A 72,089-nucleotide genomic window follows, 5' to 3' on the forward strand; every position below is an offset into this window, starting at 1 on the left:
TAGCTAAAGTGTGGTGTAAAGTGGGACAACGTGGAGTAGCTAAAGTGGGACAACATGGGAGTAGCTAAAGTGTGGTGTAAAGTGGGACAACATGGAGTAGCTAAAGTGGGACAACATGGGAGTAGCTAAAGTGTGGTGTAAAGTGGGACAACATGGAGTAGCTAAAGTGTGTTGTAAAATGGGACAACATGGAATACTAAAGTGGGACAACATGGAGTAGCTAAAGTAGGACAACATGGAGTAGCTAAAGTGTGGTGTAAAGTGGGACAACATGGAGTAGCTAAAGTGGGACAACATGGGAGTAGCTAAAGTGTGGTGTAAAGTGGGACAACATGGAGTAGCTAAAGTGGGACAACATGGGAGTAGCTAAAGTGTGGTTTAAAGTGGGACAACATGGAGTAGCTAAAGTGGGACAACATGGGAGTAGCTAAAGTGTGGTGTAAAGTGGGACAACATGGAGTAGCTAAAGTGTGTTGTAAAATGGGACAACATGGAGTAGCTAAAGTGTGACAACATAGAGTAGCTAAAGTGTGTTGTAAAGTGGGACAGCATGGAGTAGCAAAAGTGTGACAACATGGATTAGCTAATGTGTGACAACATGGAGTAGCTAAAGTGTGTTGTAAAGTGAGACAGCATCGAATACTAAAGTGTGACAACATGGAGTAGCGAAAGTGTGGTGTAAAGTGGGACAACTTGGAGTAGCTAAAGTGTTTTGTAATGTGGGACATCATGGAGTAGCTAAAGTGTGTTGTGAAGTGGGACAACATGGGGTAGCCAAAGTGTGTTGTAAAGTGGGACAACATGGGGTAGCCAAAGTGTGTTGTAAAGTGGGACAACATGGGGTAGCTAAAGTGTGTTGTAAAGTGGGACAACATGGGGTAGCCAAAGTGTGTTGTAAAGTGGGACAACATGGGGTAGCTAAAGTGTGTTGTGAAGTGGGACAACATGGGGTAGCCAAAGTGTGTTGTAAAGTGAGACCTGCTTTATCAAGTTATAACCTGCTGTCCCAAGTTATAACCTGCTGTCTCAAGTTATAAACTGCTGTCCCAAGTTATAACCTGCTGTCCCAAGTTATAACCTTGTGTCCCAAATTATAACCTGCTGTCCCAAATTATAACCTGCTGTCTCAAGTTATAACCTGCTGTCCCAAGTTATAATCTGCTGTCCCAAATTATAACCTGCTATCCCAAATTATAACCTGCTCTCCCAAGTTATAACCTGCTGTCCCGGTTTAAAGTTCTGTCCAAAGTTATAACCTGCTGTCCCAAGTTATAACCTACCAAATGAGAACTGAAAATATGGTTTTGACTCAGTGTACACACATTGGTGTGTCATGCCTCCTGTCAATATGCTTTTTTTGTGTGTGTGTGTGTGTGTGTGTGTGTGTGTGTGTGTGTGTGTGTGTGTGTGTGTGTGTGTGTGTGTGTGTGTGTGTGGGGGTGGGTGTGTGTGATTAGGACACATCTTGAGGATTTCAGAAATGTATCATGTGTTGGGCTAATATGTTGGATAGACGTTGTAAGAGGTTACAGAATACGAAAATGCAAAGTGTCCCACTTATTCCTAATTCACCCTACAGTATATTGTTTTCTATCTTCATCAACAATATTTTGTTTTTGTTTTCACTTCCCCTCAATACATGCATCGAATTTACACAAATCGAACCAAATTTGTATTTATTTAAAGCCTATTCCTGCTCCACTTTTACCAAAAAATATCCAATACTAAATTACTCATACAGCAGTACTTATTAATCACGACGAGAATACATACAATTACAATGAAGTGAGTTATTATTGTTATTAGTTTAAATAATACTAATAACAGATTGACAAACTAATTCAAAATTATATTGTTGCATTTTTATTCGTATAATAACAGATTCAACTTGAGTCCAAAAACTCCTTTATATAAAGATATAAAAACATCGAAACGATTGGAGAAAAAAAACATCGCTATCCCCTTAATAGTCAGTTAGATAATCACACATTTAAAATGACGGGGTAAAAAACCTACACAGTACACACAGATGAAAGGGGTGAAAAAAAAATCTGTTATTTTCGCATGGGTTTAAAAGATAAATAGAAGTCTTCAAATCCTTACCTGAAATTGTGAGAGTCACAAGCCTCTATCCTTCGAGTCACGAGCTCCCACACTCTCAGCCCTCCGCACAGCAACAATCCTCATTTTATGCCTATATAATTAATATTGCATCTTCATTATTTAATAATTTGAAAACCCACGATATACCCCAGTAACACACGGGCATTCGTTATTTAAACAGATCTAATTAGGACCAAGATCCTGGTAACAGTGCGTCAAAGAAAAGGAAAACATAAAGTGTGCTTCTTATTGTTATTGTTGCGTGGTGTTACATGGTGTTTGACTTTGGTTTATAAATTCAGCACTGAAAATATTTTTTTCCCTTCTATATTTATGTGCTATATGATTCATTTTAAATCGTAGCAGAGCATTGGGAATTCATAAATACAACACGTCAAGTTCTCTGTGAAACTCAAGGTTATACAATGATTTTATTGCCCATCTGTATCTTGAGGCATGATTTATTCAAAGACCACGGAAGAACAAACCCTGAGTCAATATTCCCTTACTCCAACCCCAGAAACGAAAGAGATATTGTATTTAACATAGACTAGCACAAATAGCAAAATTACTTTAAGCCTAGGTAAACGTTTTCTTCCTGTCTTTAAATTAAGTGATAATGCTAGGTCTAATTATCTACAACTGACAAAAACACAAATTAAGCATGTCCAATGTAATCAAAATAATCAATTGCTGATTCAATTGAATTGTATAAAATATTCAATGATTTATTCATTCATTTTCAACTTCACACATTTTGTCAAGTAAAATTCAAGAGTGAAGAAAAATACTAACAATATTTCAGTGATACTCCAAACTGTTTTACATGTTCACATCAAAATACGTAATGTCAAAATATAGCAGCTTTTCCATGCCCGTTTGACGTGCCTTAGTTAAAATAGTGACATTTTGAAAATGACTAAAGAAAATCAACTCGTGTTGTGTCGTTAATATTGTGAAATGTGATTTTCCTCTTTTGCACACAACTGTGAATTAATTTGTCAACGAAGTTCAGCTAGTTCACAAAGAGAGCATATTAATTTGCAATATGTTTTTAAGGGGGGGGGGGGGGTGTTAAACTGATAGAGTGAAAACACATTAATTTCATCCTATACAAGTATGAATCCAAACAGTCCGAGACATACAGTAAACGTGAAAATGTTGGTGTAATTGATTAAATTGTCCAAACAACTAACCGAATTTACGAGCATTCAACAGGACATCTCACATGATAGAGATAGGTCATTTTCTATAGGCCTATTTGTTATAGTTATGTGATTGAAGAGAGTTGTGATATGCAGTCAAGTAAAAGCAACAACAACGAAAACTTAATCCAACAGACCTTTAGCACAACACGTGTCATTCCAATCTACAACATAAAATGTGCCCGTTAGAGGACAAAAAAGTGAACGAGACAACATAATGAACATTTAAATAAATCTATAGAGTCTCGGTTGTAAATTCCAGTCGGACATGATGAAATGTTGATAGATCCCTGTTATCTCTTCAAAATGTCGTATTTTATGCATAATGTTAATTAACTAATGCACAGCAGAATATTTCATCCTTTTCTGTTTTTGCCTTTGGTTGCAAAACCACACACGAACCACGTTTTTTTTAAGGTCCAGCTTTTCAGCAATTGCAGCAATTTTTTCCGAAGATGGACGGGGCTGGATCGCAAAATATGCCTCCAACGAGCGCTTCTCAGGTGCGGCTATCGAAGTGCGTTTTCGTTTCCTTTCGTTACCATTAAAAAGATCTGGCTTGCTGTTTTTCTCCCGGTAAGCAGCCTCGGCCTCCTCGAGCCAGGCTTGGAGGACAGGTTTTAGCGCAATCATATTATTGTGAGAGAGGGTGAGGGACTCAAACCTGCAGATAGTACTCTGGCTGAGAGAGCCCACCCCAGGTATCTTCAGGTTGGCGAGGGCTGAGCCAACGTCCGCCTGGGTCACCCCGAGCTTTATCCTCCTTTGTTTGAATCGCTCAGCAAAGGCTTCTAGCTCCCTAGGATCTGACTCCACGTCGTTGACACACGACATTCCGTTGTGCACAGATAGAGAGTGCGGATGACCCATGGCCATAGCCTGGTGGAGGTGGCCCATGGTCTGGAGGTGGTGCTGGTGCGTGGTAATCATAGAGGAATCCGGAGCCCCCATCCCGCTCACTGAGAGACTGGACGAGATGTGATCCAGAAGATCCCCCTCTAAGCTCTGGTTGAGGTGGTGGTGGTGGTGGTGTTGGTGAGAGGTCAGGGTGGAAGGATGGGAGATGGGCACCGTAGAGGAGTTGGAGGTGCAGGGGACACTACTCATGGTATGGTAAGTCACGTCTGGCTTGAAATGGTGACTCTTGCCGTGAGAGACTATGTCAGCAGCCGCCAGAGCTTCCGCGCGTGCCAGTAGACTCTCATCAAAGCCACCGAAGATATTGCCCTGGAGCTGGAAGCAAGAGTGCGCATACTGGAATCAGTGGGGAATTCTGTCAACTCAGGATTCAAATAAATGTTAAGCACAGGGAGAACCCTCCTCAAAGCACAGGTCATAAACATTAATATGAAAGCAGCAGCTTTGCTTGAATAGACGAGATGATGAGAGAGCGAAAGAGAGGGAGGGGGGAGGGGTTGTGGGGGAGAACGAAAGAAAGAACGAGTACGAGAGTGGATAAAACAAAGTCCTTTCTGATCCACTTAAAACGTCTTAAATTGATATTTGTTCATACATTTGTGCCTCAAATAATTGACTGAGAAACATACCTGCGGGGCAGGCAGACAAACTCTGCGCATGCCTTCCGAACTCGCGTGCAGGCCAGAGTATTTGGGCTCCTGCAGCACAGGGTGCATAGAGAAATGCTGCTTTCCGTTCATGGTCATCATCTTCGATGAGCACCTTGCAGGTAAGTGGCCCTGACATAGAGGCAGGCTCGGTTCTCTGGCTCGTTGCTGTTAGTGAGCTATTTCCATTGGCAGCGCCTCCCGTTCTGCCTCTCTCACCCCACCTGCTCCTTTACTCAACTTACAAGTTACAAGTCATGGGAATGGGCTGGGTGCTGTGCGCAAGCGTGATGCACGGTTGAAAGTGAACGCAATTAAATTGCCCATGAAACTAAAAACAATGGGCCTATGAGGCTCATTATCAGCTATACATAACATGTGATAGTGGATTATAAATATGATTAGGCCTATACAATTGTTTGTTCATATTCTCAATAAACTACTCGAGGCCTATATATTTCTGCTGCATTAACTTGTGGTTCCAGACGTAATATAATGAACACAGATCAGTCTATTTTTATTAATTTGTCATGTTTTTTAGCAGTTTTTTTCCTCATCAAGGGTAAAACAGGAGCGTGGTTAGCTTCAGCAGCATGGACAGCGCCAGTATTGGCTTCTCGAGGCGACAGGTGATTCTCACACAGTTAAATGAGGGATCCGTGCTTCGACCAGTCTTCAACAATCAGAGGGTGTGGCAAATGAATAGCAGACGTGAAATCTAATTCCACACAAGTTCTATACCATTAATGAAATTATAAAATGTGTAGATGAAATATACCAATAGATTCATTCCCTTCAATCCAGTCAATGTATGCTTAGAATATGAAACCACTCTTGATTTATGTACAAACATTTTTTCAAGAGGCAAAAAATAAACAAAGGTAGCTCAAAAAGAAACAGAAATAAATAAAAACTTGGTCATATTAAAAAGAAAATTCCTTGAAAAATGATCAACATTAAGGCCTACATTGATTTTAAAATGTATAGATAAAGAACTAGCGTACTTCATACTTTATCAAAAACGAAAGAGCAATCTATAATAAGATTTCTCTTGAAAATATGATTTGGGTAATTTATTAATCCCATGTCTATCTCTCGAGCAATTACTGATAAATAAAAAATATTAAAATGATTAGTTAAGACCTCCCGAGTGGCGCAGCAGTCTAAGGCGTCACTGCAGATCCGGGTTCGATACCGGACTGTGTCTCAGCTGGCCGCGACCGGGAGAACATGAAGCGGCGCATAATTAGCCCAGCGTCGTCCGGGTTAGGGGAGGGTTTGGCAGGCGGGGATGTCCTTGTCCCATCGCGCTCTAGCGACTCCTGTGGCGGGACGGGCGCATGCATATTCACGCAGTCGCCAGGTGTACAGTGTTTCCTCCGACACATAGGTGTGGCTAGCTTCCAGGTTAAGCGGACAGTGTGTCAAGAAGCAGTGCGGTTTGGCGGGTTGTGTTTCGGAGGAAGCATGGCTCTCGACCTTCGCCTCTCCCGAGTCGGTACGAGAGTTGCAGCGATGGGACAAGACTGTAACTACAAATTGGGCAGAAAAGGGGGTAAAAGTAAAAAATTGTTTTAATTAGTAATGAAAAAATATGATTGTCAAAATTATTCTAAAACTGCGGCTCATATGCCCCATATAGCACCAGGCTAAAGCCAAAAGTATGTTAGTTGAATCTGGACTGACTGAAATAGGGATCACTTTAATGCTGCACATCCTAAACGACATAGACTTGTTATTTACAGGTATTCCTGATCTTAATCCTTCCCATCATTGCATTGGGATAGGGTCAGTTCAAGATGATCGACTTTGGCCAAATCTGATTACAGGATCTTGTAGATAAGACACCTACAGTACACACAACAGCAATATTGGCTGAATTTAATTGGAGCAGGTCAGGGCAGGGCCTTGCTCTCATCTCCCTCCCCATGCAGGTGAACAGAGCACCTGTCCTCAGTGCATTAGATCTCATGTGGCAGGCTGAATGCCTCTCCCAGCAGTAGAAAGAGGAGCCAGGCAGGCCAGTGACACAGCGCTTCCATCTGATCCTGGCCACCTCTCCTCCGGTTCCTCAGACAGTGAATAATTCAGCAGCATGGTGGCAGGCATCCATTACCACGTTGGCATGTCCTTATTCATTATAGAGATTAAAACAGGCAAGGTCTTTTCTCACCACTGGACCTGTTGAGTGAGTGAGAGAGAGAAAACATATTGTCAGGGTAGACTTTTTGTATACTGTACAGTAGGCCTATACTTTAAAGGAAGTCCGACTCATTGCCCGGCTGGGCTGCAAAGATGTTCAGAACTGAGAAACAAACTATGTCATGTATTATTCCATTCAATATTTTACCCTGAATTAAGTATAATGTCCTTCTCTCTCTTGCTCACATGAACTCTTATTCTTAGACTTCTTAATAACAGTATGTATAATTCAGTGGTCATTGTTGGCTTGTCATCTGTGTGCATTCCCATTCTGAAGATTGCATCTGACATGTTTTATGGATTTGTTTGTATCGGGATGTGACAGCAGCACTCATCTCCCTAGCCTGTGTACAGCTCATAAGGTTTTCTTCACCAAATGACCCTCCAATTGTTGTCTGTCTCCACTTTGGGATCTGTGGCGCGTGCACGTAGTGCTCATCACCTGGGCGACAGGGGATGTGAGGACGAGTGGCTGTGGTTGACATTTCGTCCCACGGGTAACCCAACAGCGCTTGCATTAAATCAAATACACTCTTGAGTGTTTTTCACTTCACTTCCTAAAGTAAGGAATGTTCATGCATTATTTATCAACATTTGAATATGTCAAAGTCACTGAAGCCAATTTAAGTTCCTCTCTGTGTTGCAATTCTGTTTTGGTGGGTGGGATGGGTGCCATGGAGGAAGCCCACCCGAGAATGACCCTGTTTTCCCATCATCATACAAATAAAACTATGTGCCGGTACAGCCCCTCTCCATATGTATTTGGACAGTGAAGCAATTCAAACATTTTGTGGCTCTACACTCCAGCATTTTGGATTTGAGATTAAATGTTTCATGAGGTAACAGTACAGAATGTAACCTTTTATTTGAGGGTATTTTCATACATCTGATTTAGCGTTAATAAATGAAAGCACTTTATCTAGTACCCCGATTTGAAGATGTCACAAGTATTTGGACAAATTTCACTTAGTGTATTCAAGTTGGAGAAAGTTTAGTATTTGGTCACATATTTCTTGCACACAATAACTACATCAAACTTGTTCGATGCATTTACAGCTTGTTTTGGTTGTGTTTCGGATTTTGTTTTCTACAATAGGAAGTGAATGGTGAATAATGTATCGTGTCATTTAGGAATGACTTTTGTCAACACTTTAACACAAATGCGGATGCTACCATAATTATAGATAATCATGAATGATGGGTGAAAAAATGTAGTAAGACAACACTAAAGGAATGACAACACAGGTTTTGAAGGTAATATTCGTTTGGAATGTTCTCCCACCCAGGTAGAAATTTGAATGTATTTCTGTTTTTTGTTTTTTTGCTGGTGTCAAATTCAAATTGTTTATATTTTGTTTCTCTTCCAAGCACCCCATTCCTCCATCTTTATTGGTAAAAGCAAACATGCTAGTGAGTTAGAAATCCATTTTACAAACAGAATAAATCAAAAATACACCCACATCCCGCAAATATAAACAGTAACAAATCCCCAAATGATTCTTCCAATAAACGAGTTGCATTTTACACTACGGTGTCACAGTAGCATCCACATTGCAGTACAAACAAGTGTAGAAGTTTCTCAAAGCAATTTCTGAAATCCCACTTTGACATGTAATAGTCCTGTCCATAACTGACATTTAAGAAAAGGACTGTTCATAAAAGCACATAGCAAAACAAGTGTGAGGGTACTGTGCAGTGAAAAAGATCTTATTCTTTAGCCTTTTCCTTCTGGTCTTCCATCCCTTTCTCACATTTCAATGGGCATTTTATTTATTTCCAAAACTAAATATATTGGCACCTGATATAAGTGTCATGCGGATGGATGTCTGTTACATGGTAACACCAAGCCTCACTGATGGAGATAAGGCAAAGCCTAGAAGTCCAAGAGTTAGATTAGAGATGTGGAAAGTGGGAGGCTAACTCTTTCAATAGGACTGCAAAATGAACAGGGATCAAAAATCTGTTAGGGCTACGGCAACATAAAACTGTTTTTTCCTTTGCACTCAACGTTGAATTAAATGGTCTAGTCTTGAGTTAGAGCGAGACCCTGGCCAAATATGAAAGAAGAACATGCTCTAGAGTTGAATATCTGTAGATCAGCAGCAGCAATACAGGATTCATTTTTTCCTCTCCTGACAAAATGTAAATACAGTATGTAAGGACAAATAAAACACGTTTTTTCATCAAGTATACACATTCACAAGAGGATGTTACTTTGCTCATTTCATAGCCACCAACACAATAATTCTTGACTTGCAGGGAGGGAGTCCTCACTCACTAACACTAAGTGCCTCACACCGAATGGATTAAACTGCTGCCGAATATTGCTACTGTAAAATAAGATCAGAAACTACATGGAGAAATCTGTTACAAATGGCTGGTTTACTTGTAAGCTCTCAAAACCATGCAGCTAAATCCTGGCAGACATGAGCTGGTAAGAATGTGTTGTGAAGTGACGCCACAAGGGCTGGTTTAACACAAACCTACCTTAAGTAGGGACATTAACTACTCTTGCTTGAAAATAAAATGGGCCCTCTTTTCCTGACAACTTCAACATTCATTCAAATGACAAACTGAAAAAATATTAACAAAGTAATTCCTATTGCAAGAAAAATAACAAATCTCGTAAAAATGCAGCCTTCTGATTATGTAAGGCAAAATTATATATAAAACCAAATGCTCAGTATACATTCAAACACCATTGTCTACAGATCTCAAACAAATTTGACAATAGATGACTAGATCCTCATCCAAAGATGTCTTTGGTCTCAGATGACAGAAGAGATGACTCGGGGAAAAGAGAAAATAGAGTTGTTAAACACCATCTCAAAAGTGCGTAACATTAGTCTTGGTGTTCATATGTGCATAAAGTGGCACCACACATTTAGTCGACAACAAAATACTCAGTGAAATATCAAGTGTCTCTCTTTGAATCCAAGATGGAGGCTGTATCTAATTTACATTTCAACAGGGGACGCCGATTCTGTAATCTGTAGCTGTGACAGCATAGCCATCCCTGGACCTTGAGCCTCGTAATTATAGACAACATCAGTCAAATAAGAGAGGATGAAACCATAGCTTAAATATTTATAAAAATACCTATTCACAGTAGTCATAAATGTTGTACTGATATTATCTGGTAACCACATCGAAACATACATTTATTTATAACGGTTTAGATTTATCTCAGCAAAAGTGAGATTTTAATAATTATTCAGATGTTTCAAGAGAAAACAGTCTGCCCTTTCAAGCTTCACACGCATCATTAAAGTATAGACTTTGTCTCATATTAGTCCTTATTTCTTCAGTCTCAAAATACTGGAAGCTGGTCTAAAAAAACCTAAAGAAGTGATTTCCGTCAAATCTGCTTGAATTATTTTAAAAAATATATCAAAGTCCTTCCCACGAAAAAGTGTGACGTTCGTATTGCCTTCATCGCCTCCATGAACGACTCTCATACTCGTCATCCTCATCGTCATCTTCCTCCTCTTCCTCCATAAGCAGGTAAGGGCTGACTTCCTCCTGGAGGAATCAAATGAAATAATCATCTTTAGATCAAGCGGTTCATTGAGTGATGATTTTACATGGTTTTCCAAAATGCTATAAGAAAACAGGAAATAGGGAGAGAAGTACAGTAACTTACCGCATTGACCTCTTCCTTCGAGTCCTCCTCCTCAGGTTCTGTGGATACGGATGGTGTCTTCGGCTTGAACCATGCAATCTGTAGAACGCGACCTTTGAACTTTGCTCCTTGGTTTGCAGCCTATAAACGTGAAAATGATCATGAATGGTAAAATTCAATTAAAACTTGAGAACTTTCTCGGTTATAAAGGCATCAAAATGTTACTGTGTGCATGCCATCTGCAGGACATACATTCTCCGCGTCGCTCCGGGTCTTGAACGTCATGACAACACTGGTAGCATCCTGATCACGGAGCTCCTCTATCTCACCAAATTTCTGTGACAAGGACGAGAATACAGAAACAGCCGTAAGTACCTGTAGAAACTCCTTTACACATCTCTCTGGTGGAAGCACTGTTTTTACAACTATAATGATTCATGCTTTGTACCACTTGAGTTCTAGCACAGAGTTTTCAATATTCAAATAAGACATTTTGGGAAAATTATACAACTAGCTGGATTTGATAAGGGTGTATTTCCTTACCACAAAGTGAGGCATCAGCTCCTCCTTCTCTTCCTGTGTGACTCCCAGGATGGCGATGGCTCGGGGCCTGTGGTCCACCACCATGTGATTGCCACCTCCTCTGCCACCTCCTCTGTGTCCCCGTCCCCTGCCCCTTCCTCGGCCCCTGCCCCTGACGCCTGCTGCGTCGCCCACCTTCCCACGCCCGGTTGGTATCAGGCCCAACCGAGTGGCCTGAGGAAACACAGTCAACAAGGTCATCAGATCCACAACTAACTTCCATTTCTCAACAACACACAGCACGAGGTGCCAGCTGACACTAAGGTGATGCCACAGATCCACATGTGGAACCAAGACAGCTGGCCGTATCACCAGACCCCAAACCAAGGTGGTGGAGATGGTGCTACCTGGCATGTCCTCACCAAACAGTGCCAGGCAGCAGCATCAGTATCCAGGAAGAAAATGTAGTGCTACTGAGAACCAGTGTCCCCACAGGCTTGGTATCCATATTTAATGTGTCCAAGGGAACATGTACCAGCAGACTGACTGTGGTAGCCCTGATGGCTTGGAGCAGAGCACCAACACTCCTCCTCATCCGAATTGTCATCCCTCCACTTTCTTACAAGGAACACAATCTCAAACTTTAATGACATCAGATGCATCAATGTAGGATCTCTGTTTGGTTAGGATTCATTAGTGGGTGTCCTCTGGGCTTGGTAAGTGCCTGCAGTTTAATGTGCAGAAGAGGGGTAAAGCCATGCATATTTCATGGGGGCTAATTTAAGCACACCATGCTGGAAAAGCAATGCAGAGGGCTGTTAACAAAAATACATTTCTTGTTTTCAGCCTGATCCTCTGACATCAACTATGACATAATGTGACTAGCGACAGACAGAACAGCTGTGGGACAAGGAATATGTTCACATCCAAGGTGATGCCTTTCTGCTCGCTTCAGACCATTCTTGAAAAGTTTGCATTTTAACCAACAGTACACATGTTCTGGAGGTGCCGAGGCTGCCACTCCTCCTTCAGTATGCCAGAAGACTGCCACATTCCAGACATGTTCATTAATGCTAGAGAGCACTTCCCAAATTATGGATGCCCTGTGTACCCACCTCAACCTGCAGCTGACCCAGTCTCCTCTTCAGGTCGGTCGTGTCCTCTCCAGAACTCATCTTCTTGTGGAAATCAAGCTCTGCGTCCAGAAGCTCCTTTTGTGCCTGAGGGAGAGCACCATTATTTTGGGATTTCCAAAATGCATGCGCCATTGAAATAGAATGAATACTCCCAGTTAGACAGAATGTTCTGGCCCACTGCTGTGGGGGAAAACAACCTGTGGTTACCTTGGTTACCCCACTGGCTCACAGCAAAAACTTGACCCTTTTCAAAACAATGTTCTTGATGTCTACTTGTTTTAGTCAATTGCAAAAATACATTTAGGAAAAGTTCAACATGTCTAAAGATTACTTTCAACATTGCCTGCTCCAGAGTGTTCTCACTACTTAGAAAAAGTGTAATATTTTAGGGCTTCCCTCATGCCCCTTTTAAATGAAGCTTGTAGCCACATGAGGGCTCTTCTGGCAGGCTTCCCTACATGCAGTCGGATTTTTGACCAGGTTACATGTGGTTTTCAATATACATCTTTGTCATGTTTTGTTATTTCTGTAGAACATTATTTATTTATTTTAAATCGACAATATAGTTGACTCTTTTACAATGGGAAATAATGATTGTTTCCCCCAATTTGTGGGCGTGGTCAAGGGGAATTCCTTCTTATGACGTAAATAGACAGAGTACAGAAGGGGCTTGGAGCCTCTGAAACCCAGTTTCCCAGGTTGGGCTGGCCTTGGTGGGCTAGCTCAAATTGCGTTTCCAGTGCCTCCAGGAATTAGAAATGTCATGTTGCTAGGTAGCCAATTTGTGACTGTGCAGGTGGCTTTGCTAATGTTGCTAGCAATCTAGCACCCTATACTCCTGCCAGTGCCAGCCAGAATCATAGCCATGTATTTAATTTGCTAACGCTACCAAAACGGTTAGTGTCGTCGCTAGCGTTACAAGCTAATTGCTACCTTGCTTGCCATGACATTGGTTATTAGCTCTCTAGCTAACCAAGCAAACCAGACGACAGGTTTGATGCGTAGCTAGATTTTAATATGACCTGGCCGGATACAATTCCTGTTCTCAAGCTATCTTGCTAGCTTGTTTCAACTGATTTGCTAGCTAACGTTTGGTAGCTAGCATTAGAAGGCTGACTGTTCTTATAAAATAAGTTTGTGTAGTGCCAAAATGAATGAAGGATCCAGCTATGGTGGTAATTTGTATAATGTCTGACTGTTACAATACTGCTTGTTGCTGTTAGCTAGCACATGGACAAGCCCAGACGAGCTAACTAAATGTGTCAGCATCCTGCAGTGATTAATTAGCTATCTGGTGGTTGCATAGTAACGTCGTCACCAGCTCGAACTCTAATAGAGCTGGCACCAGTTGTGAAACTGGGAGGCGCTGGCCCGGGTTTCCCTCGACCCAGCTCGAATTTGAGAATTCCATTCGAGCCAACTCAAATATGCCCTAATTTTAAGTGCCAGTGGACACAGAGCTTAATTAACCCTGCCAATTTGACTGGTCAACTCATGGGTTAACAATGGCTGCCTGGTATTGTGATGCAATAATTTCCATGTTAATGTTCATTCACATTTTGTTAACTGACCAAGCGCATGCAATGGAATGTAATTTTTGTAATGTCAGTTGAGTTGATTCAACAAATCACAGAATATGATATGGTCGGTAGACTTACATCTGTCTTAGTCTTGGACTGAGCCGTGTTGGCTGTGGAATGGGAGGCTGGGTTCATCTCGTTCTGAAGCTGGGAGATCTTGTCGGTCAGATCCTTCAGAGTCTTCATAATGTTGGCCCTCTCCTCTGGCTTCAATGTGGCCCTGTTCTTTTCAAGTCTGTTGATCAGAGCCTATAGGAGGGAGGACATGAGATTAACTGACTAATCAATGTAAGACGAGCAGGGTATCCAAGACAACACCCAGGGTCTCTTGGTCTAGAGGTGTCCTTGTTTTGATAGTGTAAGGACAACACGATGATGATCACAGCATGTGGTTTATTTGCGACTAAAATGAAAGGTGATGGTGATGGTGGGATCCTTTAAATTAAGGTCGGAAGTTTCCATAAACCTTAAGCCAAATACATTCAAACTCAGTTTCACAATTCCTGACATTTAATCATAGTAAATATTCCCTGTCTAACATTAGTTAGGATCACCACTTTATTTTAAGAATATGAAATGTCAGAATAATAGTAGAGAGAATGATTTATTTATTTAATCCCATTCCCAGTGGGTCAGAAGTTTAAATACATTCAATTCGTATTTGGTAGCATTGCCTTTAAATTGTTTCACTTCCTGACTGATGTCTTGAGATGTTGCTTCAATATATCCAATATATAAATTTTCCTACCTTATGATGCCAGCACCCCCACAACATGATGCTGCCACCCCCGTGTTTCACGGTTGGGATGGTGTTCTTCGGCATCCCCTCAAACAGTTCTATTTTTGTTTCATCAGCCCAGAGGACATTTCTCCAAAAAGTACAATCTTTGTCCCCATGTGCAGTTGCAAACCGTAGTCTGGCTTTTTTGTGTCGGTTTTGGAGCAGTGGCTTCTTCCTTGCCGAGCGGCCTTTCAAGTTATGTCGATATAGGACTTGTTTTACTGTGGATATAGATACTTTTGTACCTGTTTCCTCCAGCATCTTCACAAGGTCCTTTGCTGTTGTTCTGGGACTGATTTGCACTTTCGGCACCAAAGTATGTTCATCTCTAGGAGACAGAACGCATCTCCTTCCTGAACATATGACTGCTGCGTGGTCCCATGGTGTTTATACTTGCGTACTATTGTTTGTAAAGATGAACGTGGTACCTTCAGGTGTTTGGACATTTCTCCCAAGAACAAACCAGACTTGTGGAGGTCTACAATTTATTTTCTGAGGTCTTGGCTGATTTCTTTTGTTTTTCCCACGATGTCAAGCAAAAAGGCACTGAGTTTGAAGGTCGGCCTTGAAATACATCCACAGGTACACCTCCAATTGACTCAAATTATGTCAATTAGCCAATCAAAAGCTTCTAAAGCCATGACATCATTTTCTGGAATTTCCCAAGCGGTTTAAAGGCACAGTCAACTTAGTGTATGTAAACTTCTGACCCACTGGAATTGTGATAGTGAAATAATCTGACAAAACAATTGTTAGAAAAATTACTTGTGTTATGCACAAAGTAGATGTCCTAACCGACTTGCCAAAACTATAGTTGTTAACAAGAAATTTGTGGAGTGGTTGAAAAACAAGTTAATGACTCCAACCTAAGTGTATGTAAACTTCCGACTTCAACTGTATGTAGTATAAGCAACCATCATACCTTTTGACATTCAATCTGCTTCTCTAGCATCTCCTGCTTCTTTTTCCTCATGTCCTGCTGCAACTTCAATGTCTCCTGAAACAAGAATAAAGCAATTATTTATAGTGTAATTTTGATTTGTGTATAAAAAGGTAATGACTGACTATGAAAGTCATTCAAAATGCAGCTGGCAAAAATTACTTGCCTGCTTCTTTTTCAAGATCTCCTGTGCTTCAAGTGCTTTGGCAGTTTTACCAAGGGACTTGGACGCTCCCTTGTGAACTGTGGAGCTGTAGGGCCCCTTCTGAAGGGCCACAGAAGTAGAGAAGAGTGCCTAGGACAGGAAGAGACAGACAGACCCCTTTGATTACTACCTGACCCCGTCTACTCTCTTTGCCATCATACAACGCCATGCTGTAACTCTGCATAGGGGCACTCTCAGAGCATAGGAGCTGACGGCTTACCGCTGCAGGGTCTGCGCTGGGGTGCGAGACGTCCAGTTTGCCTCCGGCCACAGCCCCAACACCAAGGCCATGTTTGGACAACGTCTTATTATTCAGCACATAGGCTCCGGGATTGTGTTGCTTGATCACCTGCTGGTTTATACAGAGATACATAAGAGTCATGAAATAAATGTTGATCACATCTAACCTGGAACATAGAACCTCTCCATTCAAAATCAAAACTACTGTTCAAATGAATAAATGCTTGGCCAGCTAAAAAAGTTTTAGCAGTAGTCAGAAGTGCTCTGTCCACCTTATGAACGTTGGGGTGCTGCTGCCCCATAGCAGAGCTCTGTCCGTGTCCGTCCCCCTGGCCCTGACCCATGCCCTGTCCCTGCTGGGTGTTGGTCTCACGGTGCCAGTACACACGGATGAAGCGGTTGTTGAGCACCGCCTCAGTGCTGGAGATGGCCTGCCGTGCCTCCTCGTTGGCTGTGTACTGGATCAGCGCTGCCTCGGGGTCGCCACCAAATACCACCTATTGGAGGAGACAGGTCAGAAAGTAGTAAACAGGAAGGCCAGAAGTTATGTCCCTTATTCACCCTTCAAAGCAAAACGCAATGTACACGCCCTAACATTTATTGATCTAAGACATTTTTGTAGTGGTACACATCGTTTCAAGGAATTGTCAGATTTCTTACCTGAATGTTTACGATGGTACCAAACTTGCTAAAGTGCTCATTCAATTTGGTGATGTTGTTGAGATCTCGGGGGATTTTGCGAACTTCAAGCTTAGTGTTGACGTAGTGATTCTTCTTGGGGAAGCCCCCGTGTTGGGGCTTGTTGTTGGGGAAGTTGAGCTGGTTGTTGGCCTGGTAGGTGGGCCTGGAAGAGAATGAGTTATTTGTCTCTTACATTTTTTAAATAGGTATTTTCTTAAAACTGTATTGTTGGCATTTCACTGTCTACACCTGTTGTATTCGGCACATGTGGCAAATACAATTTTACAATGTTCTTACTTGTCCATCCAGGGTTTTTTGGGCGGTGGACCCTCTGTGGGCCCCAGGGGCCTCTTCCTACCATCATGCTCTGTGCTGCTGTAGCGACACACACTGCTGGGGACACTGGCCACCGCCGGCTCTGTCTGGATCACGATGTTAGCCGCTGGGACAGGAGAAACACATTGTCAGTCATAATGACAGCTCAAATCTGGAGGATACGTAAAGGCAGGATTCATACACATTTTGACAGATGGTATTGTGACTTTTCACCAAATTCCCCATGACCAACAATTGGTGTAGTCTACGTACGTATAAAAAAAAAGCATGAGCGACTGCTCTCTGATGCTATGTACCATGTCCTGTCGTTGTGCAAGGCACTTAAACACCTTCACCCGCCACAAAGTAGAATACCTGTTAGGCAACTGTATATAAACATTTAAAAAAAAGTGGTCAACCCTCAGTCTGGAGAGCTTCTTCGTGAGCAGGCTTTGGTCCAGCCCTGCTCTGACAGAGTCAGTTTATCAAGGTTTGGTTGAGCAGCTCATTTCTAAAATGTGGGTAGTTTAAAAGGAGACTGGAATAAAAGCCTGGAGGATGGTTAACCACCCTTTATGTAAACATCGCAACATTACATTAGCTCATTCAAAAATATCAAATGTCTATGGTAGTGGGGCTGGGCGATATGGAAAAATACCATATTTTTCACATTTTATGTTTTTTAATAATAAAGGTTGTAAATAAGCTTTCAGTATCTTGGTCTGCGGTTGTGAGGCCGGTTGAACTTACTGCCAAATTCTCTAAAATTACGTTTGTAGAGAGAAAAAATACATTTGTAGCCCTTTATTGTCCCCAGCACAAGCTACACCTGTGTAATGAGCATGCTGTTTAACCAGCTTCTTGATATACCACACCTGTCAGGTGGATGGATTATCCTGGCAAAGGAAATGCTCACTAACAGGGATATAAACAAATTTGGGCACAACATATGAGCGAAATAAGCTTTTTGTGCATATGGAAAAAAATATTATGATTTTTTTCCCCAGCTCATGAAACATGGGAACAGCACTTTACAAGTTGCATTTATATTCTTGTTCAGTTTAAATGTATTGAACATTAATTAATTTACCCAAGTTTATCACAAGACATGAATAGAACGCATCAGTAATTCGCATTTCCTGCAACTTTATGAAGAGGCAAAAAGAATGCCACTGTGTCTGTGTGGTGCACACCTCTACCACTTTGTGTAGCTGTTAGCGATGATGCTAGCTAATGAAAACAATCTTCTGGTTGATGGAAAGGCTTTCCCCAAAACCTTCTCAATTAAATGCTAACGACAAACTTCAGGATATAATTGCATAATTTCACAAGGCCCTACCTGCCTGGCAGAATTATGTTAATCAGTCCAGTAGGTATTTGTTTTGAAAACTCTACCATCACATAGGCGCTATAAAAATAAAACTGCTAAACAGCCTCTTGGATAGGTGCACAATTCAATTACAGTAACTACACCCCAAAATCTAATATTTTACCCTGACCTCAAAAGTGGTCTACGGATATGATTTAAGCATTGCTGTGGACTTAGAACATCCAATTTAGTTTTGGGAAAATCTGAATTTGAATCAGGTAAAAAAATAAAAACAGATTTCATAGCACCCTAAATACAGAAGTCCTCATGTTTACTATAGGTTAGGATCAGAAAGAAAGCCCAAACTAAACCACCAAAGTATGACCCACATGTGATACCTCTGGATCCCTGGCCATCCCCGGAGGTGAGGCCGATCAGGTTGGGCCTCTGGGTCTGGATGCGGGGGATGAACTGCCTGTACTGGGGCCGGCCGGCTGCTGTCATGCCTGGAGACTCTGGGTTGTAACCCTCTGGGTCATAATTATCTGGCAACACAAGGGAGAACAGACAAACATTAGAAGAAGTCAGTGTTTTACACAGTGAGAATACCCAAATAGACCTATCCATCACAACACCTACTTTAACTATATGGCTACACTACAACTACAGGGAGAAAGAAAATACAGTTCTAGTATTGAACTCAATATTATACCGTCTGCTTTTGCTCTATAATGTTCAATGGCTTGGGACTCAATAATGCATGCAAAAAACTAGAGCAACTAAAAATAACATTTCAATTGAGAGAAGTGAAACGCACTGCATTTTAATTTCCTCTCTTATGTGGGCAGGACTACTAAAATAGAGTTTTTGCACTGTCTAATGTGCAGCTTACAGGAACAGTGGACTTTAGTTCATCAACAGTGCAACCCTCTGGTCAAAAGATGCTACTGCACCCTAAAGAAACAACTAGCTCATGCAGGCCAGGCAGTAGCACAAAAACAAAACTAACACCCTCACTCAAAAAGGAAATAATTTGCAACACATGAATGAACCATGTGAACATAAATACTTTAAGACAACAGCATTTCTATGTCCTTCCTCACTACAGTCAAACAATACCATTTGGTTCACATGGATTTGAAAGTCAGTGTGTCAAAGAAAACAAATTGACAAAAATGTGAACAATATGGGAGCTATGCTCATAAAAGTACCACTTTGCCAAGCTTATTGAGAAAAGCATAGTTGCTTACATTCTGACTGAGAATATTGGGGGTGTAGAGAGACAGAAGAGGGAGGTGGTGGAGGAAGAGGAAGAGGTCCCACTCCAGGCGGTCCTAGAGAGGACGCAGAACTCGTCCCTGAGTGGTTGGGAGTTTCTATCCCACTTGTTGGTATCAATGGGGGCCCTATGGGAGATACAATTCCTTAATAAACTCCTTAACAGAATAGGCTAGGTAAAGTACTACAGACATAAACATTAAGTATAGGGTGAGTACTAGTGAGGGTAAGACAACAAAGACAGCCGTTTCCCTGAGGTGTGTTTCTATGTAGCACAACAGTCCTTATAACATGCTATTTCTCCATGGAACAGGCCAGCCTTGAACAACAGGGAAACAGCTTTCTTCTCATTGATACAAACACACATCCATGCACCCTAAAATGACTCATCCATAGAACTTGTCTTTATATCTGTGCCATTGTAGCATCTGTGACAGCATGGGCAGTGCGCCATTGAGGCTACAACCCATAGGAATCCCCACCTAGTTGACTACTTTAAAAATGGTGGAAGCCCTCAATGGCAATGTCCACGCTAAAAATGAGTTATATCCATGACGAGTCCTCCATCTCTAGGCTCTCACCACATCAGGAACTAAAGCTAGGACCCTGGGTTTTTCTTAAATCACGTGGACTGACCAGGAAAAACTCCTGGCCTTAGCCTATGTCAAACAATGACTGGTGAGCATTCCGGGTTGAGTTCCTAATTGGAGACACATTACTCACCAGGAGGCGGCATAGAGAAGATGCCCGGTGGGGGTGGCTGGCCGTGGAGGGGCATTGGCATCCTGATGGCCGGGGGTGGCTGGCCGTGGGGGGGCATGGCCATGCGGGCCGGTGGAGGCATGCCAGGTGGAGGAAACGGAATCATGGCGGGCAGCGTGACGTCGTCCACGATCAGAGGATCATTGCCATGGTCAAAGGGACAGAGGTCACCACGCACACAGAAACCTTTTTCTGTGGAAGACAGAGACTGATCAAAATTCCATTTAAAAAAAAATATGAATTCCTTTCTTACTGTAAATGCACTCAGCAAGATGCTTGCCAATAATAGCTTTAAAAAATAAATCAGCCCAAATGAGATTATCGGTTTGGCAACCTTGACACTTTTTGTTTACAGTTCCTGACAAGATCCAGGCTCATCTCTGAACCCTCAAGGTGGGGTGGAGTGAAATGTCATTGCTGTTGAGACTGTTGGATGAATATAAAGTGTCCCTCAGGGGAAAGATGTTCAACTTGGGTCATTAGCGCTGCTTTAAACCAGGCAAACACCCTACTGAGGGTTGGAATACCACACAACCGATTGCATTTAATCCATAAAGAAAACACAATCGACTGGTATTTTACTAAATATTTGTACAATTTGAATAGAGTAGACATAAGCTTAATGGTCAACAGATATGAACCCTGAAGCACAATGATTAGAAGGCCATGCGAGGCCACCTGCTTCCATATTCAACATCCTTTTACACATTTTTGCAAGTACATACATTACATTAGAACTTATTTTGGTTATGGATAAGTGCCTTTCATTAACAAAAAGATAAAGCTGTTTAGCTACATAAAAAAAATGGTTATTGTAAAAGAGAAAGTGTCCTGAACGACTTACCTGGCAAAAATAAAACCCAGATATTGTTGCTAGATTTACAGCAAATCTGTAACATCTTGTATCATAATATAGACCAGAGTGAAATTAGACCATTTTAGTTAGCCCTTACCGTCATAGTCACGGCAGCGGTGCTTGACTGAAGTGACCTTGTTGAACGGCTTGCCCTCCCTGTGATTAGAGTAGTAATTAGACCAGCTCTCTGTAGTGCTGTCGGGCAAGTGAGCGGGTGCTACCACGGTAACAGAGTTCTGGACTGCTTGGCCCCCGGAGGAGGGAAATGGGTGCTGCTGGGGGGTAGGTAGGAGGGGCGGAGGATGCTGGTGGGTTACCAGGGACCCAGAGGTGGAGTTGAAACTCTCGGGCTCCTTTCTCTCCACTTCAAACTTTGACCTGTAATCTGTTTAACATACACAGACACACAGAAAAGCTTGAACCTAGAAGGACCCAAAATGCAACATAACCCAGGAAAAAAATACCCCCTTTAGGAAACATTCTCACCACAGAGGGCATTTAAGGATCCCCGAGTAAAAGTCCAATAAATACACTAATGTCTTTTGCTTGTTCTTAGCAAAGATTTGTTTTCAACCTGTCAGGTTAAACATTTGAAGTAAAGCAAATGTCCATGTCCGTGCCCCTGTGAGTCTCACCTCTCCCTCGACTGTGCTCCTTGTCCCTGCTCTTGCCTCGGCTCCCACTTCGGCTCCTGCTGCGACTGTAGCTGCGCCCACGAGAGTTGCCTCCGTGCCGGTCATGCCTCTCCCGGTGGGAATCGGTGCTTTTACCGTGGCGGTCCATGTCACGCCGCTTACGGTCGTCTCGTCTGCGGTCACCACGTCCCCTGTGAGGTCAGGTAGCAGCACCTTTAATACAGCACCGGAACTCAAGGAGTTTCCGGTCTTTGTAGTAATCTGTACTATTGATGTGACTAGCATTTCAACAACAATAACTAAATTATGTGTCAAAGGTGAAGTCCATTAAAAGGGCCTAATCAAACTAACATCTTGATCCCAGAGAGCTACATCACTGTCAAGAGGAACTCACTTGAGAACACCAGGAAACAAAACATATAGAGTCCAGCCTCACCTTGATTCGTTTAAGTCAGAGCGGGTTCTCAGTGGACTTCTCCGCCTCCTGTTATCCCCCCTATCCTCTTCTACATTTTCAGCCTTAAGAAAACAACAATAGTTAGCTAGGTATATCCCCACTATCAAAGACTGACATAATAAGACAGAGGAAGCTCAAAAAAGCCCTTACCTCCACAGCCTCCTGTTTTAACACAGGGAGTTTGGGCTCCTCTTTGGGAACTTCCTTAGGAGGTGGATTCCCCAAGTAGTTTTTGGTGGTCAAACATTCAAAGAGCTTATCAACAAACCCAGTGGTTTCTGCAATAGGGAAAGCATCGAGGCATAAGACTTTTATAAACATTTCTCTCAAATGATTTCACAGTCAGTCAACTACATGTTTACGCAACGAAAATACTAACATTAGTTGGTGAGATGCAAACACTGACATTAAGGAGTTAAGTAGCCTACCTTTTTGTAAAAAGACATCCAGTTGATCTGCACAAAGTGCTTTCAACTCTTTCTCAGGTTTGTCCTTCTTTACCAAAGCCACAACATAGTTGGCTAAAGCAGAGGGGTCAGCCTCACAGCTGCAAAAGCAAACATTATCCATATTACTCAACAGGGTTTGCATCGTTCCCAACCAGAGGTACTAGGATACCTGTGTGTACTTTCCCTATCCGCATGGGGTACTTTAGAAGACCATAGGATACTTGTAAAATGCCCATGTGGGGTACTCCGGGCAGAACAAAATTCAGTTGGTGGTGCAGTAACCGAAAAAGGTTGTGGAAACACTGCATTAGACAATATCTAGCTAGAATCATTCCAAGAGAGTTGTAAGGAAAAAGTTGAGGTTTTTAAGGCAGAAGGTTAGACCCTAATCTCATGCTACATAACACATATGCTGCAAATGACAACACACACGTAGTTACATCAACTTGGATGACATGCTTCTTAATGAACTGGTTAGCTAGCTGGTTGGCTAAATGCTAGACGTCACTGCTAGCACTGTCAAAGGCCGGGTAGATGCAGCTAACTTAGCCACTAAATTTATGATAGGATGTTAAACAAACTATGAGTAGACTAAGTAGTTACCCATTCATCACAAGCCAAACGTGATGTGCAGCCATTAATATAAATAATTCACCTTGATTGGGACGATGTTGATTGAGTTGAGCAAGCTAGCTTTTAGTTAGCTGGCCAAATTAACTACTGTAACGTTAGCAACTTAAATAGTTAGCTAAATTGCGGCAGCGACAGCAAAACACATGTCTAAAATGTCATAATCAGATTAGTGTCTGCAATTTACCCAACAAATCCGATATGCAGAATGTGTAACGTCGCATAATTGACAGAACAAACGTTAAATGTGTATTTTTATTGCCATTTAACGAGCAAACGTTAGCGGTGGCGTAGCTAGTGCTAACTCGTGCAATCTAGCTAAATGTCATTTCAATTAATCAACACTCACATTGGCTCCAGGAGTTTTGCCAGCCAAGACTTCAAAGCTTCCACATTTTCTATGATCATCATGAAAACGACTTAACAATACTGACTACAAGTTCAATGTGCGTTGTGATATTCCTCCTTTCATCGTCTATAAATGTATATTAGGCTTAGCTAGGCCTTCAATAGTCACTCCACTTGCAGGTCGGACGAATTGCTTTACGTTCAAACACAGGCATGGCAACTTAACTGGCAATGTCGTAAACCGATCAGCTGGCCACACTAAGATTGGGGTTTAGTGCTATCCAGGATCCTTAAGACGTCCCTACCCCCCATTGAAGTTTATATTTAAAATGGTTAAGGTACTTTTTATTTTTATATATTTTTTTACCTTTATTTAACTGGGCAAGGTTAATGTTAGGGTTTAGGGTAGGGACGTCCTAAGGAATCCCGATAGTAACCAGTAACCAATCACCCTAAAACTGAATCCTGAGACCCTGGTTTTGCAGCTCTACTTAAAATGTTAATTAATGTCCAAGTTTCAGTATTCTTTGAACAAACTTCAGGCAAGAGTTGACTCTTAACTAAAATCTTATATCAAATCTTTTTTTTCACTCCTGTAGATGTCAACAGCTAAGTGCTGAAGGTTCGTTTTACTCCAATGTTTGTAAACAAAGTAAATCTAAACATATACTATACAGCCTAAAAACATGGTTAAAACTATAATTTAGATGGTCAGCCCTTGCATCCATAGGCCTGTCTATGAATATGAGAGTGGCTACATTTCTCCAACCCCATCCCATCCCTTACCTTGTTTTTCTGGGAATTATCTTTGTTATTGTTTAAACTGCTGATTGCAGCAATAATGATGAGGAACGATGATGTTGTTGTTCTTCAATCTAAATTAATTATACATATTCATTTTAGGAGCGAAACGGAACAGCAAAGTTGGACTTTCTCAAAAGATAGAGGGGGGAATCCAACAGAAATGGGAGAAGGAAAGAAGGCTTGATTGTGACTCACCCACCACTATTTGTGAAAGCACATTGTAAGTCTACTTGGACCGTTAATATGATTATCCATGCCCTACTTTAGTTTTCACGGCCACTTTTCCCAACCTAATGTACCACCCTTTCATTCACAGCAAAAACAAGTACTTTGTCACCCACCCCTACTTGAATGGAAGGCTGCATCTCAGTCATACTTTCTGCCTTTCGAAGTAAGATATATATGGATTTAACTTGTAGATGTACTAAGTGTGGGTCTTATTACTACGTTCAAGATCCTCTGTGAAAAATGTATTTTACACACTGCTCTTTATTTCATTGTAGTTTGCTGTTGGTTTCCATTGCTTGAAAGGGAAGCAATGCCTATTTCCATTTGGGTTGCATTGTACAGGAAGCTTGCTGTGCACATCATACATGATCAGCTGTTATTTAAGAAGGTTACATTAATCTTAATTCACAGGCCTGTGCAAGCAAGCTGAAGTGAGATATGGAGGTTCCCTGATGAGGAGGAAGAGAACCCCAAGTTTGCAGATGAGTTAATCTTTAAAGACAAATCTAAGGGCATAGAGGTGAACATTTTATGCAAATATCAATTGATCCTCTGCACTACTTGTAAGCTTGGGGAAAATAGTTTCCTTTAATGCACAATTCAAAATGTAACTTATCTCTTGTGTGTGATCTTCAGAGCAAAGCAGTGGCAAAGGCTGTAGAGTCCAAGTTCCAATGGGACATTATGTGGTCTCTGGGGTAGAGTGACAAGGAGATGGTGTCGTTTGCCAATATGGAGCACTGCCTGGAGAACTTCTCACCCCAGGCCGTGAAAGACCAAAAGGATGGGTGTAAAGGTGACTGATTATGACAAGAAACCATCAAACTGAGCTTGTTTCTTAATTGTATCTTATTCAGTACCAGGAAGCCTGATGTTAACCAATAGACATACATTTGTTTCATGAGATCTGATTCCTAACTCAAGATATGTGCTAATAACTTTTAAATAATAATAATAAATTTTCTTGCAAATCTTGCATTTACATCAATGTATAATTCTAAGTTAAGTGTGTGGATCTCAAGTTAAGATTCAGACCTAAATGTGCAGAGCAACAACCATGCTTTAGTTCACTTTGAAAAATAATTTCAGGTGCTGACAATGTTTTTAAAAAAAGGTGATTATATCACAGGTGGTACTGGCGACACACCTTCATCACAACCGTTGTGAAGCCTTTCTACCACTCCTTTGTGAGGTGGCAGTTTATCGCCCTAAATGAGAGGAATAAATGAAAGTTTGGTAAAAGGTAAGCTGTTGGAAATGGTTATAAATATCCCTGCATTTTCCATGTAGCATTATTACATTGTCATGCCATTACGTTTTGCAGGTCTATCATCTAATCACCGAAAGATGGAAAGCTGTGAATGGACCACGACAGGCAGACTGGAGAGGTAAAATGTTTTTACCACTACATAATCTCAATGAGTTGTGTGACTACAGCTCTGCAGCTTTTGTCATCAAAGCCCCATATACTACCCACCACGGCGACCTGTATGCTCTCGTTGGCTGGTCCTCACTACATATTCGTTGCCAAACCCACTGGCTCCAGGTCACCATAGCAACACCCACCCGTAGCACACGCTCCAGCAGGTATATTTCACTGGTCATCTCCAAAGCCAACTCCTTCTTTAGCTGCCTTTCCTTCCAGTTCTCTGCTGCCAATGACTGGAACAAATTGCAAAAATCACTGAAGTTGGAGACTTGTATCTCCCTCACTAACTATAAGCGTCAGCTGTCAGAGCAACTTACCGATCGCTTCAGCTGTACACAGCCCATCTGTAAATAGCCCATCCAACCAACTACCTACCTCATCCCATATTTGTTTTTGTTTTTCTGCTCTTTTGTACACCATTATTTCTACTTGCACATCTTCATCTGTACATACATCACTCCAGTGTAAATTGCTAAATTGTAATTACTTAGCCACTATTGGACTATTTATTGCCTAACCTCATTACTTAATTTGCACACACTGTACACAGATTTTTCTATTGTGTTATTGACTGTACGATTGTTTATTCCATGTTTAACTCTGTGTTGTTTTTGTCACGCTGCTTTGCTTTATCTTGTCCAGGTCGCAGTTGTAAATGAGAACTTGTTCTCAACTTGCCTACCTGGTTAAATACAGGTGAAGTCAAAATAAAATCATCATGTTTTTACATTCTAGGGATCCACAGGATTACACCCTCATTCAGATGAAGGTTGTCGATCCCTACCCTGCAAACTAAGTTACTACTCTACGTGAACCCGACACACTGTATTTTATTTAGTAGCATGAGATTCGGAACAACTTTTTCATTGATGTAACCAATCAATTTTGTGTTGTTAATTGTGACATAAGATGCAAGTTGGTTGTCCTAATAGCAGGTTATAGCAGATTATAGCAGGGTGCTGCTTGAGAATACAATAATTGTTTTGCACTCTTCTGAACACTTATTTTCCTGGTAACCTGGAGTGGCCTTAAAAATCAGAGCATCTTCTTGGTGGTAGCTACTCTCAGACCAGAGAGCATGTTTGGCCAGACTAACTGCTGGGTCCATCCTGACATCAACTACCTAGCCTTCGAGACGGCCAGTGGAGACATGTTCATCAACACACGGAGGTCTACTAGGAACATGTGTTACCAGGGCTTCACGAAGAAGAATGGCAAGGTCACAGGGATCATGGGTGAAAAGATGTACATTTAAATGACATCCTTATGTTTAAGTATTTGCACATACACTTACACACTGCAACTTATGTGAGCCTGACACATACACACACACACTACATCTCATGTGACCACACACACTCACTTTTAACTCTCTCCGTAGGATATTCTTGGATGTGCTCTTAGTGCCCCGCTGCCATCTTACCAGACCATCTATGCTCTGCCTATGCTCACCATCAAGCAGGACAACGGTATTGGAATAGTCAAGAATGCTCCAAATACCACTTAATTGCTTCCATGATGTCTCTGCTCCAGCACGTCAAGATCGGCCTTGAGGCCTTCCTCCTTTTGAAGAGCTAAAGTGAGGGAGGCATACGTCATTGTAGAGCAAGTAAAAATATGATGGTTACTGATTTAGGACCTGAGGGGATGCTACACACAACTCCCACAGCATTGCCTCTTTTGCTATGAGTCATTACAGTGAATTATTTTGGTCTGTTTTGCTCCAGGGGTTTACATCTGCATTGAAATGGTCTGACTAAATTGAAACGTCAGAATGCAGATGTCTATGGCTTTGTTCTCTCGCTGATGCACAATGTCCTGTGTTTGGTAGAGAAGGCAATGAGGGAAATCATTCTCAGAGGACACCGCAGGGGAATTTTTGTGCCTCTGGGTGTTGGTTGTGTTTCTCATGTGACTTTGGTCCACTTGCTTTGTGACACCCAGGCACTGGAATTGTCACCAGCGTTCCGTCCGATGCACCCAATGACATCGCTGCCCTCAGGGATATAAAAATGAAACAGGTGATGCTTTAACTGTACTACTTCATTATTTACCTTGTGCTTGTTTGTGGCTACTGGTCTATATTAGCTAACCTATGCATTGCAAAATATGTTTTGGTCAATGAAGTAATTGGAGATCACTTGGATTCCTCTTATAGGTCCTGAGTGAAAAATATGGAATCAAATACAAGATGGTCTTACCTTTTGAGCTGGTAAGCTGCCTCTCGCAACCTTTATTTGGTTATAAATGACCAGACAGTGTACTGTGTGCCTTGTACTCACGCTGCTCTACTCCATCTGCCCATCATTGAGATCCCTGGCTATGGGAACCTGTCGGCTCCTCCAGTTCTGTGACCAGTTGACGATCCCGAGCCAGAATGACCTTGAGAAGCTGGCAGAGGCCAAGAAAAGGGTCTACCTCGAGGGCTTCTATGAAGGAGTGAGTCCTAATGGCTACACATAACATCTCAACTATGCATACATGTAATACAATACCACTTTATTTATCCTCGTAGGACAGCTATGGCTACAGAGGTGCAGCAGACCTATACAACAACCTAGAATAATATTTTTAAAAAGTCAACAACATAGTTTGTAATGAACTGTCTTCTTTTCTCAGATCATGCAGGTTGAAAGCTAGAAGGGCCGAAAAATTGCAGGACGTCAATAAACCCATCCAGAAGACAATGATGGAGGAGAAGGTACCCTGGTTGAAATCCATTATTTGATACTGTCGGGAAGAGTGGGGTGTGCCCGACTACACAAGTGGAAAAGGAGTAAACACACAACAACAGAGTTCAAGGTTCATAAGCTTTTACTCTAGCTTTCAGTGTCTCTGGAGTTCTTGTCCACAAGCCGTTCAGGCAAAGAGGGTGGTTAAATATGGCGGCCACCTGTAGCCTCTTGCGGCGATGTGGCCTCACTGGCAGAATCTGTGGCAGGAGAGCGAAAACACAGTGTGAGTAGGCTGGCTGTCTTCCTAACTGCTCCAGCTGAGTGAGGTCCAGCCTGCGCTCTTGTGCCAGTCAGTTGATTAAGGAATGCCTTGCAGGTGTGCTGATTAGTAATCTTGTACCATGTGTGTTGGGTGAGAGGAATTGGGGAGCTGTCTTCGACTGGCCTGGTTTTGAACGTAGTGCAGTCTTCCGCAGTGCTGAACTGAGTGCTGCTGTCCATGGTGCTGCACTGGGACTCCTTCACCTATGCTCATGCTTCTCACGCTGCCACAGATACGACACCAATCTATATTTATTGTGTTCATGTTGTTGCTGTTTGCTACGGTTGTTGACGTGGGCTGTTTGCTACGGTTGTTGACGTGGGCTGTTTGCTACGGTTGTTGACGTGGGCTCTTTGCTGTGGTTGTTGACGTGGGCTGTTTGCTACGGTTGTTGACATGGGCTGTTTGCTACGGTTGTTGACGTGGGCTCTTTGCTGTGGTTGTTGACGTGGGCTGTTTGCTACGGTTGTTGACGTGGGCTGTTTGCTACGGTTGTTGACGTGGGCTGTTTGCTACAGTTGTTGATGTGGGCTGTTTGCTACAGTTGTTGATGTGGGCTGTTTGCTACAGTTGTTGATGTGGGCTCTTCACTGATGTGTTTGATACATTTCTTTGTTGTGCATTAGTGTGTTCTAACCTGGACCTCTACTAATGTTCCAGGGCCAAGCTTTGATCTCTATGGAGCCAGAGAAGCAGGTGATGGTGAGCTCTACAGATGAGTGTGTGGTGGCACTCTGTGACCACACACTCTTTAGGTTCTGTGATGAGACCAGGAAGAACTTTGAGGCCACTCTGAACTGGCTCCAGGAGCACGCATGTTCTCGTACCTATGCCCTGGGTAAGGAGGGGGACAGGCACATGGGGCAGGATCAGTGGAGTTAGTTTGGAGATTGGACATGATCAGTGGAGTTACCTTGGACAGGGGACAGGATCAGTGGAGTTAGTTTGGACAGGGGACAGGATCAGTGGAGTTAGTTTGGACAGGGGACATGGGACAGGATCAGTGGAGTTAGTTTGGACAGGGGACATGGGACAGGATCAGTGGAGTTAGTTTGGACAGGGGACAGGGGACAGGATCAGTGGATTTAGTTTGGTCATGGGGCAGGATCAGTGGAGTTAGTTTGGACAGGGGACATGGGGCAGGATCAGTGGATTTAGTTTGGTCATAGGGCAGGATCAGTGGAGTTAGTTTGGACAGGGGACATGGGACAGGATCAGTGGAGTAAGTTTGGACAGGGGACTTGGGACAGAATCAGTGGATTTAGTTTGGTCATGGGGCAGGATCAGTGGAGTTAGTTTGGACATGGGACATGGGACAGGATCAGTGGAGTTATTTTGGAAAGGGGACATGGGACAGAATCAGTGGAGTTAGTTTTGTGTCACAGCAAAGCATATCCTGTGCAGGGCCAGGATTTTTACTGACCATGTGACCTGACAACTCTTAGCGTAGTTCTACCAGTAACATACAGTCTGACTGAACTCTTGGCCAGTTCTACCAGTAACATACAGTCTGACTAAACTCTGGGCCCAGTTACACCAGTAACATACAGTCTGACTAAACTCTGGGCCCAGTTCTACCAGTAACATACAGTCTGACTAAACTCTTGGTCAGTTCTACCAGTAACATACAGTCTGACTAAACTCTTGGCCAGTTCTACCAGTAACATACAGTCTGACTAAACTCTTGGCCAGTTCTACCAGTAACATACAGTCTGACTAAACTCTTGGCCCAGTTCTACCAGTAACATACTGTCTGACTAAACTCTGGGCCCAGTTCTACCAGTAACATACTGTCTGACTAAACTCTTGGCCAGTTATACCAGTAACATACTGTCTGACTAAACTCTGGGCCCAGTTCTACCAGTAACATACAGTCTGACTAAACTCTTGGCCAGTTCTACCAGTAACATACAGTTTGACTAAACTCTGGGCCCAGTTCTACCAGTAACATACAGTCTGACTAAACTCTTGGCCCAGTTCTACCAGTAACATACTGTCTGACTAAACTCTTGGCCAGTTATACCAGTAACATACAGTCTGACTAAACTCTGGGCTCAGTTCTACCAGTAACATACAGTCTGACTAAACTCGTGGCCAGTTCTACCAGTAACATACAGTCTGACTAAACTCTGGGACCAGTTCTACCAGTAACATACAGTCTGACTAAACTCTTGGCCAGTTCTACCAGTAACATACAGTCTGACTAAACTCTTGGCCCAGTTCTACCAGTAACATACTGTCTGACTAAACTCTTGGCCAGTTCTACCAGTAACAGACAGTCTGACTAAACTCTGGGCCCAGTTCTACCAGTAACATACAGTCTGACTAAACTCTGGGCCTAGTTCTACCTATAACATACAGTCTGACTAATACTCTGGGCCTAGTTCTACCAGTAACATACAGTCTGACTAAACTCTGGGCCTAGTTCTACCAGTAACATACAGTCTGACTAAACTCTGGGCCCGAAACGGAACTTCGTCAGGTCAAACACACTGAGTGTTCACATCCCAAAATATATACATTTCACGTCACATGACCATTACGGACATGACGCATGGTGTGTGCAAAACCATGTGTATATCTCTAATAATTAGATGACAATGAGATGGGGGCTTGTAATGGTTCCAGAACATAACCTCTCACGTCCGGGAACACATCTTTTGAGACCAGAGGCATTGGGGAATTTTGGGATGGTGTAAAATTTGCTTGGAGGCAAAATACCCAAAATAAGGAAGCATGTTTTAGTAGATAATGTGCCAAACTACAGGAAGGAAACATGTTTCACATGCTTAATGATCAGTTTTCCATTTCAATGGAGGACCCAGCGTGTAAAACCACAGTAATTATATGATAAGCATATCCCTTACCGTTCACACTAGAAGGTGGTTGATTGTTTTTCTTTCTTGGTCTTTTTTTCTGTCCGGTGTGCTTGTTGCTATAGGAACAAGGTTGCCATGGGACCAGCAGTGGCTAATCGAGTCCCTGTCTGACTCGACCATTTACATGGCCTACGACACCGTGGCTCACTTCCTCCAGGGGGAGTGCTCAACGGACAGGGACCGTCGTCTCAAGGGATCAAGTATGCACCACTCTCTACTCTCACATGGTCATTTCATTTATTGGGAATAGGCTTCTGTAGATGCAGACTGAGGGCTTTATAACTCCCTAATATGACCTTTTCAACACATTATTGCAATAGAGAAAGTTTGTAATGTAATGGTTGAAGATATGATTATAATGTACTATTTTGCACATGTATATACAGTTGAAGTCGGAAGTTTACATACACCTTAGCCAAATAGATTTAAACTCAGTTTTTCACAATTCCTGACATTTAATCCTAGTAGAGATTCCCTGTCTTAGGTCAGTTAGGATCATCACTTCATTTTAAGAATGTGAAATGTCAGAATAATAGAAAAATTATTTATTTCAGCTTTTATTTATTTGATTACATTCCCAGTGGGTCAGAGGTTGACATACACTCAATTAGTATTTGGTAGTATTGCCTTTAAATTGATTAACGTGGGTAAAACGTTTCGGGTAGCCTTCCACAAGCTTCCCACAATAAGTTGGTTGAATTTTGGCCAATTCCTCCTGACAGAGCTGGTGTAACTGAGTCAGGTTTGTAGGCCTCCTTGCTCGCACACACTTTTTCAGTTCTGCCCACACCTTTTCTATAGGATTGAGGTCAGGGCTTTGTGATGGCCACTCCAATACGTTGACTTTGTTGTCCTTAAGCCATTTTGCCACTTTGGAAGTATGCTTGGGGTCATTGTCCATCTGGAAGAGCGATTTGCGACCAAGCTTTAACTTCCTGCCTGACTGATGTCTTGAGATATTGCTTCATTATATCCACTATATCCTACCTCATGATGCCATCTATTTTGTGAAGTGCTCCAGTCCCTCCTGCAGCACCCCCACAACATGATGCTGCCACCCACGTGCTTCACGGTTGGGATGATGTTCTTCGGCTTGCAAGCCTTCCCCTTTTTCCTCCAAACATAACAATGGTCATTATGGCCAAACAATTATATTTTTGTTTCATCAGACCAGAGGACGTTTCTCCAAAAAGTACAGTCTTTGTCCCCATGTGCAGTTGCAAACCGTAGTCTGGCTTTTTTTATGGCGGTTTTGGAGCAGTGGCTTCTTCCTTGCTGAGCGGCCTTTCAGGTTATGTTGATATAGGACTTCTTTTACTGTGGATATAGATACTTTTGTACCTGTTTCCCCCAGCATCTTCACAAGGTCCTTTGCTGTTGTTCTGGGATTGATATGCACTTTTCCCCCCGAAGTATGTTCATCTCTAGGAGACAGAACGAACGCATCTCCTTCCTGAACATATGACGGCTGCGTGGTCCCATGGTGTTTATACTTGCGTACTATTGTTTGTACAGATGAACGTGGTACCTTCAGGTGTTTGGAAGATGCTCCCAAGAATGAACCAGACTTGTGGAGGTCTACAATTATTTTTCTGAGGTCTTGGCTGATTTCTTTTGATTTTCCCATGATGTCAAGCAAAAAGGCACTGAGTTTGAAGGTAGGCCTTGAAATACATCCACAGGTACGCATCCAATTGACTGAAATTATGTCAATTAGCCAGTCAGAAACGTCTAAAGCCATTACATAATTTTCTGGAATTTTCCAAGCTGTTTATAGGCACAGTCAACTTAGTGTATGTAAACTTCTGACCCACTGGAATTGTGATGCAGTGAATTATAAGTGAAATAATCTGTCTGTAAACAATTGTTGAAAAAATTACTTGTGTCATGCACAAAGTAGATGTCCTAACCGACTTGCCAAAACTATAGTTCGTTAACAAGAAATTTGTGGAATGGTTGAAAAACAAGTTTTAATGACTCCAACCTAAGTGTATGTAAACTTCCGACTTCAACCTTATTTTGTGGAAGAGGAAGAAAGCAGTGTGCCAGAGCTTTTTAAATCCCAATAGTTGGTTATGGATATATATAGTGGAGCCACTTTACAATCTGAGTCTATGTGTCTGTGCTCTCTCTGTCTCCCTGTCTCTCCCTGTCTGTCAGGCCAGAACAGATGAGCAGGGAGGTGTGGGACTTCATCTTCTTTAAGAGCTCTCTCTTCCCCGAAGATGGAGATCCCCAAAGAAAACCTGCAGAGGCTGAGGAGGGGGTTTGAGTACTTGTACCCCATGGATGCCCGTGTGTCTGGGAATGACCTGGTGCCCAACCACCTGTACAACCACGTGGCCGTGTGGCCCAATGCCAGGTGAGATGAACCCCCAGCCTGGCCACCTGCCTGTCTGCCGGGCCTGCCTCTCCACGGTGCTAGGGCTGCTACAGGGATACAAGCTATTTGGGCTTTATGGGAATTTTGTTTTGCTATATTGATGTTGTTTTGCTATAATGCTGTATTGATTGAGTTATTTGAGCCTTCATTTAATGATGAAATGGGTGCGAGTGCTGTATATTAAAGATACCTCGAAGTGGTTTGTTTGTCTTTTCTGATTTATGCAGTTTTGGGTGAACTTGTACGTCCTATTCTTGTCATACTATAAGACTAATGTCCACATACATTAGATACAGCTGGTGTCCTTACAAGTGTAGAATAATTATGCAGTTCCATACCTCTATTATTTGAAAGGATTGTCAGGATAAGCCTAATTACTGCAGGGTGTAACCAGTTACTGTATGGGATAAGGCACTGTGCAGATGGTACGGATGGGAAGACAACCCCTCTGGAGATTCTCATGTTTTGAAGGAGATTATCTTTGTGTACACAGCAGAAAATGGCTGCAGGCAGTCCGGGTGAATGGTCAGCTGTTACTCAACTCTGAAAAGGCATGTTTTCCCTTCTCTGAAAGAGGTTTTGTTAACTACAAACAAGTCACCGATGCACTGAAATTTCTCTGTCGCCTGCTCTGGCATCATGGGACATTTGTGTTTGATATGGTCTGAAGACGCCAAGTGTCATGCACAAATACTGTGTGTGTGTGTGTGTGTGTGTGTGTGTGTGTGTGTGTGTGTGTGTGTGTGTGTGTGTGTGTGTGTTTGTGTGCGATCCTACTGACAGTCTTTGTTCATATTCATCAGATGGCAACATCTTCATTCTGAGTATCGCCATCTCCAAGTTCTCTGCTAACGGTAAGTAGGGCCCTATAAGCCTTCCAGTCTCTTAACTCAACATCTCCTAATTACTAGGAAGCTTTATGAGAGGAACAGTCATTATTTTACAGGCCTTTTCTCCAGAAGTTATTAGCATAATCAATTAGTCATTCTTTACTTCTTGATGGCTAAAAGTTTCCTGCTATTTCTCCTCTGATGGAAGGGTGGGTTTGCTTTATTTGGGAAACAGAAATAGAATTGGAAGGGGTAGCAGAGCATTGAGATAGCGTTTCCTGCATTCCTTCCGACCACCTCTTCCTACTTGGAGAGTAGAAATAAACACCATGGTCTGGCCCAGAGTGGTGGTAGTAAATTAGTCATGCTGATTTGATGCCATTCCTCTGGCTGATTGCTTCCTTCTGGTTATTTATGAAGAAGTGGGACTGCCTAAATGCACTGTTCTCTTCACATACTTTTGTAGAAGACAGGAGGGGGGATGGAGGAGGGATTATGTAAGGCTGTCATTATGCATAATTATACTAATTGCAAAAATTCTGCTTTTAGTGTCAAAGTGCTTTGTTTCTACCAGTGCCACTGTAATATGGTGTGCGTGTGTGTGTGTGTCTTGAGTGTTAAGCACAGCCTTACCATGTTGTGTGTGTCCTGAGTGTTAAGCACAGCCTTACCATGTTGTGTGTGTCCTGAGTGTTAAGCACAGCCTTACCATGTTGTGTGTGTCCTGAGTGTTAAGCACAGCCTTACCATGTTGTGTGTGTCCTGAGTGTTAAGCACAGCCTTACCATGTTGTGTGTGTCCTGAGTGTTAAGCACAGCCTTACCATGTTGAGTGTCCTGAGTGTTAAACACAGCCTTACCATGTTGTGTGTCCTGAGTGTAAAACACAGCCTTACCATGTTGTGTGTGTCCTGAGTGTTAAGCACAGCCTTACCATGTTGTGTGTCCTGAGTGTAAAACACAGCCTTACCATGTTGTGTGTCCTGAGTGTTAAACACAGCCTTACCATGTTGTCTGTATCCTTGCCCATGGATGTCCAGAGGACACAGTGGAAGACGTTAACTTTGTGGATGCCATGGCCGATGCTGGCGTCCTGCACCTCTACACCTGGGTGGAGTGTTTCAAGGAGATGATAGCCAATCAGAACAACCTGAGGACAGGGCCAGCTTTCGCCAGGTAGTTTGCAATGTCCAATGAGATAATTTAATCTAACAGAGTGTGGAATCATCATCCAAGCTCCCACGAATTTATCTCCATCAAGGAGAATCAAAATCAAATCAAATCAAATGTATTTATATAGCCCTTCGTACATCAGCTGATATCTCAAAGTGCTGTACAGAAACCCAGCCTAAAACCCCAAACAGCAAGCAATGCAGGTGTTGATGCACGTTGGCTCGGAAACACTCCCTAGAAAGGCCAAAACCTAGGAAGAAACCTAAAGAGGAACCAGGCTATGAGGGGTGGCCAGTCCTCTTCTGGCTGTGCCGTGTGGAGATTATAACAGAACATGGTCAGTCCTCTTCTGGCTGTGCCGTGTGGAGATTATAACAGAACATGGCCAATCTTCTTCTGGCTGTACCGGGTGGAGATTATAACAGAACATGGCCAATCTTCTTCTGGCTGTGCCGGGTGGAGATTATAACAGAACATGGCCAATCTTCTTCTGGCTGTACCGGGTGGAGATTATAACAGAACATGGCCAATCTTCTTCTGGCTGTACCGGGTGGAGATTATAACAGAACATGGCCAATCTTCTTCTGGCTGTGCCGGGTGGAGATTATAACAGAACATGGCCAATCTTCTTCTGGCTGTACCGGGTGGAGATTATAACAGAACATGGCCAATCTTCTTCTGGCTGTGCCGGGTGGAGATTATAACAGAACATGGCCAATCTTCTTCTGGCTGTACCGGGTGGAGATTATAACAGAACATGGCCTTTTAAACTCGAACTTGGGAGGACTTATGATACAAGTGACAGCCATTGAAAATAGTGGTAGGCTGAAATGTTTTTGTCCTCTGGGTTTTGCTTGCCATATCAGTTGTGTTATACTCACAGACATGATTTTAACAGTTTTAGAAACTTTAGAGTGTTTATCCAAATCTACCAATTATATGCATATCCTAGCTTCTGGGCCTGAGTAACAGGCAGTTTACTTTGGGCACGCTTTTCATCCGGACGTGAAAATACTGCCCCCTACCCAAGAGAGGTTCATCTTAATGTGCAAGTGCTGTAGTCCTTTACACTCGTACTCGTATGCGTGTTGAAAATGGCAGATTTGGGCACTGATAAACGCCTAAATTGTAACTCAGTGGCTGTACAGTAACATGCTATAGATGACGTCAGAACTATGGCGCTACACTTCACAGCTCTGTATGGGTTTTGACTGACAGCCGTTCTGAACTTGAGCATCTTGCGCGACAAGAAGTTGCCCCCAACCCTCCCATTAATTGGGCAACTTTTGCATTTTGTTTTCTGAGTGAGGGAAATGCTTTAAATTTAGAGGACTCAATGTATTTTGAAAGATGAGACATTGAGGATTATAATAAATAACTATTTGATATCATACAAGCAACCCAAACACCTGTGAGTCCAATTGTTCACTTCACATTTCCATATCATAAAACTCATGTCATATGCAATGGCAATGTTTATGATCACTATGTTTGATGTACATTTACAAGATGACATGGCGTCGTACCCTGGGTTGTTCTGAACAGAATCAGCTCAACACCCTGGGTTGTTCTGAACAGAATCAGCTCATCACCCTGGGTTGTTCTGAACAGAATCAGCTCATCACCCTGGGTTGTTCTGAACAGAACCAGCTCATCACCCTGGGTTGTTCTGAACAGAATCTGCTCATCACCCTGGGTTGTTCTGAACAGAATCAGCTCATCACCCTGGGTTGTTCTGAACAGAATCAGCTCATCACCCTGGGTTGTTCTGAACAGAATCAGACTATCTTTGTCTGTTTTGCCACATCACATCCACTTGACTGCACTCATAACTCTTTTCTATGGAAAATAATGAAGTGAATAATGAATTGCATTGTGAAAGCCTAATAGTGAAATATTGTACTTTATAACTTAGCTAGTCATGTTGGCAATAGAACAGTCTTTCAAATGATGCCCACCTGACCCAGATTGTGATCTGTAATGGACCGTTTTTGGATTGCATAAACCAGTGGTTCCCAAACTTTTTATTGTCCCATACCCCTTCAAACATTCAACCTCCAGCTGCATACCCCCTCTTGCACCAGGGTCAGCGCACTCTCAAATATTGTTTTTTGCTATCACTGTAAGACTGCCACACACACATTGTATGATACATTTATCAAATCAAATCAAATTTTATTTGTCACATACACATGGTTAGCAGATGTTAATGCAAGTGTAGCAAAATGCTTGTGCTTCTAGTTCCGACAATGCAGTAATAACCAACGAGTAATCTAACCTACCAATTTCACAACTACTACCTTATACACACAAGTTTAAAGGGATGAAGAATATGTACATAAAAATATATGAATGAGAGATGGTACAGAACGGCATAGGCAAGATGCAGTAGATGGTATCGAGTACAGTATATACATGAGATGAGTAATGTAGGGTATGTAAACATATAAAAGTGGCATAGTTTAAAGTGGCTAGTGATACATGTATTACATAAAGATGGCAAGATGCAGTAGATGGTGTAGAGTACAGTATATACTGTACATATGAGATGAGTAATGTAGGTTTAAAGTGGCTAGTGATACATTTTTTACATCAATTTTTACATTATTAAAGTGGCTGGAGTTGAGTCAATATGTTGGCAGCAGCCACTCAATGTTAGTGGTGGCTGTTTAACAGTCTGATGGCCTTGAGATAGAAGCTGTTTTTCAGTCTCTCGGGCCCTGCTTTGATGCACCTGTACTGACCTCGCCTTCTGGATGATAGCGGGGTGAACAGGCAGTGGCTCGGGTGGTTGTTATCTTTGATGATCTTTATGGCCTACCTGTGACATCGGGTGGTGTAGGTGTCCTGGAGGGCAGGTAGTTTGCCCCCGGTGATGCGTTGTGCAGACCTCACTACCCTCTGGAGAGCCTTACGGTTGTGGGCGGAGCGGTTGCCGTACCAGGCGGTGATACAGCCCGACAGGATGCTCTCGATTGTGCATCTGTAAAAGTTTGTGAATGTTTTAGGTGACAAGCCAAATTTCTTCAGCCTCCTGAGGTTGAAGAGGCACTGCTGCGCCTTCTTCACCATGCTGTCTGTGTGGGTGGACCATTTCAGTTTGTCCGTGATGTGTACGCCGGGGAACTTAAACTTACTACCTTCTCCACTACTGTCCCGTCGATGTGGATAGGGGGGTGCTCCCTCTGCTGTTTCCTGAAGTCCACGATCATCTCCTTTGTTTTGATGACGTTCAGTGTAAGGTTACTTTCCTGACACCACACTCCAAGTGCCCTCACCTCCTCCCTGTAGGCCGTCTCGTCGTTGTTGGCAATCAAGCCTACCACTGTAGTGTCGTCTGCAAACTTGATGATTGAGTTGGAGGCGTGCACGGCCACGCAGTCATGGGTGAACAGGGAGTACAGGAGAGGGCTCAGAACGCACCCTTGTGGGGCCCCAGTGTTGAGGATCAGCGGGGTGGAGATGATGTTACCTACCCTCACCACCTGGGGGCGGCCCGTCAGGATGTCCAGTACCCAGTTGCACTGGACTTCCTGACGGGCCGCCCCCCAGGTGGTGAGGGTAGGTAACAACATCTCACACTCATAAGAATGAGTGTGAGTTTTTGCCACAACCTTACTCGTGGGAAGTGACAAAGAGCTCTTATAGGACCAGGGCATAAATAATAATATAAAAATAATCAATAATTTTCCTCTTTATTTAACCGTCTTACATATTAAACTTTACTTGTTCATCGAAAATTGTGAATAACTCACCACAGGTTAATGAGAAGGGTGTGCTTGAAAGGATGCACATAACTCTGCAATGTTGGGTTGTATTGGAGAGAGTCTCAGTCTTAAATCATTTTCCACAAGCAGTCTGTGCCTGTATTTAGTTTTCATGCTAGTGAGGGCTGAGAATCCACTCTCACATAGGTACGTGGTTGCAGAGGTCATCAGTGTCTTAACAGCGTGATTTGCCAAGGCAGGATACTCTGAGCGCAGCCCAATTCAGAAATCTGGCAGTGGCTTCTGATTAAATTCAATTTTCACATAACCGCTTGTTGCAATTTCGATGAGGCTCTTTTGTTCAGATATCGTTATGTGGACTGGAGGCAGGGCATGAAAGGGATAGCGAATCCAGTTGTTTGTGTCATCCGTTTCAGGAAAGTACCTGTGTAATTGCACTCCCAACTTACTCAGGTCCTTCGCTATATCACATTTGACATTGTCCGTAAGCTTGAGTTCATTTGCACACAAACAAATCATACAATGATGGAAAGACTTGTGTGTTGTCCTTGCATACCTCTTACAACTTCTTAATCCTAGCTTTAATTTTGTACCTCACATTGAATATAGTTGCGGAGAGTCCCTGTAATCCTAGATTCAGATCATTCAGGCAAGAAAAAACATCACCCAGATAGGCCAGTTGTGTAAGAAACTCGTCATCATGCAAGCAGTCAGGCAAGTGAAAATTATGATCAGTAAAGAAAACTTTAAGCTCGTCTCTCAATTTAAAAAAACTTGTCAATACTTTTCCCCTTGATAACCAGCGCACTTCTGTATGTTGTAAAAGCATTACATGGTCACTGTCCATATCATTGCATAGTGCAGAAAATACACGAGAGTTCAGGGGCCTTGCTTCAATTAACAAAGTTAACCATTTTCATTGTAGTGTCCAAAACGTCTTTCAAACTGTCAGGCATTTCCTTGGCAGCAAGAGCCTCTAGGTGGATGCTGCAGTGTACCCAAGTGGTGTCGGGAGCAACTGCTTGCACATTACCACTCCACTATGTCACCCCTGTCATGGCTTTTGCGCCATCAGTACAGATACCAACACATCTTGACTACCAAAGTCCAGTACTTTAAAAATATCCTCTCCTGTTGTCCTGGTTTCCAGTGGTTTGCAGAACAGGATGTCTTCCTTAATTGAACACCCGTAAACGTAACAGAGGTATGCCAGGAGCTGTGCCAGTTCTGCCATGTCTGTTGACTCATCCAGCTGTAACGCATAGAATTCATTGGCTTGTATATGATGCAGTAATTGTTTCAAAACATCTCCTGCCATGTCACTGATGCATTGTGAAACAGTGTTGTTTGATGAAGTCATTGTCTATATAGTTTTTTTGGCCTTTTCTCCCAGCATTGTTCCAGCCATATCGCGGCAGCAGGAAGAATGAAGTCCTCCACAATAGTATGGGGCTTGTCTGTCCTAGCCACTCGGTAGCTCACCATATACAACGCTTCTAGCCCCTTCTTATTAATGGTATCTGTTGCTTTCATACATGTCTTACAATTCGAAAGTCTTCTTAATTCTCGCTCAAAAAACTCCTGTGGCTTATTTTTCAAATTGGCATGTTTTGTTTCTAAATGTCTGTCCAAGAGTAAAGGTTTCATCGAGATGTGAGATAGTACTTTTGCACATATAACACACTGTGGCTGAGGAAAGGCACTACTCCCAATATAAGTGAACCCCAAATCAATGTACTTCTCTTCATATTTGCGCCTTTTCGATGGTCCAACGTCCCTGTCTGTTGTTCGGTGCTTTTCCGGGTAAGTGGGCAGTAGCTCTTCGGCTGCATCAGATTCACAACTGTCAGTATCCATGCTAGCTGGGCTAACATGTTAGCTGGGCTAACAACAAATGTAGAATTACTGATGCTAGCATTGGATATGCTCGTGGAAGCAGAACAACTTGTGTCGTCGACAGTTGCAGGTGTTGTACTGCTGGTACTTTTTTAAATGTGTTAAAAGTTTTATTTAGCTTACCCCCCGACGGCATTGCGTACCCCAGTTTGGGAATACCTGGCATGAACAACATTAATTGTGTGATGACGGGGATGCAGGGTTGTGTTCAGAAAATCTATACGTGTGCTTTCTCTAGTTCCCCAATGGCACAGCTAGGAGAGCTCAAAATAGAAGCTTATACAGTTGAAGTCAGAAGTTTACATACACTTAGGTTGGAGTCATTAAAAAGGCGTCCCGCTAGCGGGACAACTTCTTGGGAAGCTGGAGAGCGCGCAATTCAAATAAATAATCATAATAATTATGGATATTAAACATTTAGCTAAATATAAGTGACTTATATCGGTTGAAAGCTTAAATTCTTGTTAATCTAACCGCACTGTGCGATTTACAGTAGGCTTTACAGCGAAAACATGCCATGCGATTGTTTGAGGATGGCACCCCACATCAAAATATTTTTCCACCGGCAAAGGTTTCATAAATTCACAAATAGAGATTAAATATTCACTTACTTTTTGAAAATCTTCCTTTGATTTGTCATCCACAGGGTCCCAGCTATAACATATAGTGTCATTTTGTTAGATAAAATCCTTCTTTATATCACAAAAAAGTATTTTTATTTTGCGCCATCGATTTCAGGGATCCACTCATTCAACGTGACAAGATAGGAGTCCGAAAATCTACCCCTAAACTTTGTTTCAACAAGTTAAAATATGTTTCTAATTAATCCTCAAATACCCTAAAAGGTAGTCAAACTATAATTTTTCATATGGAAATAAGTATGTCAATAGGAAAGCGATATTGGCAGGTACGCGTTGTCTTCATTGTGAGTGGTCACACGAATTTCCAAGCAGATGTCATTGTACTAAAACTCATTATTCTTACTCGTCTTACTCCATTGTAAGAGCATGGGCTCTCTCTCAAAATAAATTCTGGCTGATTTTTCTTTGGATTTTCTCCTACCATATCTATCGTGTTATAGTCTCCTACATTATTTTATAATTTCCGCAAACTTCAGAGTGTGAATGTTTTCTTTCCAATGGTACCAATTATGTGCATATCCCAGCTTCAGTGCCTGAGCAACAGGCAGTTTACTTTGGGCACATCAGTCAGGCGGAAATTGAGAAAAAAGTATCCTCTTCTGAATAAGTTTAAACCCGTTTATCAACCACTCCACAAACTTCTTGCTATCAAACTATAGTTTTGCCAAGTCGGTTAGGACATCTACTTTGTGCATGACACAAATCATTCTTCCAACAACTGTTTACAGACAGATTATTTCACTTAGAATTCACTGTATCACAATTCCAGTGGGTCAGAAATGTACATACACTAAGTTGACTATGCCTTTTAAAAGCTTGGAAAATTCCATAAAATTATGTCATGTCTTTAGAAGCTTCTGATAGACGAATTGACATCATTTGAGTCCATTGGGGCTGTACCTGTGGATGTATTTCAAGGCCTTCCTTCAATCTCAGTGCCTTTTTGCTTGACATCATGGGAAAATCTAAATATATCAGCCAAGACCTCAGAAAATAAATTGTAGACCTCCACAAGCCTGGTTCATCCTTGGGAGCAATTTCCAAATGCTGAAGGTACCACGTTCATCTGTACAAACAATAGTATGCAAGTATGAACACCATGGGACCACACAGCCGTCATACCGCTCAGGAAGGAGACGCGTTTTGTCTCCTATAGATGAACATACTTTGGTGCAAAGAGTGCAAATCAATCCCATAATAACAACAAAGGACCTTGTGAAGTTGCTGGAAGAAACAGGGTACAAAAGTTTCTATATCCACAGTTAAACGAGTCCCATATCGACATAACCTGAAAGGCCGCTGAGCAAGGAAGAAGCCACTGCTCCAAAACCGCCATTAAAAAGCCAGACTACGGTTTGCAACTGCACACGGGGACAAAGATCGTACTTTTTGTCCTCTGTGCTGATGAAACAAAAATAGAATTGTTTGGCCATAATGACCATTGTTATGTTTGGAGGAAAAAGGGGGAGCTTGCAAGCAGAAGAACATCATCCCAACCGTGAAGCATGGGAGTGGCAGCATCATGTTGTGGGGGTGCTTTGCTGCATGAGGGACTGATGCACTTCACAAAATAGATGGCACCATGAGGAGGGAAAATTATGTGGATATATTGAAGCAAAATCTCAAGACATCAGTTAAAGCTTGGTTTCAAATGGGTCTTCCAAATGGACATTGACCCCAAGCATACTTCCAAAGTTGTGGCAAAATTGCTTTAAGGACAACAATGCCAAGGTATTGGAGTGGCCATCACAAAGCCCTGACCTCAATCCTATTGAACATTTGTGGGCAGATCTGAAAAAGCATGTGCAAGCAAGGATGCCTACAAACCTGACTCAGTTACACCAGCTCTGTCAGGAGAAATGGGCCAAAATTCACCTAACTTATTTTGGGAAGCTCGTGAAAGGCTACTCGAAACGTTTGACCCAAGTTAAACAATTTAAAAGCAATGCTACCAAATACTAATTGAGTGTATGTAAACTTCTGACCCACTGGGAATGTGATGAAAGAAAATTAAAGCTGAAATAAATCATTCTCTCTATTATTAATCTGACATTTCACATTCTTAAAATAAAGTGGTGATCCTAACTGACCTAAGACAGGGAATGTTTACTTGGATTAAATGTCAGGAATTGTGAACAACTTAATTTAAATGTATTTGGGTTAGGTGTGTGTAAACTTCCGACTTCAACTGCAGTTGAAGACTCTTCTTTGAGTCATAAAAGTGCATTGAAATTACTTAGGAGCTGTGCACACTTTGGAGAGGTGTGTGGCCCCTTGGAGACACCAGTAGTCCTCTCAATCAAACCCTTGTAATTGTATGTAAGTCTTATGTTGCACCTAAACCACATTTTCCAGGATATTTATTTGTATTTTTATCCCCCTTTTTTCTTTTCAATTTCATGGTATCCAATTGGTTAGTTTTAGTCTTCTCTCATCGCTATGACTCCCGTACGGACTCGGAAGAGGCGAAGGTCGAGATCCATGCGTCCTCCGAAACACAACCCAACCAAGCCACACTGCTTCTTGACACAATGCACATCCAATCCGGAAGCCAACCGCATCAATGTGTCAGAGGAAACACTGTACACCTGGCGACCTGGTCAGCGTGCACTGCTCCAGGACCGACACAGGAGTAACTAGTGCGCGATCAGACTAGGATATTCCTGCCGGACAAACCCTGCCTAACCCGTATGACGCCGGGCCAATTGTGAGCCTCCCCATGGGCCTCCCGGTCGCGGCCGGCTGAGACAGAGCCTGGGCCCGAACCCAGAATCAGCCTTACACCACTGCGCCACCCGGGAGACTTCCAGGAATATTCTTATCATGTTACTGAATGTATCCAGAGTATTTTCTGATTTCGTTATCAACAAATGCTGGCGAAAAGTACAATAAATGTAAAATGCACACCAAATCAACAGTGTCTTGTTTGGATTCAGTCTTCTGTCAGGTGAACTTCTGTGTCCTAAACTTTGGTCTAATAATTTCATCATAATCTCCAAACTGTTCCCTTTCAATTGCTACCACAGTTGTGCAAATGCTTTTCATATTTCTTCTGTAAGAAACATTTTCAAATGAGCTCTATCCATGTAGGCCAATTCCCCACGAGTATAAAGGGTTAATGGAGCTGAACTAAGTTTGAAATGTACCTTTGTGGTCAATGTTGATGAATAGCTTAATGGTTAGATGGGACATAATGGTCCTGCGGAATCCTTTCCCTTTCACACAGCACAGTGAGCCAGAAAACAAGTCTCTTCATTAAACCCTGACAATACCAAGCAGCCTTGGATACAGACATATGTCACTAAGTTGTACAGTAATTACCCAATGGTGACATTTAGGTCTCATTGGATTCTAATGTTATCACAGTGTCACGACTTCTACCGAGGGTAACTCCTCTCCCTGTTCGGCAGCGCTCGGCGCTCGGCCGGTTTACTAGCCGCCACCGATTCCTTTTTCCTTTTCTGGTTGTTTTGTCTGTGTTCCTTTTCACACCTGGTTTCAATTGCTTTTATTTCTGTGTGTATATAGGGCACCTGTTACCTGCCTTAATTCGTGCAGGATTACGCTTGTGGGTATTTGCGTTTGGTATTCTATGCTGTTTATTGTTTTCGCATTTACGTACTTTACGTACTTTACGTACGTGTATGTGGTCCTAGATAGAAGTTAAAATACTACTCTGATCTTGTAGCCTATCTTGTGTACATCTCCATAGATGGTTCCATATTTAATTCTATGGCGAGGAGTGTATTGACAACGTGAAGCTGTATTCTACCAGCCTCGACAGATGGCTCTTCAGTCACTGTCTATATTTTTTGGTGCATGGAGTAAAGAGAAATGATTTTGTTCCATAGAAAACATAGACACGGCTATAACACATCCCCTATGAGTAGGATAGTTGGTAACAGTCAGTGAAAACAGCTCTTCTTCAAAGAGACCTATTTACAGACCATTAGCCTAGCTGTAGCTTTCTGCCATAGGGACTAGACAGCATCTTTAATGTATGGCTCACACACCCTCTACTACTCTGAGAAGAGAGAAAAATGAACGTGGCGGCAGTGTCCCGTGTGGTAACTAGAAGAGAGTCGACAGCTGTCATGTTAAATGAGTTCACGGATGCCCGGCTCCACTTGGCACTGAGACTAGTTCACACAGTAGCTCTTAGAGGGGGGACAATGAATACTCATCCTCCAGATAGGTTTAGGATCTTATATAACACAGTAGACTTGGCAGCATTAACTAGAGAGTGACATTTCTCAGTCATGTCATGTTAGTCCAGGTGCTAATGGACGTCTGGCTGGGTCAGGACTTCCTCCTCTGATGAGCATCACAGCCAGGCTAACACTACTGCTGTGCTAGCAGGCTGCAGGCTGACTGATCTCTCTATTGTCTGTCTGTTTCTCTGTCTGTTACTCCGTCTCCCTCCCTCCCTTTACAGAAGGGTGACGTGAAACCCCCGGCCAAGCCCTTCTACTGCGCCATCTACGTGGTGCAGTAGAAGACGTACCCCTCCTGGCAGCACAATGCCTTCTCTCTGCTGGGAAAACACTACAAGGCAAGTACTAACCCCCATGAATCTGCTTGGTTGGGAATCAGACCGGGAAGACCGAGTGAACCTATGAACTTGACTCTATGTCCCAAATAGCACTACATAGGGAATAGGGTGCTATAGGGCTCGGGTCAAACGTAGTGCACAATGGCTGAATTTATTGCTGTGCTTATTTTGCCCAATTATTGACTAAAGAGCTGATCTGATTGGTCAATAAATGCAGCTTGGGAATAGAGTGCCATTTGAGACACAGAAATAGATGGTTCTGAAACGCATCTGTATTTCAGCTTGTCCCTCCTGTTGTTTTGGGGAGGAGTGGCTACAGAATATAGAGACCCTACTGTGAGCTGTGATCCGCCCACAGGCAGAGAAAGTCGCTATGCTGCTGACGGCCTGGAATCCCCCTGATGATAGACTGACACTCCCATGTGTAGTGTGTGTATGTGTGTGTGTGGGGGGGGGGTGTTGTTCTTCCCTGGATGTGTGTTCTCAGAGCAAGAAGGGCACTCTGCCTGATACCAAGGTCATTGCCATGGACCTGGGTGCCCTGCCGGAGCTCTAGAAACAGATGGAGAGAGGTATACTGTTCCTTACTGTGATCAAGGTGAGGCTGAGGACAGGAGAGTTGGCCCCTCTCCACCCCCCAGGGCCCTGGTCTGTCTCTGTGGTGGGGGCCAGGGCCTCACTATAACACAACCCTTGGCTGACCTCTGCTAGGCTCTCTGCATTCTTTTAAAAAACATATACGGCTCTGTACAGTTGGTAAGCACATTGAGGACATTGTTTCCGTCATTAGATCACTTGTATTTCTACAGTCCATATTCACTACCGGGCCAGCACAACCCATATTCACTACCGGGCCAGCACAACCCATATTCACTACCTGGCCAGCACAACCCATATTCACTACCGGGCCAGCACAACCCATATTCACAACCGGGCCAGCACGACCCATATTCACTACCGGGCCAGCACAACCCATATTCACTACCGGGCCAGCACAACCCATATTCACTACCGGGCCAGCACAACCCATATTCACTACCTGGCCAGCACAACCCATATTCACTACCGGGCCAGCACAACCCATATTCACAACCGGGCCAGCACGACCCATATTCACTACCGGCCCAGCACAACCCATATTCACAACCGGGCCATCACGACCCATATTCACTACCTGGCCATCGCGACCCATATTCACTACCGGGCCATGACAACCCATATTGGATAGCCTTTCTCAGTGGTTCAGAGCTTAGCATGGGTATTGCTAGAGGTATGACTGCATCAAAGTGATCAAATATCCAACAAACAATATATTCCAAGCCAGATGATTGCCTGTGTTGGGACTGTAAAACCCTACTGTATAGGTCCAATCTAAATAGCTGTGAACATGAAGGCTCTTAGGCCAATGTGTGTGTGTGTAAAAACTATTGGTCTCTAAATCAGGAGAAATGGCGGACCATGTAAAACTGTTGGTCTCTAAATCAGGAGAAGTGGCGGACCATGTAAAACTGTTGGTCTCTAAATCAGGAGAAATGGCGGACCATGTAAAACTATTGGTCTCTAAATCAGGAGAAATGGCGGACCATGTAAAACTGTTGGTCTCTAAATCAGGAGAAATGGCGGACCATGTAAAACTATTGGTCTCTAAATCAGGAGAAATGGCGGACCATGTGAAACTATTGGTCTCTAAATCAGGAGAAATGGCGGACCATGTAAAACTGTTGGTCTCTAAATCAGGAGAAATGGCGGACCATCTAAAACTATTGGTCTCTAAATCAGGAGAAATGGCAGACCATGTGAAACTATTGGTCTCTAAATCAGGAGAAATGGCGGACCATGTAAAACTGTTGGTCTCTAAATCAGGAGAAGTGGCGGACCATGTAAAACTATTGGTCTCTAAATCAGGAGAAATGGCGGACCATGTAAAACTGTTGGTCTCTAAATCAGGAGAAATGACGGACCATGTAAAACTGTTGGTCTCTAAATCAGGAGAAGTGGCGGACCATGTGAAACTGTTGGTCTCTAAATCAGGAGAAATGGCGGACCATGTGAAACTATTGGTCTCTAAATCAGGAGAAATGGCGGACCGTAAAAACGTTGGTATGCCCTCACCCGTCTGAGCGGTCGGCTGTGAATTCCCTCACCCGTCTGAGCGGTCGGCTGTGAATGCCCTCACCCGTCTGAGCGGTCGGCTGTGAATGCCCTCACCCGTCTGAGAGGTCGGCTGTGAATGCCCTCACCCGTCTGAGCGGTCGGCTGTGAATGCCCTCACCCGTCTGAGCGGTCGGCTGTGAATGCCCTCACCCGTCTGAGCGGTCGGCTGTGAATTCTCTCACCCGTCTGAGCGGTCGGCTGTGAATGCCCTCACCCGTCTGAGCGGTCGGCTGTGAATGCCCTCACCCGTCTGAGTGGTCGGCTGTGAATGCCCTCCCCCACTATATAGTTATTGGTTTTGTTTAGCCCACTATGGTGCTGAAAGTCACTACCACACACACAGACACAGCTGTTTCCATTTGAAGATGTTTGTATGATTTTGGTAATCCAAATTACTTAGAAATCTTATTGTTGTGGTTCTATAAGGAAAATATATGCACACATTGAAACAGCAAGGGTTATCAATATGAAATATACATATATGTACATTAATAAATGACAAATGGCATTACAATTACAACAAGTCTATAAAGGGCTATAAACACAGCATCAATATTAAGATATACTTAAACATTCACCTCTTGGAGAGAGAGTTAAACAAATTACTTGGATTGACAAAGGGTCAATATTTATGACACCCTCTCTCTGCCAGGCTGAGCTCTTATCAGAAATGTCTTGGCACCACAGGGTCGTATGAGCAAGCTCCAAGAACCCTCTGGTATGACTCTAGAAGCTCGCACATGGCAGCCCAATAAAACACCTTAATAAAAGCCACTATGGAAAACACTGTGGTAGCGTGTGCATGCAAAATACTATGTTTACCAATACAACAATTCATTACAATTCATTACATTTTATTTCACCTTTATTTAACCTGGTAGGCCAGTTGAGAGCAAATTCTCATTTACAACTGTGACCTGGCCAAGATAAAGCAAAGCACTGCGTAAAAAACAACAACACAGTTTCCACATGGGATAAACAAACATACAGTCAATAACACAATAGAAAAATCTATGTACAGTGTGTTGAAATGTTGTAAGATTAGGGAGGTAAGGCAATAAATAGGCCATAGAGGCGAAATAATTACAATTTAGCATTAACACTGGAGTGATAGATGTGCCGATGATGATGTACAAGTAGAGATACTTCTGTGCAAAAGAGAGAAAATAAATGACCTACTTGTGCAACTAATGGAATAATAACGCTTATGGCAGTATGGAATAATACTACATAGATAAACAATAAGCAGAGCAGTATTGGCAAATCTAACATGAATGAGAATAGCAACAGCCATACAGCCATACAGCCCCCCGCACCACATTGGTGTTAATGTCGGCAATAAAAAGTCCTGAGAAATGCACGTCTTCTTCCTACGGACGATGAGAACACTCTGACCTGAATGGCCGGGTGCAGTGCTCCTGGAGAACATAGTTTGACAAACTCTCTGGAGGTAGCTACACCAAACACTCTTCCCTCACTTTCTCCGAGCTATGCATGTTTCATGGAATGAGTTGTGAAGGATAGGCTCTACAACCTGCCATTCATTCTCTTAACTCCGCCCCCTGGTAATCTCTGAAACATCTATCAAGCGTTTCTTTTTTTTACATCCCTTCTCCCAATTGACTGTTTTCAGTTTGACTTTGAGTTTGTCCTCCACCTCCAGAGTTGAATGCAGCTATTTTCTATCTGTTTAAGAGCACTATTGTCCATCTATACAGCCCAATGTGTTTTATTCATCTCACCTATGTTATTAGTTCTGTAATATTATACCATGGCTCTATGCTTTCTCTGGAAAATAATGCAACTCCATGGAAGGTTGGCGGCACTCTGCTAAAACATCTTGGAACACACTTTCCACGTCGTTCATTATTTACCATAGAACGCATAGCCCCTTGTTGATTATCCCTTACATAACTCCCATAGCGACCATAGTGATTCAGCCAGCCTGTGATGTTTATTTGGGGCATTTGCTGGCACACCAGGCCTGTCTAACTAACTAACTGTATCTAGTTTCTAATACCCTCTCTAACCAGTCTTAATTATACTGAAACAACAACAGTTGCCTTGAATGTGTAATGTGGGTAACTTTTCAGCAGCACCAATCGCATGAGGATTTCAGGCTAATGCCAACCATCTCCCCTGTTCCCCACAGTATGAATTCACAACGCTCCAAACACTCTGCATGTCACACTGGCCCTATCAAATATTAAACTACTGTGTTAATGGTTTCTCCCTCAATCTTTCTCCATATCTCTCTCTCCCTCTCCTCCCTCTCCTCCCTGTCTTACATCTCCTCCTACTCTTCCTCCTCCTTCTTCTTCTTCTTCTTCTTCTTCTTCTTCTTCTTCTTCTTCTCCCCAGCTTGATCAGATAGATGTGTTTGCATCAGAGAGATGACACAATAAAGGAGGACTGTTGCCTTGGGAAACCGTTCAGTGTCTTCAGATCCGAGGAAGACGGACAGACACATCCTCTTGTTTGAGCTGCCATTCTGCCACAAAGACGCGCCTGTCGGTTGTTTCACTGGTTTGTCTTTCTGCTTGATCAGCCCCCCACACAGAGAAATAGACAGGACATTTTAGATGCTATTAGAATAATTATAGTAAGAGCAACATAGTTTCCAGAGAGACCTCTTTATTATTCATGATTTTATCTTGAAAACATTGATACCACTAAACGTGTTCAATCAGTCCATGTTAAATGTTTACTTAAACATTTTGAAAGCGATGATAAATAATAACTTGACACTTGACACGACATATTATTTATGACAACATGTATGTCTGTCTGTGAAATGATTTGAGCACTTTATGAATTATGAGTATAGTTCAGACCAGTGAGCTGTGTGTGTGTCTCCCAGCTTGGTGTGGCAGTGTTCCTGGTCAACCCCCATCCATCCAACGGTCTCTTTACCATCACCATCAACATTTGACAGGGCCACAGCAGAGACGACATCATCTGCAGACTATCCAAAGCCATCAGGCTAATTAAAGGTATATTTCTAATCTCCTAAAGACCTTGCGACTTCAATGCTTTCCTATTGATAGCGTATAATTGAACCATATTTGATCATGTTTTTTGAATTGCCTTGGCCTATTGCCATTCCCTTAGTTAAATGTAAAAGTTAGTTTTACTGAGGGTTGTATTTAAGATGTACAAATAGTTTGTGTCTAGTAGTCATTTAGATGAGTACTCTGCTCTTAGTTTTCACACAGTAACTTTTGATCATACAATTAGCAGAATGAGGTTGTTTTAGGCTGCAGTTCAACACACGTCCCCTATTATGTCCTGCAGACCTGACTGAAGTGAGGCATCTACAAGGTTATTGTTGTTTAACCCTGCAATGTAACCATGGTGCCTGACCTCCTACATGTCCCCTCTGTCACCATGCAGACCTGTCCAAAGTGGAGCTGATGTGCTTTGAGGACCCTGTCCTGGGGCCTCGCCAGGTGCCCAACCTGGGGAGGGAGGAGCAGGGTAAGCTGCCCATCTCTGACAAGTCTTCCTTCAGCATCAGCCTGGCCAACCGGAAGGTCCTCATGACAGACAATGGCCTCAGCGTGGATATAGGAGACACCCTGATTTACCTGCTACAATAGCACAGGTCTGGGGCCTGTTTTACTACTTCTATCACTGGTCTGACAAGGGATCATCTAGTCTCATAGATATCAGTGATTACCTTCTAGGAAGGTAGGAAGGATGCATGTTAACAGTATTTGAACAGGGCCCTGCTCTCTGTGTAGAGGGGTGGGACTGAACCGCTGGGGCTGTAGCAGAATGACAAGACACTATTTTCCTGCTGTGTCGGAGGTCTATGTAGATAACATGCACAGCTCTGTGACGTATAGCCAGGCTGTCAGAATGTGTGCGTCTGGTAGCGAAGTCAGGTGCAGCAGAGCAGAGAATTGTGAATAGGTGCACACTTTATTTAGGCAAAAGTGAAAAACGCCCAAAACAGTAAAAAATATATAAAAACAAGCCAGTCTGGCGCGTCAACAATACACACGTAACACAAACAAAGACATGATGGGGAACAGAGGAATAAATACATGTAGATTGATTGGGGAATGAAAACCAGGTGTGCAGGGAACAAGACAAAACAAATGGATATATGAAAAATGGAGCGGTGATGGCTAGAAAGCCGGTGACGTCGACCGCCGAACGCCGCTTGAACAAGGAGAGGAGCCGACTTCGGCGGAAGTCGTGACACAGGCACAAGTCTTGCCTTTACCTTTTCTATTGAAGTGGTTGTACAATAGAATGTGTACCTTCGTCCTCTCATCTTATGTGAAATGAAATGTAATTATGTTGTTTCAGCGGCTCAGTGTCTGCCATTATGTGCTAAAGTACAGACGGAATAAAGCTTCTCTTGAGCATACCTGTACAGCCCTCTCCACTAGTTACAAGACATATATTTTGCATTCATATGTTGAGGGGTTCCAGGCAAAGGTGTCTTCTGAACATCTCTTCAGCGGTACTTATATGTCCAGTAACTACCGTATACAATTAATAATTTCCACAAATGTGTCAACAAAACAAAAAATATTCTGGCATAATTGTTAAAGTTTGAATAAACACATTTTTATGTAATTGGGTGGTGCATTTCTTTATTTTCATTCATATTGCGACATAGGGCCACATTAAACTCCCTCTGCAGTGGTCTTCTAGGTTACCAGTTTGGCGTGAACCACATGAAAAACATCTCTGTAATGGACTGTAGCCATCTACTGGCAGTATGAGCACTGCTAATTAAATCCCCCTTGGAAATCAGTCATGCATTTGAAACCCAGTCTGCCTCTGTTTCTATAAACACTACACAATAGATGTTCTGCATTTTGCTCTCACTCAGCAGGAAATGTTCTCAGCTGTTCAGAGAAACCGGGTGAGATGTTTCCTATTTTACCACAAGCCTCCCCCAGCCGATTCTCATACCAACACTGTGCACCATAAAGCAGAAGTGATCAGGAGGATGTGTGCCAGACAGCTCACTTGTGTCCAGGACTAAGCGGTAGCACTTTGCTGTTGTCTGTGATTCGGGTAAGTGTTGCCTCTTAATTTGACAATGATTTTCTCCTTGTCACTGCTGCCCGTTTATGCATGTGTTGGGAGTATGAACTTACTGATCCGCTGGCTTGCCTTGGCCTTGGCCCCTACACTGTGGAAATGTGGCATTTGCGCTTTGAATTAGAGGCTCCATTCCAGACAGTCTTGAACAGGCCGGCTCTGTCCTTGTTTGCTGTGGCAGCGCACATGCTGTACTGAGAGGGTGTTATGAGCCCCTAGAAGAGGAGGCCCAAAATGTCTTATCTTCCTAGAGCAGCCGCTGAGCTCCAGCCCTCTCTGGAGTAGTACACCCCGTCTCAGTGGGAAACTCAACCAGTCTCCCCTTCCTTCCCTGGCTGGGAGCAGCCGTCAGCATGGAGGATACCACAGCCATAGTCACCACAGTCCAGTAAGTGTTAGGCCCTTATCAGTAGAGATCACCATTGTTGGGTGTAATGAATCATTCCAACATGTTCTTAAGCCTGATGTTCTTGAGCAGCATTGCAACACAGCTAAGCCTACATTCATTTCTACATTTTATAGTTCCTTTCTTGTTTATCTCAGTTGTGCACCAGTCACCAAAGCTGCAAAGCAGCAGGCCCCAGGTGATGAGGAGGACGAGGAAGCCAGGGGCTGGGACATAGGAACAGAAAGCTGGAACACACAGAGTGCCGCTTCTGCTGCGATGAAACTCCCTGTGCTCACGCAGCCTGGCCTGGGGGTAACCACGACAACAGTGACCACCATCACTCAGACAGGAGGGGATTGAAGCAGCAGTCTGTTCAACGTGTGTGGAGACAGGACCACATGTGAGACAGACACAGCATTGGGGTTATTACACTGCATTGTACACACTCAAGTGTAAAAGTCACAGTTGTCAGTTTGAGTAACTAAAATAGTCAGATGGTGGATGGCTATCCTGCTATCTTACATTCTTACGCTCTCCCTATGTTAATTAAGGACATTCAATGTTACCCAATGTTAAAGAGAGGATACTTTGTAAAGATGACGATTCTCTTGCATAATACCATATCAATCTACAATACTCTGCAGGGTTGCTAAACATGTTTTCAAATTGGAAACGTTTTCCATAACCGACTGCTACTATCTCGTGGAGAATTAGTTTTCCTAAGCCCTGTATCGCTCTCATTTTTCCCAGGTCTCTTAGGGGTCTTTGTGCCCTGTTGCTTGGACCTGAGTCTGGCCCACCAGTACGGGGAGTGTCTGTGTCTGCCCCTGCTCCCTGGCTCCACATTCGCCATGCGGGTGGGCATCAGGGAGAGATACAAGATACAGGTGAGGATTGTTACGCAATAATGACGGGTGTTATTAGAATCCATTAACGACCTGCTGGTGTCATGGGGACCAAAGCAGTGTTCTCTCAGAGCAATTCGGTATCACTATTTATTTCAAGAGATGTAGGTTGCACATCATGTACAACAAATTATTGGACAACAAATTATGTGTCACTCACTCCCTCACATTTACTTTCCTCCTGTCTACGCAGCCATGGCTGTACACCATATTTTATTTTGTATTGCATGCGGTGGGAAATTTGTTTCTGATTTGTAATGTAACGACTCATTCTGATTTGTTATCTAAAGACTCATTCTGATTTGTTATGTAAAGACTCATTCTGATTTGTAATGTAACGACTCATTCTGATTTCTTATGTAAAGACTCATTCTGATTTGTTATGTAAAGACTCATTCTGATTTGTAATGTAACGACTCATTCTGATTTGTTATCTAAAGACTCATTCTGATTTGTTATCTAAAGACTCATTCTGATTTGTTATCTAAAGACTCATTTTGATTTGTTATCTAAAGACTCATTCTGAATTGTTATGTAAAGACTCATTTTGATTTGTTATCTAAAGACTCATTCTGAATTGTTATGTTAAGATGCATTCTGATTTGTTATGTAAAGACTCATTCTGATATTTTATGTAAAGACTAATTTAGTTCAGCCGCCATGCTTCAGATAGAAATAAAGACCACCGTCTGAGACCAGATGTGAACTTTCCCCTGTTGTGTGCTGTGTGTGTGTGTGTGTGTGTGCTCGTGTGCGCGCAGGGCAGCGTCTGTGAGGACTGGACTACAGTGTATTGCTGCTACCCCCTGGCCATCTGTCAGATGATCCGAGAGATGAAGAGGAGGATGAAGAGCCAAACCTACAAGGTATCCACTGCACTAGAGTGTTCCTGACAACATGGCTGTCTGTGTGTTAGATTCATTCATCCAGGTCAGGACCACATTTTATTAATATTACAATATTCATGATCTAACCTTGGTACCTATAGCAAACTTGGCTTGTGTATAGAACCTTCAGAGGCTCATGTCATTTCATTGGTGCATCACTGATGTCTGCATATGACTATGTCACAGATGGATGATTACTATGTCACAGATGGATAATTACTATGTCACAGATGGATGATTACTATGTCACAGATGGATGGATGATTACTATGTCACAGATGGATGGATGATTACCATGTCACAGATGGATAATTACTATGTCACAGATGGATGATTACTATGTCACAGATGGATGGATGATTACTATGTCACAGATGGATGGATGATTACTATGTCACAGATGGATGATTACTATGTCACAGATGGATGGATGATTACTATGTCACAGGTGGATGATTACTATGTCACAGATGGATGGATGATTACTATGTCACAGATGGATAGATGATTACTATTACAGATTACTGCCACATCCGTCTAACAGGTGATTATTACAGGTCTCTATGGGGGTCATCATACTACAGGTTCCCGTTTGGTGTCTTATGAGAGCCCTAGTGATCATTCTAGGGTTTCTGAGGACATCCCTGTTTAAGATGAGTCGGCATATGTAAAATAAAGTTATTTAAGTTAAGAATTAAGTTAAGAATGTATTTGGGGATGGGGATTTAGGCTTAGTATTTGAGCCTGTGTAGGATGTGGAACATCAGTGATACTTAACCAGACAATGTTTCATAAATGTTTGCAAAGTAAAATAAAATTCCTAACCAATTGTATGAAACAGTCCATGTAGGCTAAGCCATTTAATAATAAAACCTATTTGCATATTTGTATTATTATTGTATTATTCTATTTCTGACCTTACCCTGCCTGCGGCTGACAATCACGGTAAGCTCATTTTGCACGTCCATCTCTGAACCGCAAATGCCAACCAACACCAAGCCAGGATGTATCCAAAGGCTGAATATGCAATTTGTTAACTGCTGTTTATTGCTTAATTCAGCATTATACATCAAATACGGAACACCGTTTTTTAAAAGTCTATACTAGAAGCACATTGATCCAACTGAGTGAGTTCATGAGAGGTAGTGTGAGTTTCCAACAATCCTTCACATTTAATCTCCCTGTTGTAGAATAGCAGTCCTTGCTTGACCTCTTGACCCCTGACTTTTGTATGCTGTATGATCCCAGACGAAATATGCATGAATGACAATCTGTGAAGAGGGTGGCTAGCTAGGAGCATGGTGATAGTAGCTTGATGATAGTAGCATGGTAGCTAATACAGTATTATGATTTCATCAGAATGTATCCTCTAATAACAATCAGCATCATGCTCTCATTATGGAAAAAGGTTTCTGTCTAATGGCAATCTGGTTCTAGCCAGATGGACAGCCTTAGTGACCGTGTCATCAGCCCAGCTCCATTTACATATATCTACCAGTAGATGGCAGTGTTGCCTGAACTGCAGTACTGCTGCTCTGCTGCCTCCTGGGCTTCTGCAGGGACCAGAAAGCTGCTTGCGTGTTCCTCCCGCCTGGTGCACCAGGTGTGCAGATGATGCTGTTGGTCTGTGGTGAGACCCCCTCGGGGGCGGGACTGCTGGAGCCAAACCACTGCAGAGCCCAGGATATGATGAGAGGGAGGGAGGAGAAGAGAGAGGGAGGAGAGGAAAGGGGGAAAAAACAACAACAGTGGTGATACTGTAGATGCATACCCAGCCTGCCTGTGTATTCTTCTCATACATTCACACTGTGGTAGGTTTGTTAAGTAATGAGTTTTATATTTTACACACACTGTCTCATCGTTTGCCATTGTGACAGCTTCTGTTGTTGGCATAACCGTTCCAGCTTCTAGGTGTTCAGTTTAAAGGATGCTTTAAGAGGAGTTGGCCCCTGGATTTATTGACATTTCTTACACTCCTCTTGTCTGCCATACCATCCCTCCTACAGAGCATGTCTCAGTCGCTCAGCCTCTCACAAGCGTATGACGTGGGAAGAAAAGGAGGTGTGGTGCAGGGGGACCTAGGAAGTTGTCCCCTTGGTGATAACTCTGTCCAGGACAACAACGGCCATCTGGGGCTTACATAACAGAGTCCGCTTCCCAGGCACACACACACACACACACACACACACACACACACACACACACACACACACACACATACACACACACACACACACACACACACGGGAAGGACTGTTCAGATGTTAAGAGCATGGCAGCCAGCAACTTCTCTATACTGTATACATGGCAACAGGAGTGGAGAGGGATTTACATTTGTGGGAATATTTTGGGGTGGGGGGTGTGTGTATAGTCTAGTGATGCATGTATAGTCAGTCACAGCCGCCCCAAGGCAGTTAGGGGGTGATGGTCATTATTTCGTCTATTTACCGCTGGCATGCTTTTGGAGGGCTAGTCTGCTCTGTGTTCCTCTGCCATGGTCCACTGCATCAGTCTTGGCTAGGGGCATGACTTTGCTGCTTCCCTGTGGAATCCATTTCCTCTTGTTCCTCTCCCCTCCTCCAGCCTTACCAAGGGATTGGAGAACAGGCATGGCTACAGTAGTTGGTTAGAAGGACCCCATCTGTCTATCCCTTCTCTGCATCATCTTGTCTCACACCTCCAAGCTGAAGTGTGTTTTTTATTTAGCTCTACATACAGGATTCATAAGGTCCTGGTCCCGTTGATGTTGCTGCTCTTTCGTCCGACACGTGTGTGTGTGTGTGTGTGTGTGTGTGTGTGTGTGGCACTGATGCAGAGCAGCGGAGGATAGATCTCAGCACATCTATCATAGCTCCTCTCTTTGTGAATATTTGCTCCTCTTCTCCCTGGCTTGGGTATGTTCTGGCTTTGGATGTGGTCCAGGGAGGTTTGTTACTATAAACAGATGAGAACCCCCCCCCCCACCAATCTCTCACTTAATCATAAGGACCACACATGACCCCTCACACTCAGCATACTGCTCTGTTTGGGACAGTTTGATGTCATAGCACAAGTATAAAGAACCTAAAGACGGCACAGCACAAGACGTGCACGTGATGGTGCACACGCAGACACAGAACAACAGATGCACCAGTTTTCTGTAGAACATCAAAACAAACCACTCTATGGAGCTCATTAAAACACGATCAGACGCCTCGAATAATGCATATTTATCCAACTGTGCCCCGCACGCACGCACGCACACACACACACGCGCGCGCACACACACACACACACACACACACACACACACACACACACACACACACACACACACACACACACACACACACACACACACACACACACACACACACACACACACACACACACACACACACACACACACACACACACACACACACACACACAGGTCCCCTCACTGTGATACTGTAAATGTCCTACAAACATTTTATAACAGATGGACTAACACACCTCGGCTCCATTGAGATCCTTTCAACAAAGAAATTAAAGTAGAATCTTCCCTGTTGAGGGAGTGGAACTAACTCCATCTGGGAGTTATCTCAATGGCCACAGCACTGAACAGCCATCTCATTCTGTACATGGCTGCATACATTTGTTGTCACTCTAATCCCAGCATTTCTCACCAAACTCATTACCCATACCAAGTCATTATTTCCCCTTCATTAATAAGACGGATAGTATCTCAGGCGGGTATTTTCATCCTTCTCTTCGTCTGGAGGGGAATAGAGATTGAGGGGAGTGGGAAGGTGGGTCAGACCACCTTTCATCCAATGTTCTCTGTACACAGAACGGGAGGGCTCATCAAGCCACTATTACATCAGCATCTGATTTAGGACCTGTTAAAAAAATTGTTGAGGGAAATTTCAATCAATGAAGACTTGAAGTAAAGTAATGTACTGGGCGGCAGCAGGAGTGTGGGGGGGGGGGGGGGGGGGGCTATTAATAACTCCTCTCAGACGTAAGAGATGCAAGGCTGGTTTTCATACTCTGTGCATTTTATACCTAATGAAATAAAGGACTTATCACTGAGCTCCATGTATGGTGCCATGACTGGGGTTTCTCCTGGCATGCTGGGGGTCCGCTTGAAGCTTTCGCTGTGGAGGAGACTGCTTCTCATATTTCCTGCAATGGAATGCCAGCCACAGCCACTAGGTCAATCAGTGGAATAGAAAGCAGGTGTCAGCAAAGAACCTTTGACATTTATTGTTCCAGAAACATAACTATAATTTTCAGATTCATTCCAGTAAATCAGACTGATGATACAGGCAGGTCTGGATAGTAAATGAAAATAATTTTAATTTGCAAATTTTATTTTCTGTTTGTCCAGAGACGAGAGTAGGAGCCTCATAGTTTCACAAGAGTAACCTTATTTGAAGAAGCACGGCTCTTTGTCAACTGATCACCATTCCCCCGTCAGAGAGTTGTACTTTCCTAGAACTCTAAAAAGTATGAAGCGAAAAAAAATATACGAGTGCTGTCTGTCTTCAAATAGACTACAAGATCGTAGAAGCATGTCCAATCTAGGCATGTGAGCGGCTTAAACATATTTTGTGGATGACATGTCACTCAAGTCAACAGAGTACAAGGGAGGGTGATGAAGCATGTCTGACTGTTTGAGTTTGCAATAGCTCATTGCTTCACTCAGCCCACACACACCCGTTTCTGCCTGCTGCCGCATACACACACACATAGACACAGGCAGAGCCGAAATGGAAACTTCTAGAAAAGGAGACTGGAGAGAGAGATAGGGAAGAGTGAGAGTGGCATCAGGGATTCAATTATACCATATGTGTGCTGGCGCCCACTCTGACGTACGTCAGCAGACATCAGCCTGTCAGAGGTGAGAGCAGAGCATTACAGAGCAGGACCTCTCACACAGCACTCGATGACAAATCCACACAAAGTTGTGTGTGTGTGTGTGTTTCTGCATGCAAGTCAGTGCAAGTGGGTGCAGAACCTTGACGGAGACTAAGGTAATGTGGGCTTTGTCTATACAGTACTTCAGGAAGACCTAACTTCAGATGTACCTAACTATCCGAGGTATAGATGTAGGGTGTTTTCACATATAGTCCTATTTAAAATAACCAATCTTAGTCCTCTTTAATGTGTACTCTGGGGCATAGCCGCGGGAAGTAGGGATGCTGAGGGTGCTGCAGCACCCCCTGAAAAATCATAATAATATGGAAATTGATGGAATGGAAATTGATGGAAATTGATGGATTGATGGAAATTTATGTAAAAATATATCACTAGCCACTTTAAACAATGCTACTTAATATAATGTTTACATACCCTACATTACTCATCTCATATGTATATGTATATACTATACTCTATATCATCTACTGCATCTTTATGTAATACATGTATCACTAGCCACTTTAAACTATGCCACTTTGTTTACATACCCTACATTACTCAGCTCATATGTATATACTGTACTCGATACCATCTACTGCATCTTGCCTATGCCGTTCTGTACCATCACTCATTCATATATCTTTATGTACATATTCTTTATCCCTTTACACTTGTGTGTATAAGGTAGTAGTTTTGGAATTGTTAGGTTAGATTACTCGTTGGTTATTACTGCATTGTCGGAACTAGAAGCACAAGCATTTCGCTACACTCGCATTAACATCTGCTAACCATGTGTATGTGACAAATAAAATTTGATTTGATTTGATTTAATAATAGAATTAAAAAAGAAAAGTCCTGTATTAGCTGATAAAACAAAGCTCAACATTCACTCAATGCACTCTGGGTAAACTCAGCAAAAAATGAAACGTCCTCTCACTGTCAACTGCATTAATTTTCAGCCAACAACATGTGTAAATATTTGTATGAACATAACAAGATTCAACAACTGAGGCATAAAGTGAACAAGTTCCAAAGACATGTGACTAACAGAAATCGAATAATGTGTCCCTGAACAAAGGGGGGGTCAAAATCTAAAGTAGTAGTCAATATCGGGAGTGGTCACCAGCTGCATTAAATACGGCAGTACATCTACCCCTCATGGACTGCACCAGATTTGCCAGTTCTTGATGTGAAAATTGTTACCCCACTCTTCCACCAAAGCACCTGCAAGTTCCCAAACATTTCTGGGGTGAATGGCCCTAGCCCTCACCCTCCGATCCAACAGGTCCCAGAACCGCACCTGGTCAGTGAAGAGCACTTTTTGCCAGTCCTGTCTGGTCCAGCGACGGTGGGTTTGTGCCCATAGGCGACGTTGTTGCCGGTGTTGTCTGGTGAGGACCTGCCTTACAACAGGCCTACAAGCCCTCAGTCCAGTCTCTCTCAGCCTATTGTGGACAGTCTGAGCACTGTTGGAGGGATTGTGCGTTCCTGGTGTAACTCGGGCAGTTGTTGTTGCCATCCTGTACCTATCCCGCAGGTGTGATGTTCGGATGTACCGATCCTGTGCAGGTGTTATTACACATCACCACTGCGAGGACGATCAGCTGTCCGTCCTGTCTCCCTGTAGCACTGTCTTAGGCGTCTCACAGTACGGACATTGCAATTTATTGCCCTGGCCACATCTGAGGTCCTCATTCCCCTTGCAGGATTCCTAAGGCACGTTCACACAGATGAGCAAGGACTCTGGGCATCTATCTTTTCGTGTTTTTCAGAGTCAGTAGAAAGGCCTCTTTAGTGTCCTAAGTTCTCAAAACTGTGACCTTAATTGTCTACCGTCTGTAAGCTGTCAGTGTCTTAATGACTGTTCCACATGTGCATGTTCATGAATTGTTTATGGTTCATTGAACGAGCATGGGAAACAGTGTTTAAACCCTTTACAATGAAGATCTGTGAAGTTATTTTTATTTTTATGAATTATCTTTGAAAGACAGGGTCCTGAAATATACCTACTTACATTTTGGAAGCTAATATGTTGTAAAAAGCACTTCTCTTTTTCTGCTAGCACCGACTTTGCTGATAATGCCTTGTTGAGGGGAAATGTACTTGATCCGATTGTCTGGTCTTCCTAGCTATCTTAAGATGAATGCACTAATTGTAAGTCACTCTGGATAAGAGCATCTGCTCAAATGTAAAAACAATTCAAATAATTGTAATAAGAAGATGCTGTTAACATGTAAATATTATTGGTAACAGAAGAAGTAGCAGAAGAATAACTGATCAGGAAGACCCAGCTTCCGATGTGGGCCTTGTCTATAATTCAGGTAGACCTAGCTTCAGATGTGGGCCTTGTCTAAAGATCAGGTAGAGCTAGCTTCAGATGTGGGCCTCGTCTATAACTCAGGTAGAGCTAGCTTCAGGTGTAGGCCTTGTCTATAACTCAGGTAGAGCTAGCTTCAGATGTAGTCCTCGTTAATAATTCAGGTAGAGCTAGCTTCAGATGTAGGCCTCGTTAATAATTCAGGTAGAGCTAGCTTCAGATGTAGGCCTCGTTAATAATTCAGGTAGAGCTAGCTTCAGATGTAGGCCTCGTTAATAATTCAGGTAGAGCTAGCTTCAGATGTAGGCCTCGTTAATAATTCAGGTAGAGCTAGCTTCAGGTGTAGGCCTCGTTAATAATTCAGGTAGAGCTAGCTTCAGATGTAGGCCTCGTTAATAATTCAGGTAGAGCTAGCTTCAGATGTAGGCCTCGTTAATAATTCAGGTAGAGCTAGCTTCAGATGTAGGCCTCGTTAATAACTCAGGTACAGCTAGCTTCAGATGTAGGCCCCATTAATAATTCAGGTAGAGCTAGCTTCAGATGTAGGCCTCGTTAATAATTCAGGTAGAGCTAGCTTCAGATGTAGGCCTCGTTAATAACTCAGGTAGAGCTAGCTTCAGATGTAGGCCTCGTTAATAATTCAGGTAGAGCTAGCTTCAGATGTAGGCCTCGTTAATAATTCAGGTAGAGCTAGCTTCAGATGTAGGCCTCGTTAATAACTCAGGTAGAGCTAGCTTCAGATGTAGGCCTCGTTAATAATTCAGGTAGAGCTAGCTTCAGGCATGCATGGAGGATAATAAGAGAACAGCCAAAGTCTGCGTCATTCATCGTTTCAGCAACCCAGAGGGAGAGGAATAATTGGGGCAGTGTAGGTGTGGAGGACTTTAATGTCTTAGGGAAATTGTATTTTTAAAAGTATGGGGAAAAAATAAGTTAATTGTGGAGAATATTGGCCTGGGTGGACTGACCCACAAATAACCCACATAAAATCAGTAGTCCACATCTTATTTGTCACATACACATGTTTAGCAATGTTATTGCGGGTGTAGCGAAATGCTTGTGTTTCGCTACACCCGCAATAACATCTGCTAAGCATGTGTACGTGACAAATAACATTTGATTTGATTAGCCTCCCTTGATTTGTAAAAAGGCCTCGCTCAAATTACACACAATTACCTCTAACAACACAAGCAGATCACATGATTTCAAAAAAGTTAGCAACTAATGATCAACATTATCTCTGAAGTTGCCCTGAAAAAGAAAAGAGATAAAGAAACCCCAAGGTTGTCTAACAGCCTGTTCAGAACATATCTTCAGACACTGTGGAGCAGTGTTTGTTTGAGTTGGGTGCAGTGGTTATTGCTGTATGCCAAACAGAGAGACGACTGAAAGCGATAGATTACCATCTTATTGTGTTTAGTGCCGTGATAGATACTCACATGTTTATCCCCACAAGTATTCTGAACACAACACCACCTGGCAGCTATTTATAGATAAAAAGAGCAGAATTTCCACCTCTCTTCAGACTGCTGCCTACAGTAAGGCAAGGTGATCTTACTGAGTAGTCCACAAAGCTGTGGTAACTTTGAAACTCCAAACAGTGTGTCCTTTTCACCCTTAGCTGTTCCACCAACAATGCTTTTTCACAAACATGTCTTTGTCTCTGCATGACAGTGCTTTCGTCCATTTCCAATGCTTTCATATACAAATAACGTTAACAGTCTATCTATGATAGCCCTATGCACGTTTGTTGGACACTATGTAATTTGCTTGGTTACTATAATAGGAAAAAGGATCACCAGGGGTCATTTAAAAAAAGGACAAATCACTTTCAGTGAAGCCTTAATCTGCTTTGCTATTGGAAAAGGTCAGATATCAGTTATAGGCCTCTATCTTTTCAATGCCTGCTTCACCCATGCATGGAAATCAGGTTGACAGGCATCTGTAATTGAAGCTGCTTATGTGGTGAAAAAGAGAGGGTTCACTGCTCCACCAAGTGGAATGAGTTTTACTGGCGATAAGAGTGTGACCATTGCGTAACTTGCACAAGCGTGGAGTGTGAGTCACGGCCATGTGTGGATTGGACTGACTAAGTTTGGGGGCGGGGGAGCCTAGTGGTTAGAGCGTTGGGCCAGTAACCGAAAGGTTGCTGGATCTAATCCCCGAGCTGACAAGATAAAAATCTGTTGTTCTGCCCCTGAACAAGGCAGTTAACCCACTGTTTCCCGGTAGGCTGTCATTGTAAATAAGAATTGGTTCTTAATTGACTAGTTAAATAAAGGTTAAAGAAAAATCAAATAAAAATAAGAGTGGAGTGGAGAGACTTGGACCACTCGAGAAGTCTCCCCTCCCTCCCACCACGGCACTAACTACATTGTCCTGTCTGTTAATTCCACAAACACGGAGCCACATGCTATATTTGTAATCATTTAATTTACTGTTATGCCAGTGCTTCCGTGTTTTCAGCCTGGGATGACACGTTCAGGCTCTTCTCGGCCCTGCACCGCTCGTCTATGAGCATCCTGTGTATGTGCAGTGAAGGGCTTTGCTCCAAAGCCAATGGGGTGGATGACTTTGTCTATGCCTATAAGGTGAGGTGTTTCATTACGATGAAGTGGAAAAACAACCTTTAGTCATGTTGACCTTACTACCAGACTCTACCAGTTGCAGGCCTTGTAGAATTTCTCCTTTTTCATCGACTTGTTCAATGTAATGCCTCGATGTTCATTCACATTTCCCGAGGTAGTTAAGGCCCTGTAACTATGAGGGCATGGATTCTAGAGACCTTACACACTCCACTGTGCCTGTTGTGGGTAATTTACATTGATGTTAAAATGTCATCCATTCGCCTGTGAACAAACGAATAGCAACACTTTCAGCCTCTCTCCAGTGGCGTGCCATGCTTTTCATGGGGCGCTGGTCTGAATGCTGCAGAGCAGGAGCCATAGCAGAGAGGGGAAAACCTGGGTAGGGATGGGACTGCTGAATTATTCAGAGTTTGAGGCATGAGTTCTAGGCAGGTCATAAATGGCTTATCCATATCCTGGCCTGCATCGCTACAGGTTCTCAGAGCTGGTGCCTGCAGGACGTCTTAATAACACTGATAAAACCAAATGAGCTCACAGCGTGACTGTCTCTGTTTCCTGTAATAAGACTTGTTCATTGTAACAGTGGTCTGGGTCGATGTGGGCCTGGAGAGAAACATCTGTGAAGTCAGCAACAGTGGACCTGACACACACACACAATCAGAATTACCCTACTTGTTCTCGCCCAATAAGTGTCATATGAAGGTTCCGTTTCAGCCACAGGACGCCATCACTCAAAAGACAGGTCCACCTCCTTCGGAATTCCTGAGAATCTCAATGATTCTATGATCGAGTGTCCATCCCCTGTACTGCTAAAACAAAAAGGCATGGCTAGTCAGTAATTTACATCCATGTAGTGCTAAAACAAACAGGCATAGCTAATCTGTAATGTACATCCATGTACTGCTAAAACAAACAGGCATAGCTAGTCAGTAATTTACATCCATGTACTGCTAAAACAAACATTCATGGCTAGTCAGTAATTTACATCCATGCACTGCTAAAAAAAACAGGCATGGCTAGTCAGTAATGTACAGAACTGTATTGCTAAAACAAACAGGCATGGCTAGTCAGTAATTTACATCCATGTACTGCTAAAACAAACATTCATGGCTAGTCAGTAATTTACATCCATGCACTGCTAAAAAAAACAGGCATGGCTAGTCAGTAATGTACAGAACTGTATTGCTAAAACAAACAGGCATGGCTAGTCAGTAATTTACATCCATATACTGCTAAAACAAACAGGCATGGCTAGTCAGTAATTTACAGAACTGTACTGCTAAAACAAACAGGCATGGCTAGTCAGTAATTTACAGAATTGTACTGCTAAAACAAACAGGCATGGCTAGTCAGTAATGTACAGAACTGTACTGCTAAAACAAACAGGTATGGCTAGTCAGTAATTTACAGAACTGTACTGCTAAAACAAACAGGCATAGCTAGTCAGTAATTTACATCCATGTACTGCTAAAAAAAACAGGCATGGCTAGTCAGTAATGTACAGAACTGTATTGCTAAAACAAACAGGCATGGCTAGTCAGTAATTTACATCCATATACTGCTGAAACAAACAGGCATGCCTAGTCAGTAATTTACATCCATGTACTGCTAAAACAAACAGGCATGGCTAGTCAGTAATTTACAGAACTGTACTGCTAAAACAAACAGGCATGGCTAGTCAGTAATGTACAGAACTGTACTGCTAAAACAAACAGGCATGGCTAGTCAGTAATTTACAGAACTGTACTGCTAAAACGAAGAGGCATGGCTAGTCAGTAATTTACATCCATGTACTGCTAAAACAAACATTCATGGCTAGTCAGTAATTTACATCCATGTACTGCTAAAACAAACAGGCATAGCTAGTCAGTAATTTACATCCATGTACTGCTAAAACAAACAGGCATGGCTAGTCAGTAATTTACATCCATGTACTGCTAAAACAAACAGGCATGGCTAGTCAGTAATGTACAGAACTGTACTGCTAAAACAAACAGGCATAGCTAGTCAGTAATTTACATCCATGTACTGCTAAAACAAACATTCATGGCTAGTCAGTAATTTACATCCATGTACTGCTAAAACAAACAGGCATAGCTAGTCAGTAATTTACATCCATGTACTGCTAAAACAAACAGGCATGGCTAGTCAGTCATTTACATCCATGTACTGCTAAAACGAACAGGCATAGCTAGTCAGTAATGTGCAGAACTGTGCTGCTAATACATACAGGCATAACTAGTCAGTAATGTACAGAACTGTACTGCTAAAACAAACAGGCATAGCTAGTCAGTAATTTACATCCATGTACTGCTAAAACAAACAGACATGGCTAGTCAGTCATTTACATCCATGTACTGCTAAAACAAACAGGCATGGCTAGTCAGTCATTTACAGAACTGTACTGCTAAAACAAACAGTCATAGCTAGTCAGTAATTTACAGAACTGCATGAGATGTGGGTGAGACGACTCAGTGTGGGTCCCGAAGGTAGTTGCGCAGTATCTTCCAAATCACTGACCCAACTCAACTGCCTTAGCCCAGATTCTGCCCTCAACTTCCTGAAACTTGGAATAGTTTCTTTCAGAAGTTCAGTTCTTATTTTAGTTTGAACTCTTGGCTCCAGCCAGGTGTAGAGCGAAGTGATATGAAAGACAGAAGTCTCAAAGAGTCTGAAAGACACTTCTCCTGCTTGACTTCCCTCTTTCCTGGGCGCTTTACCTGGCAGGTGTGGGTTTAGCTCCTCACTCTGGTTTTATCTAGATGTCCTGTGTTCTTTCCCTTTATCTAACAGCATGCAGGAAGCCTGAAGACTGTTGTGGTTAGGTGCAGGAAGGCTCAAGAATGGACACAACTTTGCCAAGACATACATGCTGGGATAATGCGTCCCAGTAATGTGTTAGAGAACCACTGAGAGGGAAAGGCCATCAGCGTCTTAACGCTCTGTTAGTCTTCACCAGTCAAGCGTCATGGGCTCAGAGTGAGGTTCACCCCCACCAGAAGATACGTGTGATTCAGTCAGACACAGGTTGCATCCCAAAGGGCTCTGGTCAAAAGCAGTGCACTATGTAGGGAATAGGGTGCAATTTGGGAGTCATCCACCGTCTTATCTGATATTGGCAGCTGCCATTTAATCGATAATCCATTCAAACAGCTAGTCAGAGCTTTTTTTAAAAAGAGATTATTCCTTGGGAGCTTTAGCACCAAGGAAATAGACTTCTGAGTTTGCTTCCCACAGACTAAAGCTTGTCACCTAAAAAAACGATGCTTTGTACTTATTATCCGACAGAATCTAGTGGAATGTGTCAAACTATAGATAACCTCCCTCAGCTCTGCTCTTTCGAGCTGCAACTTCTCAGTTGGCCTCTTAAGGAGTTATCTGTGGGTCTTCTTGATGCAAAAATACTAACTGCTCATTTTGCACCCAGATGCACACGGGCAGTGAAAACACAAAAACTGAATCTCTCTGAAAAGATTATTATTATTATTCCATTTTTTCGCTAAAATAATACATGTAAACAGAACATTTTAAATTGGTCTAAGAAACAGCGAGCGATGTGCCTTGACTCTGCATTCTAAATTAAGCACTGTTGGGTTTGCACTAAAAGAACTCCTTGATGAATAATGGAAATTAGTGATAGTTTAAAGCACTTCTATTATACTGAATACACTATAGTGAGTAGTAACAGTGGGCTCCCAGCCGCCTATCATTAGGGCAATTAAAATGAGAATGAAGAAGGAAAACATATTCCTAACTCACTGCTGGTAATATGATAGAAAACATCTATATTGCTAAAGTTATCCTCTTTAGTTCTATCAGGTTACATTTTGATGGCATTCAAGCCAAAGTGTAAGATATTGAGGCAGTGAAAGTGCCAATAGGGTATCACATGGAATCACATTCAACATTCACAATTGCTTGATTCTCCACCTGGTCTGTAAAACAGTACATAGTACATGGAATGACAGTACATAGCTCCAGGAATGATTATATTGTCAGTTGGATAACCACATTGTTTTACTTTTTCTACACCTTACTTGATATGCTCTTGTCCAAGTACATACTGCATTTTGTCACAATAGGCATCTGCCTCTACCTATATGTTGCCCTCTTACCAGCAGCAGCCTCTTGTCCAAACAGCAGCCTCTGGGTGTCTTCTCTGCCTATGGCATCAGGCCTGGCACTGTGCTCTGTGAGGCATCAGGCCTGGCACTGTGCTCTGTGAGGCATCAGGCCTGGCACTGTGTTCTGTGAGTCATCAGACTTGGCACTGGGCACTGTGAGGCATCAGGCCTGGCACTGTGCTCTTATATTAATGTGCTCTTATATTACCACATTTGGTCATTTGATAGATGTTGTAATTAAGATAATTATGTTTATTCAATATTTTACTATTTGTTGAATACCAGCCTAATAGATCACCTACCCTGTAAAAATTGCATGTTTGAGCTTTGTCCCTGCTCAACAGATTCCTTCAACACATCTGAAACTCCTGAATCTGAATGTGTCTGTTTGCCAAATAAAATCCATTGTGCTGCAATAAATGCCATTCAAATGTCGGACTCCAGGAAGAGTAGCTGCTGCTTTTGCAACAGCTAATGGGGATCCTAATAAAATACCAATACCAAAATATCAAATCCCAGTCCAAAATAATGATGTATTGAATCAGTTTGCCAGTCATTTAAGACAGACATGAATATTGCATGCTCATCTGTAGCGTTCCTTCTTGTCAGAGGAGGCTGGAGTGTGATGACAAAGTCAAAAAGTACAACTTCGCTTCCATGTGCAGGACGGTAATAGACCCGTAATGTCTGCCTGGAACAAATCACCTGCAATGCATTATGGATGAGATTCTAAAAGGGAACTATATTGGCTGTCTTTCAGAAATGGTCTTTTCTTGGGCTGGACTCACGAAAGCCTATTGAAGTCATCTTACAAAGAGGAGCTTTTCCTCAGTAACTCTGATAGGGCTCTCTCAATAATTTTGCCCCTGTTTTTAGTGAATTAAATCTTACGACAGATTTTCAGCTATGTCCTATTAGGATTATATATGATTTAACACATGGGAGAATTTGAAATTGGGCTCAATCCTATTTCCAGATTGTATACCATTAGAGGCCCTTGAAATGAGAAATAATGTAGTGTAAAACCTTGTAAAGGCCTTCAAAAATAGTTCAGAAAAACATTTTAGATAGTCATGACTACATTTTTTGTGTGTTTTTTAAGCCATATACAATTTATTATTTAGCCCAGACATGGAATATATTCAAGTCTTTATTGTATCAGCAAGCGCATGCTGAAGACAAGCAGAGGTATACTTTGCGGGATGTGTACCTGAAAACTGTTATTTATTATGGCCTTATTAGATGAACATATATGAAATGCATCATTTGAGTGCTAAAAGGAATATTATAAACCGGGTGTTTCCAGCACTGAATACTGACTGGCTGACAGCCGTGGTATATCAGACCTTATACCACCAGTATGACAAAACGTTTATTTTTACTGCTCTAATTACGTTGGTAACCAGTTTACAATAGCA

General features: G+C 42.7%; 3 protein-coding genes and 1 pseudogene across 3 annotated transcripts; 2 read left to right on the top strand and 2 right to left on the bottom strand.

The window, feature by feature from the left end:
* Positions 1 to 3,562: 3,562 nt before the first annotated feature.
* Positions 3,563 to 4,975, bottom strand: LOC139418005 (POU domain, class 4, transcription factor 3). The gene is made up of 2 exons (XM_071167079.1): positions 4,856 to 4,975; positions 3,563 to 4,541 (listed from the first exon to the last, which is right to left on the bottom strand). Exons 1-2 carry the CDS (start codon positions 4,973 to 4,975, stop codon positions 3,645 to 3,647), a joined length of 1,017 nt encoding a protein of 338 aa, XP_071023180.1. The 3' UTR covers positions 3,563 to 3,644.
* A 2,942-nt stretch (positions 4,976 to 7,917) lies between these two features.
* LOC139418004 (RNA-binding protein 27-like) lies at positions 7,918 to 24,027 on the bottom strand. Its single transcript, XM_071167077.1, has 21 exons — positions 23,823 to 24,027; positions 22,823 to 22,941; positions 22,545 to 22,672; positions 22,374 to 22,456; positions 21,938 to 22,128; positions 21,400 to 21,687; positions 20,408 to 20,638; positions 19,657 to 19,812; positions 18,805 to 18,951; positions 17,080 to 17,224; positions 16,762 to 16,945; positions 16,374 to 16,598; positions 16,082 to 16,213; positions 15,823 to 15,951; positions 15,639 to 15,713; positions 14,014 to 14,184; positions 12,335 to 12,439; positions 11,241 to 11,453; positions 10,950 to 11,033; positions 10,719 to 10,838; positions 7,918 to 10,597 (listed from the first exon to the last, which is right to left on the bottom strand). The coding sequence occupies exons 1-21, from the start codon at positions 23,882 to 23,884 to the stop codon at positions 10,508 to 10,510; spliced, it is 3,078 nt and encodes a 1,025-aa protein (XP_071023178.1). The 5' UTR covers positions 23,885 to 24,027; the 3' UTR covers positions 7,918 to 10,507.
* A 123-nt stretch (positions 24,028 to 24,150) lies between these two features.
* On the top strand, positions 24,151 to 53,113 carry LOC139419819 (leucine--tRNA ligase, cytoplasmic-like; annotated as a pseudogene).
* A 1,369-nt stretch (positions 53,114 to 54,482) lies between these two features.
* LOC139419430 (PLAC8 like 1) lies at positions 54,483 to 56,764 on the top strand. Its single transcript, XM_071169379.1, is given in 5 exon segments — positions 54,483 to 54,551; positions 54,835 to 54,966; positions 55,122 to 55,366; positions 55,717 to 55,853; positions 56,633 to 56,764. Coding segments are annotated over 4 exon segments (549 nt in total). The 5' UTR covers positions 54,483 to 54,551; positions 54,835 to 54,931.
* Positions 56,765 to 72,089: the final 15,325 nt, after the last annotated feature.

Source organism: Oncorhynchus clarkii, chromosome 10 (genome assembly GCF_045791955.1).
Source record: "Oncorhynchus clarkii lewisi isolate Uvic-CL-2024 chromosome 10, UVic_Ocla_1.0, whole genome shotgun sequence".
Taxonomy (NCBI): Eukaryota; Metazoa; Chordata; class Actinopteri; order Salmoniformes; family Salmonidae; genus Oncorhynchus; species Oncorhynchus clarkii.

What these genes read in the sequence shown, in the direction of transcription:
- LOC139418005 (XM_071167079.1), bottom strand. Translation starts at nt 4,975, where the DNA reads ATGATGACCATGAACGGAAAGCAGCATTTCTCTATGCACCCTGTGCTG. An exon ending in TTTGTCTGCCTGCCCCGCAG is followed by an intron (nt 4,542 to 4,855) that starts GTATGTTTCTCA and finishes TCTTGCTTCCAG; the next exon opens with CTCCAGGGCAATATCTTCGG.
- LOC139418004 (XM_071167077.1), bottom strand. Translation starts at nt 23,884, where the DNA reads ATGATGATCATAGAAAATGTGGAAGCTTTGAAGTCTTGGCTGGCAAAA. An exon ending in GTACCATCGTAAACATTCAG is followed by an intron (nt 16,599 to 16,761) that starts GTAAGAAATCTG and finishes CTCCTCCAATAG; the next exon opens with GTGGTATTTGGTGGCGACCC. An exon ending in AGCTGATGCCTCACTTTGTG is followed by an intron (nt 11,034 to 11,240) that starts GTAAGGAAATAC and finishes TCCTTGTCACAG; the next exon opens with AAATTTGGTGAGATAGAGGA.